General features: G+C 42.6%; 3 protein-coding genes and 1 pseudogene across 7 annotated transcripts in view; 2 read left to right on the top strand and 2 right to left on the bottom strand.

The window, feature by feature from the left end:
- The window catches only part of KLRG1 (killer cell lectin like receptor G1), a 17,684-nt gene extending 4,908 nt beyond the window's left edge, over window positions 1-12,776 (bottom strand). Inside the window, exons 1-3 of the mRNA XM_040235109.1 lie at window positions 12,456-12,776; window positions 9,441-9,545; window positions 7,286-7,455 (exon numbers count right to left, since the gene is read on the bottom strand). Coding sequence (XP_040091043.1) covers window positions 7,286-7,455; window positions 9,441-9,545; window positions 12,456-12,543 — 363 coding nt within the window. The 5' untranslated portion in view covers window positions 12,544-12,776. The remainder of the gene's footprint in view (window positions 1-7,285; window positions 7,456-9,440; window positions 9,546-12,455) is intronic.
- A 19,163-nt stretch (window positions 12,777-31,939) lies between these two features.
- Window positions 31,940-45,610, top strand: M6PR (mannose-6-phosphate receptor, cation dependent). Of its 2 annotated transcripts, none has more exons than XM_040235108.1 (7): window positions 31,940-32,032; window positions 39,317-39,493; window positions 40,527-40,693; window positions 41,692-41,801; window positions 42,223-42,353; window positions 43,608-43,734; window positions 44,162-45,610. In XM_040235108.1, the coding sequence occupies exons 2-7, from the start codon at window positions 39,318-39,320 to the stop codon at window positions 44,282-44,284; spliced, it is 834 nt and encodes a 277-aa protein (XP_040091042.1). In that variant the 5' UTR covers window positions 31,940-32,032; window position 39,317; the 3' UTR covers window positions 44,285-45,610. The 2 variants fall into 2 exon arrangements, with proteins under 2 accessions (XP_040091042.1, XP_040091041.1); XM_040235107.1 differs by having other exon boundaries at window positions 31,948-32,447.
- Window positions 33,699-35,923, top strand: LOC120858795 (annotated as a pseudogene).
- Window positions 45,611-45,777: 167 nt separating the features above from the next.
- PHC1 (polyhomeotic homolog 1) lies at window positions 45,778-65,272 on the bottom strand. Of its 4 annotated transcripts, none has more exons than XM_040235102.1 (15): window positions 63,923-64,597; window positions 62,225-62,382; window positions 60,970-61,080; window positions 59,808-59,888; window positions 59,080-59,229; window positions 58,027-58,182; window positions 53,651-54,146; window positions 51,150-51,931; window positions 50,456-50,603; window positions 49,993-50,204; window positions 49,136-49,250; window positions 48,379-48,487; window positions 48,026-48,176; window positions 47,354-47,585; window positions 45,778-46,754 (listed from the first exon to the last, which is right to left on the bottom strand). In XM_040235102.1, the coding sequence occupies exons 1-15, from the start codon at window positions 63,924-63,926 to the stop codon at window positions 46,600-46,602; spliced, it is 3,060 nt and encodes a 1,019-aa protein (XP_040091036.1). In that variant the 5' UTR covers window positions 63,927-64,597; the 3' UTR covers window positions 45,778-46,599. The 4 variants fall into 4 exon arrangements, with proteins under 4 accessions (XP_040091036.1, XP_040091038.1, XP_040091037.1 ...); XM_040235104.1 differs by lacking the exon at window positions 63,923-64,597 and adding an exon at window positions 65,197-65,272 and having other exon boundaries at window positions 45,788-46,754; XM_040235103.1 differs by having other exon boundaries at window positions 45,788-46,754; window positions 58,027-58,158; window positions 63,923-64,596.
- Between the last annotated feature and the right edge of the window lie 6,180 nt (window positions 65,273-71,452).

Here is a 71,452-nt window from a genome sequence, read left to right as displayed (position 1 = left end):
CAAGCAAGAACACTGGAGTGGGTTGCCATTTCCTTCTCCAATGGATGAAAGTGGAAAGTGAAAGTGAAGTCACTCAGTCGTGTCCAACTCTTAGGAACCCCATCGACTGCAGCCTACCAGGCTCCTCTGTCCATGGGATTTTCCAGGCAAGAGTGCTCGAGTAGGGTGCCATCGCCTTCTCCATTGACTACTAGCATATAAAAACATGCAGATACATCAAAAGATTTAAGGGAAACTTGACAGGGTACAAAATTACTAGAATTTAATATTGATAAGAATTTCCCCTATAATTTTGTGTATGTGCAAGTTAATAAGCCTTGCTCTGTAAACCGAGCACTCTCTTTAAAAGAGTGAAAGCTGGGGTCCCACCAACTAGGGTGGCAGGAGGACCCGCACTCCCGCTTCGCTAAGTCTCCAGGGTGCACCTGCCCGCAGGCACCGGGCACGTTCTTGCTCCCTGCAATGCCCAGGAGGGAAGTCGGCTCCACCCAGGGAGCAACAAAGGAGGAGCCCAAGAGATGAGGTTCTCAGCTAACCTGCTCCTGCAAAAAAGAGGAAATCAGAGTGGAAGCCAAAAAATGGCGGCAGGAAAGGATAAAATTTCAAAAAAAAAAAAAAATCCCACAAACAAAAGGGGAAAAAGGAGAACGAGGTAAACAGGCTAACCAAGAGACAAGATTTAACTGCAGAAAACAGAAACGAAGAGCGAGGAGAATCCAGCCTCCGATGAAGCAGGAGACAAAAGAAGCCAAATCTGATTCAGATCACCACCCGGCCTTAGTGGTCCCTGTCTCCCTTCTTGTACAATACAGAGCAATATGTTTATCAACTATTTTGTAAATGCAAAATTGTGAGTAGCTCTGGAAAGGAGGTTTTTTTTTTTTTTTTGGAAAGGAGGTTTTTAAGAAGGAGGATATTCAACCTTATTCGATTTTTTAAGTGCTAACTGCTTTTCTTTAAGAGGTGAAATCGTTTACTGGTTTGTTTGTTTGTTTGGTACAACCAGAAAATAGTGGGATATTCAATACAGAGGCTTTGATTGTCTTGGGTGTTACCTTAACATTGCATAGAGGGGGGTAGATTTTACATCCTCCAACACAAAGCACACTAAATGGCAATTTGGAGTCAGTTGTGTGTTTAACATGTCTTGGACACTTTGAATTACTTTTATTCCCATGTTGGTTTTGGTGAAACTGTTTCTTAAAGAAAAACTACACCTTGATCTCTGCTCTCCCTGCCAGAATTTTGTGTACTCTGTAACATCTTTGTTCAGGTAGTCCCATTTTCCCAGTAACTTTCTTCATCTGCTGTGAAAGATTAATGTCATATACACTACTAATGAATTTTCAAATTGTGAATCTGTGGGACATATGATATAACAGTGTATGAACACTTGAAGGCATTCACACTTAACATACTGTTAAGACAAGTTTGCCTTCACATTTTAAACTGGAGAGTAACTTGGATAATTGTTCAGAAAAGAATCACAATTACATGGGGGTGTTTTAGATTTTTGGTACAAATGTTAAGAATTATACACAAATTTAAACTTCTGTATACCGGTAAATCCTAAAGGAAATCAACCCTGAATATTCATTAGAAGGACTGGTGCTGAAGCTGAAGCTCCAATACTTTGGCCACCTGATGCAAAGAGCTGACTCACTGGAAAAGACCCTAATGCTGGGAAAGACTGAAGGCAAGAGAAGGGGATGACAGAGGATGAGATGGTTGGATGGCATCAGTGACTCAATGGACATAAGTTTGAGCAAGCTCTGGGAGATAGTAAAGGACAGGGAAGGTTGGCAGGCTACAGTCCATGGGTTCACAAAGAGTCAGACACGACTTATCGACTGAACAACACAAAATACTGATCCTCAAAACCATCAGTACAGTTTCAATTACGAAAGAAAAAAAAAATAGTAAAACACTGTCCATCAACAGGTGAATGGATAAACAAAATGTGGTCCTATCCATATAACAGAATATTATTCAGCCTTTAAAAGGAATGAAATTCTGATACCTGCTACAGCACATATGTACCTTGGAAACATGCCAAACAAAAGAAGCCAATGAAATGAAATAAGCCAGATACAAAAGGACATAAGAGGAAAATTCAGAGAGATAAAGATTAGACTAGTAGTCACCAGGGTCTGGGTGGTGGGGTTATGGGGAGTTACTGTTTAATGGGTGTGGAGTTTCTGTTTGGGGTGATATAAAAGGTTCTGGAAATGAACAGTGGTCACAGTTGTAAAATGATGTGAATATACTTAATTCCACTTAATTATAAACTTGAAAATTGTCAAAATAGTAAGTTGTATGTTATTGATGCTTTACCACACTTTTTAAGTTAAAAAAAAAAAGGAGAAGTATCCTAACCTACCTACCAAAGGTATGCTTTGGGGTGAAGTTCATAATGGTTGCTTTATCTGGTTATGAAGAAAGGGTGACAAACACACACATTACCAGACTACAAAGACCTCAAGTAAAACAATTCTCCTATCATCTACCATATGCTTCCAGCCATTTAGTTCTATCTTCTAACACATCATTTCAGATTTCCTCAAAAGGGAAAAACTCGATTCAACAAATCATAATTTCACACTCTTGGAGAAAGAAAAGAAAAACAAAAGTTATTTCAAATCTGGGCTTTATTTCAAGTGTCAAGGAGAATTAAAGTGGAAAGAAGGAAAACTAAAATGAAGTGATTCCTCCTATGTTAAAAAAAAAATTTTCACATAGATTTTTCTCACTTAATACTTGTAACAATTCTGGGGAAAAAAATTTCTCCACTTGGTACATGAGGAAATTGAGAGTAAAAGAGGTTAAGAAACTTGCTGAAGCTCACATAGCTAGTAAGCAATTTAGTAAAAACAAACTCATGTCTGTCCGAAAGAAATGAATCTCTTTTCATTACCTGAATCTACTTTACATTATGGGGAAAAGTGACCATGTTATCATAGTGTTTGTAGTCACAGAAGGGAAACTTCGATATAATTAGATGGCTTCCCTGGTGGCTAAGAGGGTACAGAGTCTGCCTGCAATGTGGGAGACCTGGGTTCAATCCCTGGGTCAATACCCCCTGGAGAAGGAAATGGCAACCCACTCTGGTACGCTTGCCTGGAAAATCCCATGGACGGAGAAGCCTGGTAGGCTACAGTCCATGGGGTCGCAAAGAGTCAGACACGACTGAGCGACTTCACTTTCACTTTCAAACCCTAAATACAAGAAAAGCCAATACTGAAACTTCAGGGAGAAGATAGGGACAATCCCAAAGTCATAAACTCTAACAGGGATGATGGTTCAAGTTGAACGAGAGATTGTTAAAGCAATAAAGTCTGAAGATATAATCTCAAATTATGATAATGAGGAAGAAAGATGTTATGCAGCGAGGAGCATCAGGATAGGTGTAAAGAAACCAAAGTATTTCCACAGGGAAAACTCTTTAGTCAATATATTTTTTAAAATAACACACCAACAACTATAAGAAACAAAAGTTAACAATCAAAATAAACTTATCTATATGGAGGAAAAACAACAACAAAAATCAAGAATTTGAACATATCTAAAGACAAATTCTGCAGATGATGATTGCAGCCATGAAATTAAAAGACGCTTGCTCCTTGGAAGAAAAGTTATGACCAACCTAGATAGCATACTGAAAAGCAGAGACATTACTTTGCCAACAAAGGTCCGTCTAGTCAAGGCTATGGTTTTTCCTGTGGTCATGTATGGATGTGAGAGTTGGACTGTGAAGAAAGCTGAGCGCCAAAGAATTGATGCTTTTGAACTGTGGTGCTGGATAAGACTCTTGAGAGTCCCTTGGACTGCAAGGAGATCCAACCAGTCCATTCTAAAGGAGATCAGCCCTGGGATTTCTTTGGAGGGAATGATGCTAAAGCTGAAACTCCAGTACTTTGGCCACCTCATGCGAAGAGTTGACTCACTGGAAAAGACTCTGATGCTGGGAGGGACTGGGGGCAGGAGGAGAAGGGGACGACAGAGGATGAGATGGCTGGATGGCATCACTGACTCGATCGATGTGAGTCTGAGTGAACTCGGGAGTTGGTGATGGACAGGGAGGCCTGGCGTGCTGTGATTCATGGGGTCACAAAGAGTCGGACTGAACAACTGAACTGACTGAACTGAAAGATAAATTCAAAGAACAGGAAGAGCAAAAAAGAGTAGTTGCCATAAGATAAACAGAACACTGAGGAAATAATAGAACAATTCTACTTCAATTTTTTTTTATTTTCTCAAAAATAAAATAAATCTTGAAGTCCAAGACACAAAAAAGAGATAATAAGTGAACACATCCGCATATAATTTTCATATAAATAAATTTTTAAGGATAGTAAAAAAAAATAAGTGAACACCACACTATTTAAAAATATTTAAATCCCAAGGGCCATAAAATATACATCCTACATTCAAATTCAAATAATATTCTAAACATGTACAGCAAAGAAAAGGAACCAGAAGACAAATAACTGGAAAAGTGATTTCATTTTTCAGCATGCACAAGATGGATTCTGAAAGCTGTCAAACACAATATTTCTGTAAGACTTTAAAAGGTGGGTTGGTATGGAGTTTAAAATCTGGCTCTGTAAAGAAAGTTTAGCTCTGTCAGATTTGTAGCCTTGGACTTGCTCACTAACTCTTCTGAATTTTATTCACTCAATGAAATAGAGTGGTTGAATTCTACTTCGTAGAATATGCTGTGAAGATTAAGAATAATAAAATAGAAGTGAATTCCTATCACATAGCAGGTGCTCAACACACAGTAGTTTCTATTTTTATTATTTTCATTATAAGCTTGGCTATCTATAACTGATCTAATAGGGGGACTCTAGTTATATATCTTACTGAAAGATAACTATTTAACAGTGTAAGAGGGACACTTCTGATGGCCTTGGAGCCTCTAACATAGAGCAAACTAATTCCCTAGCAGTATTCTCCACCACTGGAATGTGAGAAAACTTTGGTTTTCATAGATTTTTATGCTGTTTTGGTAGCTGTTTAGACCTAAATAGTGCTAGCGGTAAAGAATCTGCCTGCCAATCCAAGAGACCCAAGAGATGCAGGTTCAATCCCTGGGTTGGGAAGATCCCTTGGAGGAGGGCCATGGCAACCCACTGCAGTATTCTTGCCCAAAGAATTCCATGGGTAATGGAGCCTGGCGAGCTACAGTCCCTAGGGTCACAAAGAGTAGGACACAACTGAAGCAACTTGTCATGTGCGATACTAGGAAAAGCAAGCATTTACCTTAAAATAGTATATAAATATTGCCATGAGAATAAAAGAATAACAACACTGGTACAACAACGTCAACAGACTAGATATAAATCAAGTTGGTTTTACAGGATCTTACAAAAGCTGAGGGCAAAAAAAAAAAAGAATCAGGCCAGAGAACTAAGCAAAATTCCACAGGAAGATCAGATATAAGACTTATCTGTAGTTGCTATGCAATCTGTCAGGGATATTCTACTGAGAGCATAGAATATCCTTTCCAGGACTGATTTGAATCAAGGGTCCTTAAAAGGAAATAAACCAGTTTTGGAAATGCAGCCAGTCTAACTCTGTTCAGCTTACTTAGCGGTAGATCAGAATTTACAGTAAGTAGAGAAAGAATGGAAAGATGAAATCCTTGAACACTCATCTATTCTTCCAGGGGACCTCAGAGAAACAGAACCACCCCCACCTCCCAGCTATCCTGGGCTGAAGCTGTCATTATCACACTGCAATTATGGTAGCTGCCTCTCTGCAATTCTCCGAGGCACTGTCTTGTATTATGATTCACTACTCTGTTTATCAGTGTTTGCTCAACAGTATTTCAAGCTGTCTGCTCACTTCTGCTATTGATTTCACCCAGCCTAAGAACTCAGACGCAGTTGTATCAGAATGAGAATAGGAGTTGCTGCAAAAAGGTCCAGAAAGCAAGGTTATTATTACTAGGTGCCATAAAACCACGATTCAGTAGCTTTAAAGAATACACCCCAGTGCATTCTGTCACCTAGTTTATGGAAGGATAAAGGAAAAGTAAATCACAGAAGTGGACTGATTTGAAGTTAGAGTGTATGCAGAATTTCAAAGGAATGAGTGTTCTTTTGACAAACAACAGGAATCCAGATGCTTTAGTCTTCTCTTAAAATAGAAAGTTACAGACTTTATAGACCGTATATTCTCTCCAACTGCTTCAGAGCAATTCATTGCCTGTCAGAATTTCCCCCAAGGGATGTTTAATATTGTTGAATTCTTAATAAACTCTTCTCTGTGAATCTACCCCAAAAAGAAGATGTAAAACAATATCAAAACACAAAACTTAGCATGAAATTAGCACAAAAACCTAAGGAGGATTCCTTATTTTCTTTGCATATGTTATTTAAGTTGACAAGTTAGAATTTAATTGATTTTTGTACCAGGTAACCTCAGGATGTCAACTCCTTGTGTTACTTTGAGATGCTCCAGGACTCATAAAGAACTCGCTTCCTGACAGTTAGGTGGACAGGAAGGATCTGAGAGGCCAGTAGGAAGTGGAGCCCAGCAGTTCAACTCTGCTAGGAGTGTAAAGTCACACACACACACTTTCCTTCCTTCTTTCTCAAGTTTCTGAAACTGCTTCTTCCTCATGCCCTCAGCACAACCCCAACTGATTCCTAGTCTAGACCTTACTGAATTCAAATGAATGAAGGCAAAATATTATGAAGAAGGCATTAAGTCCCCAAGCTACCTCTCTTTCCCTCCATCCCAAGTTCCACCAGCTCTTACTGGTGAGAGAGAGCTGGTGAAACTTGTAAAGTGCCTCTTTACTGTTAGACTCATATGTGTCTGGATCTAATGATTCCTTTTATGAGATTTGTGAAAGTGAAGTGAAAGTGAAAGTTGCTCAGTCGTGTCTGACTCTTTGAGACTCCATGGACTATACAGTCCTTGGAATTCTCCATGCTAGAATATTGGATGGGTAGCCTTTCCCTTATCCAGGGGATCTTCCCAATCCAGGGATCAAACCCAGCATTGCAGGTGGACTCTTTGCCAGCTGAGCCACAACAGAAGCCCTGTATTTATGGTCTAATTCTTCCCCGTAATACTCACCATCCTGCCACCTCCAACACACAAACACACACACACATGCATACATACCAATTGGAGCATCTAGGTATATAAATGAGGGTTGTTGGGGAAGGAAAAGGAAAGAACGTTCCTTTTGCTCCTCAAAAGAGGATACATGATACATTTGAACAGCATTCTCCAACAAAACTGCCTACATTTACCAAATGTTTGCACTTACCATTTCCTTGCTGTCTTTAAACATAAGGAGATGCGCATTTTCAGTTAAGCAGAATTCCAGGCTAGAATTCCAGCTCTTTTTTTCCACTGAAAAGTAATAACAGTGGTCACCAAACCCCATCCAGAGGTCTGGGCAGTGAGGACAGCCGGCACAAGTGGGCAACTTGGAGCCTGGAAAAGAAGAGGTTTGGGTCACATCTTTATGGATCACTTGGTCTTGGCAATGAAATTGGAGATAAACTGTCTTTCCTGCCCTCTACCTTTCAGATTAAGGTTTAGAGAAATGTACAACAATGCACAGTCTCAAATATCTGAAAATGTCCAACTCTATTACTACTACTGAACATTCTGTTAAGCAAGGATGTGAAGAGGCAGGGAAGGAAATGGATACAAGCTGGCTGAGGACTGGGAAGAGAGTCCCTTGCTTCTGCTAGACATCAGTATGCACGTGTGACATATACACAACAGGTAATATAACAGTGTATCTGCATGAATGTATCTCTGTACTATTTATATAGGCTCAGAGCATACACTGTGTAACTGCATAAAGCACATTGCTTAACTCAGGTAGAATCTTTCAGAATATGCAACCTCAGTCTGACATTCCATAATAGTGCAAAAGAAAAGGACAGAAACTAGAAAGAACAAACTTATCTAGAATGAAAGGCTGTTTGGGGTTTTTTTTTTAATCACAAATGCATTAAAAATTCACTGGAAATTGGATAAAAGACATACTTCATCAAAAAGAATTCATTCTAGATATTTTTAAAAAAAAAGATTTTCTGACAGAGAAGGATATCAGCTGCTAAAGCGAAAAGTCATGCCATTCTCCTCACTGAGCTCTTTTATATACAGACACTCTCATTCCTTTAAAATGGTTGTGCTATAGATCTGTGAAAATGAAAGGGAACTGAATACGCTTTCGAGGTAATTTCAATGAAAATTCCAAAATTCTATTGATTTTCTATTCCACAAGACATATTTGTATGTCTCCATAAACACAATCTCACAATAGGCATGTGTGAACCATTATATCGAGTGAGCATACAAGTGGATACATAATTGCAGAGTAGACTATATATCTATTCCAGATTTGAAGTTAAAAAGTGGAGAAGTAGTCAACCTTTAGACAACCTTTCTGTAGGAAGGCTGGCATGGGAATAGCATAGGGTTCTGGAGATCAAGCTATGAAATCGGCACCTTATAATCTGTGCTTTTTCCATACAACTGTGATGGTATCCAGCCTGAAGGAAAAATTCCTGACTTGCCTAGGAGTCTCCTTCTGTCAAAAGTTGAACTTGTATGTGACGTAGAGGTCCTAAGACTGAACCCTTAGTACCCCAATTAATAAAGTCTGTCTAACCTGTCACTTGGGGCTTCCCTAGTGACTCAGTAAAGAATCTACCTGAAATGCAGGAGACCTGGGTTCAATCCCTGGATTTGGAAGATCCTCTGCAAAAGGGAATGGTTATCCACTCTAGTATTCTTGCCTGGGAAATCCCATGGACAGAGGAACCTGGCAGGCTACAGCCCACATGGTCTCAAAAAGAGTTAGACACAACTTGGCAACAAAACAACAACAGCAATAGCCTGTCACTAATAATCATGCTCAAATAACAAAAACCTAAGTTAGAACTCTGGATTGTGAAACAGAAACCGAAGGCTCTCTGGATCATCATATATAAGGACCTAGAACTAAATCTACCAAAGTTCATTTTAGAAAATGGGAACATTCACTAAATGGGAAAAATTAGAATACGCTTAATTAAATTACAGTATATCTCATATGAAGAGTTAAATGCAATATTAAAATTATAATTTGATTTTCATGCTAAATATGGTAGTAGGTAGGAAAATGTTTATGACACAATACCAAACCAAAAAGCAATATGCAAAATTATAAGCATATTGTGAGCAGAACTATATCCAGCCTTATTGAAAAAAAAAAAGTAAGGCAAGGGGGATTTTAGAGGACTTAACTGAAATCCTGTTAAAAGAATAAATACTTAACACAAATGCATGTACTCAAAAACTAGAAGACTATGCCTGAGAGATACTCTTGTATATGTTGGTTTATTTTGCTGGGACTATTTTTCAAGTTTTCTGTGATGTTATATTGCTTTCATACACAAATTTTGGATTAAGTTAGCACTCACCCCAGTACAGAATCCACTGCAATAGCAGCATACTCGCTAGAATGGTGGACAGAAGCCCCAAAGCTATCGCCACATGGTAAGAGCGAGGAGATCTCGAGGAAGAAGCTGCAAGAATAGAATCCAAAAAAATATCCTGAGTCAGAATAAAAGTCTAAAGAGAAAAGGTCAGGGAAGAATAGCTGGGATCTGGAAGCAATTTGGCCTGGTTGGAAAGCAATCCAGGCCTTAAAGTTTCCTTTCCTAGATCTGTCAGGGTCCATGCTCTGAAGTTGAAGGTGGCCACTGTCAACTTTATCAAGGAACATATTTTACTTATCCAGTGATACTTTTTGTTTTGAAATTGTGGCTTGCACAGTCTCATGCTTTAGTGGTGAGAATATAAATTGGAACAACTTCTTCGGATAGCAGTTTGGCTGTGTCCCCAAATCACAAAGGCATTAATTTTCCTTTTGACTCAGCAATTTCTCTTCAAGAAATTTTTCCTGCAGACATTCACACATATATAAAATGTCATATTTTTCAGGCCACTCATAGCAACAATATTTGTAGGAGAAAAAGACTAAATTCAACCTAACTGTCTATCAATAAAAGATAACTCAAATACATTCTGACGTAGACATAAAGTCAATATGCAATTTCTAACAAAAAAACAAAGACAAGCTTTTTTTATAGATATGGAGTGATTTTTCAAGGAATATAAAGGGAAACAATAAAACAGTCATCGTGAAACAGTGTATGCTAATAGGCATTTCTGAATATAGACACATGCATCTGATAAGGTTGCTTGCCTTGGGGAGGGGAAACAGGTCAATGGGGACAGAGATGGGAGAAAGACTTTTTCTTTTCTTCTGTACTTTTTAATTTTGAACCATATGATGTATTATTTATTCAAAATTGAGATAAATAAAACTTAAATGAAAGTAAAATGACACCTCACAAGTGCTTTGGAACCTGTCATAACTGGAAGAGTGGTCAGTTTAGGTTGATAATTTGTTTAAGGATGGGACATTACTTCATATTAACTACGTTGTATACAATGTATACCTAAGAATGGCATTTTTTTCATTTGGAAAATAACAGATTTTTCACACCAATTTTTTATTTTAAAATGGTAGTGATCCCATAGTCTGATAGTGTAGGACTGATAGTGTGAAAGGCAAAAATTTATAATAAGGCATTTAAGTTCTAGTTTTGACTCCTTTATTTGATAACTTTTAATTTGTAAATGGATAAAATAATTCTGCTTATTTGGGCCTCACTTTCAAATTTAAATTTTAGGTAAATAATACTGTAGATGTAAGTATCTATGATGTATTTTGAACTTCTTAAAGAAATTCATAGTGAAGATAGCTTAAAATGAGAGTTCTGTATTTTAATTATTTGGACTGATAAATCCAAAAGCATTTGACTTTTTAGTGACACAAAAAATACATTTGCACTATAAAAGAATATTTAATGAAATAAATGTTGATTTTAGATATTACACTAAGTGTAAAAAAAGTATCAAAACATAATTGCATAAATTGTATATGTGCAACCACAATTCAGTTTAAAAACAATTAACTGAAATTTAATATTTTAATGTACTTTATATTAAAAGACTCTTAGTAAAGTACTTGTAGTAAAATCAGTATAAAAAAGCAAAAATATGTCAAAATAGTGATGATCACCATGTTGTAAAATTATTAGTGATTTTATTATATCTGCTCTCATAGTTTCTCTAATTCCTATAATGAGCATGTAATGCTTTTTTTAATTTCTCCTGGAGAAGGAAATGGCAACCCACTCCAGTATTCTTGCCTGGAGAATCCTATGGACAGAGGAGCCTGGCAGGCTATAATCTGTGGGGTCGCAAGACTCAGACACGACTTAGCAACTAAACCACCACCAATACTTTTCTAAAGAGATTTTTAATATTGTTTTAATGCTCTTAACCTATTTTCCCATTCCCAAGCAGAAAACCCCAGAAAGTTGGTGTAGGAATAAACATACTGGCAATAAATATGAATGTGCAGTGTCCACTGGATACAAATAAAAAACCACTTGCCTGGAAATTAAAATTATAGTCTAGTTTCAACTTATCATGAATTGTGTGATCATATACATAAACTTTAAAAGGCACATTCTTTTTAACATTTCTATTCCTTAGAAATTAGCACAGATATAATCCCAAAGGAAAAATAAGTACAAATAAAATATTAAATGCTCTATAATTTACAGTAATAGAAATAAATCAAATGTCTAAGTATAGTGGAATGATTTAGCAAATTATAGCAGTGATTTACTTGTAATAATAAGACTATGAGGCAAAAAAGAAAGCTTGTGGAGCTACAAAAGAACGCACCTCATGGAAGTTTGCTCCTCAAGATATAAAATCAAATATTAATTTTCGCACTTACACAGTTATCTGCCATCTCAGAAAGTGTTTTCTCAGGGTTCTATGTAAGAATGGTTTGTTTCATCTTCAAATTCCCAGAGTCACAGGGTCTAGTATCTGTAATGCTCTTAATACCTTCTTCCTACACTTGTCACCATTCTGGTGCAAGGGTGTGGGGAGGACCTAGTTATATGAATTAACTTCTTTTCTGACAAAATCTTAATACTACACTGTGGCAAAATTATTGGTGTCCTTCTCTTCATTTCGTAGCCAGAAAAACAGAGATGCCTAGAATTTGCACACCTGGTCCACAGTTGCCCCAAACATTCACAAAGAGATAAAGTTCTCCCAACAAAATTCTTGCTTTAGTTCAGAAGCAATAAAGGCAAACAAAATTGCCCCAGCTTGTGTTTCATAGATAAGATGATAGAAGTGAAGGGTAAGAAAACAATTTACCTGAAACCTAAGATCAGATCCTCAGCCACATACAAAATTTTCATATTCCAACTCTGGACTTCAAAATGAACCAAAAGCGTTTCTCCAAATGACCCTCTACTCCAAATGTATTCTCCATCTCATTCATTCACCTAGCCTATGGTGACTATGGATAGTTTTCCACACTTGATTGGTTAACTCACGTTTTTGCTGCCGTCGGTCGTCCTTCAGAGCTTGGGGTGCAGCAGGAGACTTTATTATGGAATAAGTAACATTGTCAGTCATCTTCATCTAATATCTTTCACATTCAGTTGAGAGAATAAAATTATACAAGTGTGAGGAGACAGGTGTAAGTGAGGAAACAGCCCAATCTCTAAACTGCTAGCAGGAAACTTGAAGGTTTTATAAAAAAAAAAAAAATGGGCCAGTATGACAAAAGCAGAAGTAATTTTTCAGGAAATGGTTCAAACTCTGGGGCTGCCTATAGAAATTAATATTCTAAACTCTGAGTTTTTGATGTTTTATTTATTTAACCTCACCATACTCTCTAGATGCTCATTAAGTACAAATTAAATTGACTCCCCATCTCACCTTTCTATTGACCAAGGAAATGTTGCCCTTAAATTCAGTAATTCAATTATGGAAACTGGAATAAAAATATGAGAGTGGTTCCTAGCTATGAATTTATCTCACATTTTATATTTGCTTGTTCCCTTTTAAGAAAACAGATGAAAAAATAAATAAATAAAAGGAAAACAGATGCATGCCAAATGGGACTGATCTCATTGTTCCTTGGAGCTCTGGGTAGTGGTATATGATAGAGAAATAGGAGGTTGGTTTGCATGTGGCTGAAATCATGGGAGAAATGAGCTCTTGCCCAGATATATGTTCTGTGAGTGTGTTATACCTGTGTTCCCCAAAACATTCTCTCAATTACGATTTAATCTTTACCCTTCACAGGCAAGAAATTTCATTTAATTTTCTCTTCTTGTTCTCTTATTTTTATATGCAGAGACAACCACAAAGAGGAAAAAATTAAGTAAATACATAGTAAGGTGTCAGTTGCTATTGTTCAGTCGCTCAGTCGGGTTCAACTCTGCGACCCCATGGACTGCAGCATGCCAGCCTTCCCTGTCCTTCACTAACTCACAGAGTTTGCTTAAACTCATGTCCACTGAGTCAATGATGCCATTCAACAATCTCATCTCTGTTACCCTCTTTTCCTCCTGCCTTCAATCTTTCCCCAAATCAGGGTCTTTTCCAAAGAATCGTCTCTTTGCATCAGGTGGCCAAAGTATTGGAGCTTCAGCTTCAGCATCCGTCCTTCAATGAATATTCAGTGTTGATTTCCTTTAGGATTGACTGGTGTCAGTAATTTATTTCAAATAGGTAAAATCGAAATAAAAAGTTAAAGAAAATAAAAGGGAATTGAAATTCCAGGAATAGATAAGATCACCAAGTCAGAATGTATAAAGACAGAAGAGAGGAAAGAGAAACAGGGAGAGCATAGTAATTAAAAACTAATAAAATTCTATTTCCAGCCGTGACAGAGTGATACTTGACTTGGCCTTCAGCCAAAACACCCAAATGACAAAATACATGAGGCAGCTGTTTTCAGGGACGGATCAGGCAGCACTGTGACCCTTGAGAGAACACAACGCACAAATGGTCGCTGGTATTCTGCCTAGGACTACTTTCCGGCCCAAAACAGGAAAATGAATCCTAAAATAGAGCAGGAGTCTCATGAAGCTGAGGAAGCAGAGATCCAAGTTTTGAGCTGCTTGTTTTGGTTCAGTCACTCAGTCGTGTCTGATTCTTTGCGACCCCATGGACTGCAGCACACCAGGCTTCCCGGTCCTTCACCATCTTCTAGAGTTTGCTCAAACTCAATGTCCATTGAGTCGGTGATGCCATCCCACCATCTCATCCTCTGTCGTCCCCTTCTCCTCCTGCCTTCAGTCTTTCACATACCTGGAATTTGCAGATCAGGGTGACTGACATGAGAGAGTGGCACAGAGAAAGGTGTCCAAAAGCCATCATGTGAGTTCACCCTCTAAGTCCCTGGCCGAGAGCCAGCTGCACAGATAGGACTCTGTGGTCCCTGCTGAGATGAACTGCTGTGGTCGCGCACCAGTGGTGGTGCAGTGCTGACCAGTGCAAACAAAGAAACAAAGCACAACCTGACAAAAAGATCCACCAATACTTGAGCTGCCTTTGAGAATGAATGTTGATGCCCTTAAAAGGAAGACAACATAAACAAAATGTGGTCTATATATATGTTGCGGAGGAGGAAATCCCCCACACATACCCTTCTAGAGTACTTGTGGCTGGACTAATAATAAAATTGACATAAGACAGATTAACAGGAGAAAGAGAAACACATTTTAATTCATGAACATGGAGGACTCATAGAAATGGGACCTAAGAGGTGACTAAAGCAGGTAGCTTTTATACTTTGCAGACAAAGAAACAATAAATTTGTGAGGAGCTGACAAGGCAAAGAAACTTGGGTTTTGAGTGACCAATAAGTGAAGAATATAGACAGAGTTGGGCACTGGGGTAGTAAATAAAAAAAGTAACAAGGTTTGTTTATACGAGCTTCTTGGCCCCAAATTCTGTCTTTGGTGATAAAGGTGGACTTCTATTAATACCTCCAGAGGTGCGAAGCACTTCTTTCACAGAAGAGGCTTACTTCCTGCTTTCAGGGAGACAGAGAGGAAAGCCACAGAGTCACTCTTGAATAGGCCATTTCTTAAGTAACTTTAATTGAGAATAATCAATGTGCCACTGAGGCACATTTGGGGGTAGTCTACCCTGGGCCCCAACAAACACATACAGTGAAGTAATATTCAGTCTTTAAAATGAAGAAAATCCTGTCACATCCCATGACATGGATAAACCTTGAAGGCCTTAGTTTAGTTTCTGCTTCACTCTTGTCCAACTCTTTGCGACCTCAGGGACTATAGCCTGCCAGGCTCCTCTGTCCATGGAATTTTCCAGGCAAGAAAAGTGGGTTGCCATTTCCTCCTCAGGGGGATCTTCCTGACCCAGAGATCGAACCCACATCTCCTGCCTCTCCTGCACTGCAGGCGGAAAAGAAATACACTGATTGCAAAAAGGCAAACACTTTGTGATTCTTTCCACTTGTATAAAGTATCTCAAACATTCAAATTCATACAAACAGAAAGTAGATTGGTGATGGCCAGGAACTGGGGAGGGGGAGAAATGGGGTGTTGTTTAATGGCTAAAGAGTTTCAGTTTTGCAACATGAAAAACTTCTGGAGATTGGCTACATAACAATGTGAATATACTTGTATTAGTCTGCCTAGGCTGTCATGGCAAAATGCCATAAACAATCAAAATTTATTTTCTCACTGTTACAGACACTGGAAATCCACAATTAACAGGCTTGAAGAATTGGGGTCTGGTGAGACCATACACCTTGGGTTGCAGCAGCTACCTTCTCACTATGGTCTCACACGGCCTTTGCTCTGTGCAGGTATGCAAAAGAGAGAGAGCTAGGGAGCTCTGTATTGTCTCTTCTGACAAGGACACTAAGCTGCTCAGATTAGGACCCCACCGTTATGAAGTCATTAACCTTAATTATTACTTCCTCACAGGCTCTTATCCAATAGAGCCACACTGGAGGTTAAGCCTTCAGCATATGAACTTGGGGGTGGGAGGCGACACAAATATTCAGTCCATATCAATACTTAACACTACTGAACCAACAAACTTTAAAATGGTTAAGATGTTTTTTAAAAAAAGGAAGAAGGAAAAAAGGAAGGCAACATAGGAACCAGGGCTCCTTGAGGAAAGACTAATTCTAGGGCCAGGATGGAAAATACACAAGATGAGCCTGGAGCATCTTTTAGTCTTTTAGTGCTGGAAAAGCTCCTGAAATCCAAAATAAAACAATTAAGAGCAACAAAATTAATTGGATTATATTGTAAGTATTGGATGTATTGGATTATAACCCAGGAATTAAAAAAAAAAAGAATTTATGAATCCACAGCAACTTATTTTTATTTATTCTCAACAAATAAAGATTGTATACATTTAAGATATATAATGTGAAAGTTTTGATATCAGTATTCATTGTGAAGTAATTACCACAATAAAAATATCCATCACCTCCCATAGTTACTATCTGTGTGTGTGTGTGTGTGTTATATGTAGTGGTGGTAACACTTGAAATCTGCTCTTAGAAAATTTCAAGTAAATGGTCATCACTATGATATACATTAGGCCTCAAGAACTTATTCATCTTATAACTGAAAGTTTATACCCTTGATCAATATTTCCCATTTTCCTCCACCCACCAATCCCTGGTAGCCTTTCTACCCTGTGTTACTATGAGTTCAACCTTTTTTGTTGTTTCAAATAGTGAGATCACATGAGAGTGGTCTTTCTGCAGACAGTTTCACTTAGATAATATCCTCTGGGTTTATCTATGTTGTGGCAGAATGGCAGAATTCCCTTCTTTCTAAAAGTTGAATAATTTTGCTTTTTATATATACATCTCACATTTTCTTTATTCATTCATCTGTCACCAGACACAAAGGCTGTTTCCATATCATAGTCATTTTGAGTAATGCTGCAAAGAACATAATAGTGCAGGTATCTCTTTGAAATAGTGACTTTTTCTTGGATACATACCCAGAAGTGGAATTGCTGCATCAGATGGTGGCTCTATTTTTCATTTTTTGAGGGGCCTCAATGTTCTTTTTCATAGTGATTATACAAATTTACACTTCCATTCATTTTGGTTTTTCCTTTGCTCTGCAGAAACAGTTTCATTTGCTGTGTGTGTGTGTGTTAGTTGCTTAGTCATGTCCGACTCTGCAACCCCATAGACCACAGCCCCATCAGGCCCCTCTGTCCATGGGATTCTCCAGGCAAGAACACTGGAGTGGGTTACCATTTCCTTCTCCAAAAGGAACTATAGAAAGAAATAAAGTGAAGTCACTCAGTCGTGTCCAACTCTTTGCAACTCCATGGACTGTAGCCTCCCAGGCTCACCCATCCATGGAATTTTCCAGGCAAGAGTACTGGAGTGGGTTGCCATTTCCTTCTCCACGTAGATTTGCTGTAGTCCTGCATATTTATTTTGGCTTAGTTGCCTTTGCTTTTGGTGTATATTCCAAAAAACTCATTGCGAAGACCAAGGTCAAGGAGGTTTCCCCTATGTTTTCTACTAGGAGTTTCATGGTTTCAGATCTTACTTTTAATTTTTTAATCCATTTTGAGTTGTTTTTGTGCATGGTGTAATAAAAGGTGGGGGGGGGGGCAATTTCATTCTTTTGAATGTGGAAATCCCATGGACAGAGAAGCCTGGTAGGTTATAGTCCATGGGGTTGTAAAGAGTCAGACATGACTTAGCAGCTAACAACAAAAACAATCCAGTTTTCCCAATATCATTTATTTAAGAGACTATACTTTATCCATTGTACAGACTTGATTTCTTTGTCAGAAATTAGTTGATTAATAAACATGAAGTTGACTTTCTTCATATACATGAAGAAGGAATGATGCAGGCAAAATGAAACTGTTCTTCCTACCATTTTTTTTTTTTTCGTGGTTATTCTCAAGTTTTTGGCTCTATTGTGTTGCTAATGCTTCTTAAATGAACTCCTGAGGTCTCCCAGAGCAATTTTTGTTAGTAGATACCTGTCTAATTGTTATTCTTTGTGGAAGGGACAGAGGTTGGACTCTCCTACTCTGCCATCATGCTGATGTTACTCCTCTAAATCTGTACGGATTTAAATAAATGACTGAATAAATACATAAATGGCGGGGGGGGGGGAGAAGTTAAAATTTTCCTTACAGAGATTCCAAACAATATATGGAGATATTCCTGCCTCATGATGTAAAATTTATTCCTTCTCCCCTTGAGTATTGGCAAGACTTAGCAACTCACTTCTGAACAATAAGGTATGAATGTGAAATACAGTAATTTTATGTCAGAGAAACCTGGCAAATACAACTGAAACCCATGAACAGGGTTAAAAGTGTGAACCACTAGTGATGTCTTGATATCATGCACCTGAACAAGATGCAATGAGAAAGACACCTAATCACTAAAGTATATTTCACCAAAACCCTTAACATCAGACAAACGTGAAAAATAATCAAATAACTCCAGTCTGAGAAGTATTCTCAGTTCAGTTCAGTTCAGTCGCTCAGTCGTCCATCTGTTTGCAACCCCATGAATCGCAGTACACCTGGCTTCCCTGTCCATCACCAACTCCTAGAGTTTACTCAAACTCATGTCCATCAAGTCGGTGATGCCATCCAGCCATCTCATCCTCTGTCATCCCCTTCTCTTCCTGCCCCCAATCCCTCCCAGCATCAGAGTCTTTTCCAATGAGTCAACTCTTTGCATGAGGTGGCCAAAGTATTGGAGTTTCAGCTTTAGCATCAGTCCTTCCAATGAACACCCAGGACTGATCTCCTTTAGGATGGACTGGTTGGATCCCCTTGTAGTCCAAGGGACTCTCAAAAGTCTTCTCCAACACCACAGTTCAAAAGCATCAATTCTTCAGTGCTCAGCTTTCTTCACAGTCCAACTTTCACATCCATACATGACCAATGGAAAAACCATAGTCTTGACTAGACAGACCTGTGTTGGCAAAGTAATGTCTCTGCTTTTTAATATGCTCCACTGTTTCCCCATCTATTTCCCAGGAAGAGAAGTATTCTGAATATCTAATACTACTCTTCAAATTCATCAAGGTCATAACACATAAAACACCAGAGAAAACTACAAAATAAGGAAAACTAAATGCAAATGTAAAAAACTAAATGTAAATGGGTTACATCCTAGAACAGAAAAAAATAATAATAATGGAAAACTGGTGAGATTCAAAGACAACCTGGAGTTAGTTAATAATAATGTAGCAATGTTTATTTCTTGGCTTTGACAAATGTACCATGATTATTTAAGATGTTGACATTGGGGGAGTGGGGTGAAGGGTATAAAGGAATGCTTTCTACTATCTTTGAAACTTTGAAGAATTTCAGCAGAGAAGTAGAAACTATAAAATAGAACCAAGTGAATATTCTAAAACAGAAAAAAAAAATCCATAAATTTTTACTTTAACTTTTTTTTTAATGAGATTAACAGCAAATTCGAGAGAACAAAATAAAAAGTCAGTGAATGTGAAGATCTATTGCTAGGAATTATCTAATATGAAGAAAAGAGGAAGAAATGAACTTCTCTTGAGTTCACAGAGTTTTAGTGACCTGTAGGATAATGTCAAGTAGTGTAACATAAGTGCTATATGAATGAGGTTCTAGAAATACAGGAGAAATATAATAGAGGAGCACAAGAATTTGAAGAATTAATGGTCAAATAATCACCAAATATAGTGCAAAACTTAACATCTATGAGAAAATGAATCCCAATGAGGATAAAAGGAATATCACACATAAAGAATAATGTGATAAAACTGCTGAAAACCAAGGAGAAAGAGAAAAGTTTGCAAGCAGTCAGACAAAAATAACACATTAACAAAGGAGAACAATATCATGAATGGTAGCTGAATTTTCATCAGAAACCAAAAAGGAGAAAGACAATAGAATGACATTTTTAGAAAGGTAACAGAATAGCAGTATTGGTTCAGCCACTGCGAAAAACAGTATGGAGGTTCCTAAAAAATTAAACATAAAACTACCATATGATCCAGAAATTCCATTTCTGGGGACATATCCAAAGGAAATAAAGTCACATTCTCAAAGAGATACTGTGCCTCCATGTTCACTGCAGCATTATTTTTAATAGTTAGGACATAGCAATAACATGTGTCCATCAATTAATGAATGGTTAAAGAAAATATAAGACATATATATCTGTCTTACATTCATATATACATATATGTAATTATGCATGTATGTTCAGTTCAGTTCAGTTTAGTCCCTCAGTCCTGTCTGACTCTTTGTGACCCCACAAACCGCAGCACGCCAGGCCTCCCTGTCCATCACCAACTCCCGGAGTTTACCCAAACTCATGTCCATTGTGTCGGTGATGCCATCCAACCATCTCATCCTCTGTTGTCCCCTTCTCCTCGTGCCTTCAATCTTGCCAAGCACCAGGGTCTTTTCAACTGAGTCAGCTCTTCGCATCAGGTGGCCAAAGTATTGGAGTTTCAGCTTCAACATCAGTCCTTCCAATGAACACCCAGGACTCATCTCCTTTAGGATGGACTGGTTGGATCTCCTTGCAGTCCAACAGACTCTCAAGTCTTCTCCAACACCACAGTTCAAAAGCATCAATTCTTTGGCACTCAGCTTTCTTTACAGTCCAACTCTCACATTCATACATGACTACTGGAAAAACCATAGCCTTGACTAGACGGATCTCTGTCGGCAAAGTAATGTCCCTGTTTTTTAATATGCTGTCTAGGTTGGTCATAATTTTCCTTCCAAGGAGTAAGTGTCTTCTAATTTCATGGCTGCAATAACCAACTGCAGTGATTTTGGAGCCTAGAAAAATAAAGTCAGCCACTGTTTCCACTGCTTCCCCATCTATTTGCCATGAAGTGATGGGACTCAATGCCATGATCTTAGTTTTCTGAATGCTGAGCTTTAAGACAACTTTTTCACTCTCTTCTTTCACTTTCATCAAGAGGCTCTTGAATTCTTCTTCCCTTTCTGTCATAAGGGTGGTGTCATCTGCATGTCTGAGGTTATTGATATTTCTCCCGGCAATCTTGATTCCAGCTTGTGCTTCTTCCAGCCCAGCGTTTCTCATGTACTCTGCATATAAGTTAAATAAACAGGGTGACAATATACAGCCTTGACATACTCCTTTTCCTATTTGGAACCAGTCTGTTCTAACTGTTCTAACTGGTGCTTCCTGACCTGCACACAGGTTTATCAAGAGGCAGGACAGGTGGTCTGGTATTCCCATTTCTTTCAGAATTTTCCACAGTTTATCATGATCCACACAGTCAAAGGCTTTGGCATAGTCAATAAAGCAGAAATAGATGTTTTTCTGGAACTCTCTTGCTTTCTCGATGATCCAGTGGATGATGGCAATTTGATCTCTGTTTCCTCTGCCTTTTCTAAAACCAGCTTGAACATCTGGAAGTTCACAGTTCATGTATTGCTGAAGCCTGGCTTGGAGAATTTTGAGCATTACTTTGCTAGCGTGTGAGATGAGTGCAATTGTGCAGTAGTTTGAGCATTCTTTGGCATTGCCTTTCTTTGGGATTGGAATGAAAACTGACCTTTTCCAGTCCTGTGGTCACTGCTGAGTTTTCCAAATTTGCTGGCATGTTGAGTGCAACACTTTCACAGCTAAAACAGAGGCTTAGAGCGAATTCTAAAGCTGTAAGTGAATATAGAAGCAGAAAGATTTTAAATAAATAATCAAGTATAAGAAAATAGAAAAAGAAGGGTAAATTAAAACCAAAGTAAGCAGAATAAAGGTCAGAATTTTAAAATCTGAAATCAAGCAGGATTTGAAATAGCTCAACTGGAATTCCATCACCTCCACTAGCTTTGTTCATAGTGATGCTTCCTAAGGCCCACTTGACTTCACATTCCAGGATGTCTGGCTCTAGGTGAGTGATCACACCATCATGGTTATCTGGGTCATGAAGATCTTTATATAATTAAGCCATAAAACAGAAGAGAAGGAAATTCTGCTACTTGTGACAACATGGATAGACCCCAAACTCATAGAAAGAGAAAGTAGAACAGCGGCTGTCAGGGGCCAGGGAAGGAGAAATGGAGAGATGTTGGTCAAAAGGTACAAGCTTCCAGTTACAAGATGAATAAATTCTAGAGATTTAAAGTACAACATAGTGGCTATACCTAACAATACTGTATTGTATACTTCAAATTTGCTGAGAGTAAATCTTAAATATTATTCCTATCAAAAAAATAAAAGAAGGTAATTTTGTGAGCTGACTGATTTAGAAATTAACTTTACTGTGGTAATCATTTTACAACATATATATGTATCAAATCATCAGGTTGCACACCTTAAATTTACACAATGATATATGCCAATCATGGGCTTCCTGGATAGCTCAGCTGGTAAAAAATCCGCCTGTAATGCAAAAGATCCCAGTTCAATTCCTGGGTCAGGAAGGTCCCCTGGAGAAGGAATAGGCACTCCAGTATTCTTGGGCTTCCCTAGTGGCTCAGATGGCAAAGGATCTGCCTGCAATGTGGGAGACCTGAGTTCAGTCCCTGGGTTGCAAAGATCCCCTGGAGAAGGGAATGGCTGTCCACTCCAGTATTCTTACCTGGAAAATCCCCATGGACAGAGGGCTACAGTCCATGGGGTCGAAAAGAGCCAGACACAAGTATGCACAGCACAGAGTAATTAAGGTGACTTTTTGTACATCTAAAAAACATGCACACATTTCTAAATAATACATGGGTCAAATTTTGAAAATATTAATTATTATAAAAACACAATAGGAAAATTTGTAGAACACAGCTAAAACAGAAGCTTAGAGGGAATTCTAAAGCTATAAGTGAATACAGAAGCAGAAAGATTTTAAATAAGTAATCAAGTATAAGAAAACAGAAAAAGAAGGGCAAATTAAAACCAAAGTAAGCAGAAGAAAGGTCAAAATTTTAAAATCTGAAATCAAGCAGCAATAGAAACCAAGCAACAGAAATTTTAAAAACCAATCAATAGAAATACTAACAAAACCAAAATTTGGTTCTTTGATAAGATTATTGACTGATAAACTTTTTTTCCTTAATATATATATTTTATTGAAGTATAGTTGACTTATAAGGCTTCAGGTGCACAGCAAGGTGATTCAATTAAACACATACACATATATTATTTTTAAGATCACTTTCCACTACAGGTTATTACAAGAGATTGACTATAGTTCCCTGTACTATACAGTAAACCTTTGTTGCTTCTTGCATATATTTTTTAATTAGAAATCTAGCATTCTATTCATACTAAGTCAAATAAGTGGAATCAAAATATCATAAATTTTTTAGTTAGGCAAAAATTCATAAGTTTTCTAAAATATATCTTATACATACTATTTATATATATGTATACAAAAGCTTTTCTACTATGCTTCATAAAGTCTTGAGAAAGAACATCAAAACAAAAAAAAATAGATGGAGAAACTGGAAAACATAAACAAAAGTGGGATTACTGAATATGAAATAAAAAAGGGAAACAAGCTAGATAAAAATAAAGATCATCATATAGTCCTATTTTTTTAAACATGGCTGCTCATTAGAAACATATCTGGAGTTTTGGAGGAAAAAAGCTGTAATATCTGGGCATTTGTATTTTTCAAAAAAATTCCAACATAATTCTGATATACATCTGGATTTTAAAAAGTGATTACAGATTTTTCTATTAAATGGTAGTTTGGTGATATAGAATTCTATTATATTTCTATATCTTGAAATAAAAGGAAGATTTACACTAACTTACTTCGTCTTATAAAACTAGAAGAATCAAGACAGTGTATTGTTGGCATAATAATAAACAAGGAGATCAATGGAACAAAATTAAGTACAGCAATAGAAACACATTTACATAGTGAACTGATTTTCAACAAAGTTCCAAAGCAACTTAAGGACAAAGAAAAGTGAACAAATGTTACTGGAAGACCTATATATCAACATGGGGAAAAAAAACTAACCTTGACTCAACTATACAAAAAAAAAATTAATTTAAAATGGCTTAAATTGAAGAAAGTAGGGAAAACCACTAGACCATTCAGGTATAACCTAAATCAAATCTCTTATGATTATACAGTGGAAGGGACAGATTCAAAGGATGAGATCTGATAGACACGGAGGTTCGTGACATTGTACAGGAGGCAGTGATCAAGATCATCCCCAAGAAAAAGAAATGCAAAAAGGCAAAGTGGTTTTCTGACAAGGCCTTACAAATAGCTGAGAAAAGAAGAGAAGCTAAAGCCAAAGGAGAAAAGGAAAGATACACCCATTTGAATGCAGAGTTCCAAAGAATAGCAAAGAGAGATAAGAAAGCCTCCCTCAGCAATCAATGCAAAGAAATAGAGGAAAACAATAGAATGGGAAAGACCAGAGATCTCTTCAAGAAAATTAGAGATACAAAGGGAACATTTCATGCAAAGATGGGCTCGATAAAGGACAGAAATAGTAGGGACCTAACAGAAGCAGAAGATATTAAGAAAAGGTGGCAAGAATACACAGAACTGTACAAAAAAGATCTTCATGACCCAGATAACCATGATGGTGTGATCACTCACCTAGAGCCAGAATCCTGGAATGTGAAGTCAAGTGGGCCTTAGAAAGCATCACTACGAACAAAGCTAGTGGAGGTGATGGCATTCCAATTGAGCTATTTCAAATCCTGAAAGATGATGCTGTGAAAGTGCTGCACTCAACATGCCAGCAAGTTTGGAAAACTCAGCAGTGGCCACAGGACTGGAAAAGGTCAGTTTTCATTCCAATCCCAAAGAAAGGTAATGCCAAAGAATGCTCAAACTACCGCACAATTGCACTCATCTCACATGCTAGTAAAGTAATGTTCAAAATTCTCCAAGCCAGGCTTCAGCAATATGTGAACCGTAAACTTCCAGATGTTCAAGCTGGTTTTAGAAAAGGCAGTGGAACCAGAGATCAAATTGCCAATATCTGCTGGATCATTGAGAAAGCAAGAGAGTTCCAGAAAAACATCTATTTCTGCTTTATTGACTATGCCAAAGCCTTTGATTGTGTGGATCACAATAAACTGGAAAATTCTGAAAGAAATGGGAATACCAGACCACCTGTCCTGCCTCTTGAGAAACCTGTATGCAGGTCAGGAAGCAACAGTTAGAACTGGACATGGAACAACTGGTTCCAAATAGGAAAAGGAGTATGTCAAGGCTGTATATTGTCACCCTGCTTATTTAACTTCTATGCAGAGTACATCATGAAAAACGCTGGACTGGAAGAAGCACAAGCTGGAATCAAGATTGCCGGGAGAAATATCAATAACCTCAGATATGCAGATGATACCACCCTTATGGCAGAAAGTGAGGAATAACTAAAAAGGCTCTTTATGAAAGTGAAAGAGGAGAGTGAAAAAGTTGTCTTAAAGCTCAACATTCAGAAAACTAAGATCATGGCATCTGGTCCCATCATTTCATGGGAAATAGATGGGGACACAGTGGAAACAGTGTCAGACTTTATTTTGGGGGTCTCCAAAATCACTACAGATGGTGATTGCAGCCATGAAATTAAAAGATGGTTACTGCTTGGAAGGAAAGTTATGACCAACCTAGATATCATATTAAAAAGCAGAGATATTACTTTGCGAACATAGGTCTGTCTAGTCAAGGCTATGGTTTTTCCAGTGGTCATGTATGGATGTGAGAGTTGGACTGTGAAGAAAGCTTAGCACCGAAGAATTGGTGCTTTTCAACTGTGGTGCTGAAGAAGACTCTTGCAAGTCCGTTGGACCTCAAGGATATTGGAAATATCAATATCCAGCCAGTCCATCCTAAAAGAGACCAGTCCTGGGTGTTCATTGGAAGGACTGATGCTGAGGCTAAAACTCCAATACTTTGGCCACCTCATGCAAAGAGCTGACTCATTGGAAAAGACCCTGATGCTGGGAGGGATTGGGGGCAGGAGGAGAAGGGGATGACAGAGGATGAGATGGCTGGATGGCATCACCGAATCGGTGCACATGAGTTTGAGTGAACTCAGGGAGTTGGTGATGGACACAGAGGCCTGGCATGCTGCGATTCATGGAGTCACAGAGTTGGACATGACTGAGAGACTAAACTGAACTGAACTGAACTGAAGTGCTACTAGAGCCATCTTACAGAAAAAAAACAGATGAACCTTTTGGCCAACCCAGTATATATTTCAATTTCATATGAAATTCTGGAATAGACAAACTTAATCTATGGTAAAAAGTTCAGAGCCTCTAGCGCTAGGAGAAATGACTGGAAAGGGGCATGAAGAAATTATCTTGAGTGATGAAATTTTGCTAAATCTTGATTAGAGGGTGTTATAGTTTTTCCAGTAGTCATGTATGGATGTGAGAGTTGGACTGTGAAGAAAGCTGAGCACTGAAGAATTGATGCTTTTGAAATATGGTGTTGGAGAAGATTCTTGAGAGTCCCTTGGACGGCAAGAAAATCCAACCAGCCCATCCTAAAGGAGATCAGTCTTGGGTGTTCTTTGGAAGGACTGATGCTAAAGCTGAAACTCCAGTACTTTGGCCACATCATGAGAAGAGTTGACTCATTGGAAAAGACCCTGATGCTGGGAGGGATTGGGGGCAGGAAGAGAAGGGGACAAGAGAGGATGAGATGGTTGGATGGCATCACTGACTCTGAGTGAACTCCAGGAGTAGGTGATGGACAGGGAGGCCTGGCGTGCTGTGATTCATGGGGTTGCAAAGAGTCGGACACAACTGACCGACTGAACTGAACCGATAGTTATGATGCACTTATCAAGATTCACTGAATTATATACTTAACAGTTGTGAATTTCATGATTTATACATTTTACTGCAACAACAAAAAATAAAACTTTAAACAAATATTGAACTCTAATTAGCAGGCTTTCTTTACCAGCTATAAAACTACTTCCTGTATTTTTCTCATGTATGAACAAACATATAAATATACTGAATATAATTGGGGATGATTTCTCACCTTTGGCAAAATATATAGATTTCCTGTCTGCTGAGAAAGGCAAAACCAATGATCACAAGTAACAATACACATACAGTGTAATCAGCTCTCAGTTTCTCAATACCCTTCTCCACTACAAGGAACCAGGCCCCCTTTGAGGTATGACTGATACTAGGGTAAGAAAAGTTCAAGATCCACATGGAACATCTATGTACCCAAAAGTAAAAAAAACTGCTCAAAAAATTACAGGGACCAGTCAAAAGGACAAAGAAGCCATCATAAAGAGGCTCCCACTGACAGTTCACCTAGTGACCCAAGCCCTCTGGCAATTTTTCTGTCATATCATCAGTCACCTGCAAGTTCCTGCGGCAGGAACCACACTCTTTCTTCAAAGGTCTGAATCTCTCCCATGTGGTTGGCAAGGTAGCACTTACTTTAGGTTTCTAAGTCGCCTTCTTGTTAACTCAATTTCAGCCCTCAAGGCTGTAGCTATATTTTGTAGTTCCGACTTCTGCACAACTTATTAGAGTCCTCTCTTACCCCTTTTAGTAATTATTTTTTTACTAAGAAACAATTCTTTACACTAAATTCTTCCTTAAAAATCCCTTATGTGGAGCTTCCCTGGTAGCTCAGATAGTAAAGCATCTGCCTACAATGTGGGAGACCTGGGTTCGATCCCTGGGTTTGGAAGATCCCTGGAGAAGGAAATGGCAACCCACTCCAGTACTCTTGCCTGGAAAATCCCATGGACCGAGGAGCCTGGTAGGCTACGGTCCATGGGGTCGCAAAGAGTCGGACATGACTGAGCAACTTAAAGAAAAAAAGAAAGATGTTAAAAATCCCTTATGTGGTATCTGTCTTCTGATTGGATCCTGAGTGGGACACAACATTTCTCTCTTAGTCCTATCAAGCAATGCATACCTAAATCATGAGGCAATATCAGACCAAACGAAAATGAGAAACATTCTACAAAATAAGTGACCTGTACTTTTCAAAATGTCAAGGTCAAATACAATAAAGAAAAATGACAACTAATTGCAATGTGTGACTCTGACTTGGTTTCCATAGTTGGGAAAGGGAAAAAAGTGCTATAGATCCTAATTTTGATAATTATACTGTAGTAATATAAGAATGTCTTTATTCTTAGGAAATACACACTGATGTACTTAGCAGTAATACTTAGTGGTAATGGGGAACTTACCCTCATATTGTTCAAAATAAACGTGTATGCCTGTGTGTGAGGGAGGATGGAAGAGCACGAGAGAGACTAACAAAGCAAATGGGGCAACATGTAAACACTTGGTGAATCTGGTAGTCTATGCAAGAGTTCTTTGTACTATTTTTGCATCTTTTCTAAAAGTTTTAAGTTATATTAAAGTTGAAAATTACCAAAGACAAAAATATATTTAGTTCTTGAAATATGCTAAATATGATCATTTTTAAAAGGATAGCATCAATAAAAGTTCAAGATTGAAATCTGGTTCAAGATGGCAAATTAAATACATGATGTATAATGGGACTGAGAAACTACCAAACAAATTTTGAAAGATTGCTGAGCAGATCAGAAAATATAACAGAGTATATCTGACAGTGAAACCACAGCAAAATCCATTACACAGAATTCATACAGAACAAAGCTGTTGAGAGCTTAAAAAAAGGCATTTCCAATGAAGCTCCCATCTCAATTTACTTTGTTTAGAAAGCAGTTCTATTGACATATACACACGACCTCAAAGCAATGAATTGAAGGAAGGATTCAGAATACCTAGCTCTTTCAAGCATCCTTCCCTTTTCTGCATATAGGAAAGAAGAGGCATCCTTAGCATTTGATTTTAAGAATCTACTGGAATCATTTTCTTAATATTTTTTACCAGAGTATTGTTGATTTACAATGTTGTGTTAGTTTCTGCTATATAGCAAAGTGTCAGTTATACATGCACATATATCCACTTTTTTTAGATTCTTTTCCCATATAGGTCATTCAGTTCAGTTCACTTCAGTTCAGTCACTCAGTCATGTCCGACTCTTTCAGCCCCACGAACCGCAGCATGCCAGGCCTCCCTGTCCATCACCAACTCCCGGAGTTTACCCAAACTCATGTCCATTGAGTCGGTGATGCCATCCAACCATCTCATCCTCTGTTGTCCCCTTCTCCTCCTGCCCTCAATCTTTCCCAGCATCAGAGTCTTTTCAAATGAGTCAGCTCTTCGCATCAGGTGGCCAAAGTATTGGAGTTTCAGCTTCAACATCAGTCCTTCCAATGAACACCCAGGACTCATCTCCTTTAGGATGGACTGGTTGGATCTCCTTGCAGTCCAACAGACTCTCAAGTCTTCTCCAACACCACAGTTCAAAAGCATCAATTCTTTGGCACTCAGCTTTATAGTCCAACTCTCACATTCATACATGACTACTGGAAAAACCATAGCCTTGACTAGACAGACCTTTGTTGGCAAAGTAATGTCTCTGCTTTTTCATATGCTGTCTAGGTTGGTCATAACTTTCCTTCCAAGGAACAAGTGTCTTTTAATTTCATGGCTGCAATCACCACCTGCATTGATTTTGGAGCCCAAAAAATAAAGTCAGCCACTGTTTCCACATCTATTTGCCATGAAGTGATGGGACTCGATGCCATGATCTTAGTTTTCTGAATTTTGAGCTTTAAGACTACTTTTTCACTCTCTTCTTTCAACTTTCATCAAGAGGCTCTTTAGTTCTTCTTCCCTTTCTGCCATAAGGGTGTTGTCATCTGCATATATAGGTAATTACAGAGTGCTGAGTAGAGCTTCCTGTGCTATTCAGTAGGTTATTATTAGTAATCTATTCTTTATATAGTCATGTGTTCATGTGAATAAAACCACTTTCTAAACAAAGTAAACTAGTTTACTATTATCAGTAAACTAGTAATAGTTTACTGGTTTAGACCCCATTATTAGACCCCATTACTTTGCATGTGGGAGGAGGGGATGGATGGTGCAGTGTGGGGAGCATCCTTGCTAATGAAGAGGCTAGAGGCCCAGAACAAGAAGGCAAAAAATAACCTCTAACTTCAACTTTTACCTCTGACAAGAACCTTGAGATCAGTTCTGACAGATGGCTCCCAGAAAGGGCCCTGAGCCTGAGATGCAGGGAGTGACCCAGGTCATTTGCAACTAGATGGGAAAGGAAGTTCTCCCTTGCCCCGACTCCTGAAGAAGAAATTATTCCACTTTTGTTGTTGTTTAGTTCCTAAGTTCTGTCCAGCTCTTTTGCAATCCCATAGACTGTAGTCTGCCAGGCTCCTCTGTCCATGGGATTTTCCAGGCAAGAATATGAGTGGGTTGCCATTTCCTTCTCAGGGGATCTTGCCGACCAGGGATTGAACCCATGTCCTCTGCATTGGCAGGCGGATTCTTTACTCTCCTGGGAAGCCCTACTCAATTGCATTTCAGTACCTTTCTCCACCTCCCACATGTACACTTCTCTCCCTCCAGCCCAACACTACTCTGGGAAATGACCAAGAGGAAGACTTCTGAAATGACCAACAAATGAACATCAATTTTAGAATGAAAGTTCATTGTAAAAGGGATTTTTGCCTTTTCTTCCCTGCCGTATCCCCCAAACTTGTAACAGTATCATTGCTCAATAAATATCTTGTTGAATAAATTGATACGGTCAAATCAATAGAAATGACTTAAATGACTGGCAATCCATGCAGCTAATTATACAACCATTTTTAAATGTATTTGTAAATTTCATGATATGGAGAAATAGTTGACTTAAGGGTTTGTGTTTTTTTTTAAGAGGAAAGGAATAACCCTCATGAAAGAAATACACAACCTTATGGTAACTTTATGGATTTTTTATTAATAGTTCTGTGTTTTCTGATTACAAGTCACTGTTAATGGCCGAAAGTAACTCATCTTTCAATTGTTTTTTTTTAAAGACACATCCAAACCCAACCCAATTATGCCACCTAGCCTGAACTGAATGCCCAGTTAATTTAAAAACAAACAAACAAAAACAAAAAACTCAGGATGGATTCTACACACCTATACAACTAATTAACCCCTAAACGATGAAAAGTGAATGCTAACTCCACAAGTTAAGAGGAGCTGGGGAGCCCAGGGTAAGTCAGTTAACCTCCATCGCCTTTAATTTACTCATCTGTAAGCTTGGGATAAGGTACTTCCTCATTAAGGTGAGCTTGGAGGTGAGTTCAGTCTCGTCTAAAGCACTTCCAACAGTGCCAGGCACCGCGGGGTTACGCAAGTGTTGGCTTCTTTTATTTAATTCAAAATGCTGTTCAAGCTCCGGTGAGTATAACAACTCAAAATCTAGTCCCCATCCGCCAAGACGGAGGGAGGCAAATGCAACGGAGGAATCCGAGCAGAAGGAAGCAGCCTGAAGCTGATCGGAGCAACCAGCGGGCACTCGAAAGTGAAGTCGCTCAGTCGTGTCCGACTCTTTGCGATCCCATGGACTGTAGTCTACTAGGCTTCTCTGTCCATGGGATTTTCCAGGCAAGAGTACTGGAGTGGGTTACCATTTCCTTCTCCAGGGGATCTTCCTGACCCAGGGACGACGGGATTCCTTCTCAAAAAGGTGAGTCCCAGAGTCACTGGGGATCCGAACCGAGTTCTCACAACGGGTAGGACTTCAACACGCGGCTAAGACGTCAGACGTGAGGGACACCGCAAAGGCTCTCGGCCAAGGCGCAAAAACCGAAACGGAATTGCTCGGGTCAGAACTGGTTACAGTGTTCATCACACAAAATGCCACAGGGGTGACAAGGTTAAGTCGAATAATAACAACCGTCACACTTCAGGGTACTAAACCGTAGACAGGACGTAAAGTGACGTTAAGAAAGTCAGGATGACGACCCAGTCATTGCTCTCCACTATCGTCTAGGTGCCGACGTGGGACACCAAGCGACTAGCGGCTGGCACACGGCGAACCAGCGTCCCCTTCAGGCGGCAGACGTTCTGAGCCAGCACCAGAGAGAAGCGGTCGCGCGCGAAAACTACAGCTCCCGCCGCGGCCTGGGGGGCAGGCCCCGCCCCGCACTTCCGCTTCCGCCACCGCCCTCTAGTGCCGCCACCGCTCTCACGTGCCCCCTCCGTCCAACCTACCAGGGAGCGTGACCCCGCGTGACTGGGGGCTCGAGCCGAAGAGGCCTAGAGGTGGGACTCTGGGACCCCTGTTAGTAGAAAGGCAACCCGAAAAGGTGGAACTAAACTTGCAACTCTCGATAGGGATTGGAGTTGGTACGGGGGAGGGGGAGCCTAACGCCCACGACCCTGGCCAATCAGCGTCCGGGATGATCTGCAAGGCCGGAAAGGGGAAAGGGGCCAAATGGTTCTGCGGTCACATGCCGCGGGGTCTAGTGGGAGGAGCAGTTTGCCCAGCGGCCGCTCAGAGCTTCCTGTTTCCGGTTCCCAGAGTGGCGATCAGCTAGTCGCTAGGAGGGACGCTGGCTCCGCCACGAGCTCTGGGACCGGGGTCTGTGGCCGGCCCCTCGCTGGCCCTGTCTCCCAGCGACGGGCAGCTACTGGGCCGGGGATTCTGAGCTTTGCCTGCCCTCTTTGCACGTGACATGTGAGTATGAGGGGCGTGGAGGAGGAGGGGCTGGAGAGTGCGCACCCCTCGTGGCTATGACGGGGTCCGGAATCTCTTAAGTCTCGCTTGACCGGGTTTTAGCCCAAAACTCCATATAAGGAGCCCGAGGGCAGAAAAACGGACCCGTGAGGTTGGGGAGTCACAGAGTGCCCAAGGGTGTGAGGGAGAAAGGATCTCCAAGACTGGTGAGGGGATTTAAGTGTTTGGAAGGCAGAGAAAGGAAGATCGCTGGAGTCTGGAGTCGGCTCTAGGTGTTACCGCATACCCGTAGACTCGGTTTTGGCCCGCATCGTGGAGGGAGGTCAAGGGGCATCATTTGTAAAGGGTATGGCCCTCAGCAGTTGGAAAGTCGGGAGACTAGACGCAACGCGATTGTCTGGAGCCCTCGAAGAAGTCTGAGGGAGATAAATTGTGTTCCTCTTTGTAGGGAGCTTCCGCCCTTGGTCCGTAAAGCTGATTTCCTAAGGCTTTTCAACGTTCAGCGGTTCAGCTAGTTAGGGCTACTCTTCCAGAAGTGTGAGCTGCTAGAGACTGGAGATAAGGCCGCCGTATCAAAAATGAACCAAAGAGAAGAAAGTAGAAACTCCATTTACAAACGGAAAATGTTCATGGCTAGTCTTAAGGACTGGGGAAAGTGAGTGGTACAGGGGCCCAGCGATGTAAAGTTCTTTCCAGTTCCTGGCTCCATCATTGGTCATCCCATTGAAGAAGAATTTTTTAGCATTAACCCAAATGAATCTATAGAACAAGAAAATTGAAAGGGATGCTTCAAAATCTTTAAGCCTTGCTGCTTAAACTTGCACCTTGAGAATCTTAATTGTAGCACATTAAAAAGAGACTCAGAGAAAGCGATAGCACCCCACTCCAGTACTCTTGCCTGGAAAATCCCATGGACGGAGGAGCCTGGTAGGCTGCAGTCCATGGGGTCCCTAAGAGTTGGACACGACTGAGCGACTTCACTTTCACTTTTCACTTTCATGCATTGGAGAAGGAAATGGCAACCCACTCCAGTGTTCTTGCCTGGAGAATCCCAGGGGCGGGGGAGCCTGGTGAGCTGCCATCTCTGGGGTCGCACAGAGTCGGACACGACTGAAGCGACTTAGCAGCAGCAGCAAAAAGAGACTACCCATCCCTTGGATTTCATTTCCTTGTGTGTGCTTGCTTAAATGCTCAGTCGTGTCCAACCCTTTGGGCTGTAGCCTGCCAGGCTCCTCTGACCATGGGGTTTTCCTTCTCTAATTTATCCCCTTACTGATACATTGTTGCACTCCTTTTTTTATCAGGAAGTTTTCAGAAAATATCTTTATGCCATGATTCATTCCAGTTGCCTTACTAATAACTTTACACACCTTTTAATACTTGTATAACCTAAAGCAAGTAACTTCAGCTCTATAAGAATCAGTTTCCTCATCTGTAAAGTGGGGGAAATTATACCTGATTTTCTGAGTTGTGAAGATTAATAAACATAATCTAGATAAAGCTCTTAGTGCATACACCACGGAACCAAAGAGAAGCAGCTCAAATGTAGCCAAACCTTAAGCAAGAAAGAGAAGACTATAAGTTTATTCTTATCCTATCTTTTTGAACCAATGAGCAAATAAAAGATAGCTCAACTCAACTAATGCTGACTGCAGGGTGTTTAGCTGTTCATCTTTTCCTAGTTGTGTGAGAGTCTTTGTTCTAATTCGGGAAAAGAAATCCTCAACTGTTAACATATAAGGAACTAACTTTGAAGCCAAAGAACACAGCCTTCTGTGTGAGCATCCCTCCAGAAAACTGGTCCTGGAAAAAAAGAATATCAATCTAATAAAAGGAGCCTCATTTCATTTTAGTCAGTTGGTCACGTTGTGTGTTGAGCAGTGAGTTAATTTAGGGAAGATAGGAATTGGAGGTCTGGGTTCTTCATTCTGCCTTCTATTCTGTGAACTGTGAGAGGTCACTTCCCCTTCTTGCTTTGTCAAAAAGAAAGCAAGACTTTGGCTGCCTGCTCTGATCATCCCAAAAAATTAATGTGAAAGAAGATGTACATATAGTGGTTAAGTGTAGACAGTGAGCTCAGAGCCTGACTACCTGGTGCTCGCTTACTATGTCTAGTTTTCTCATCTGAAAAATAAGAATAATTGTATTTGCTGCATAGGGTTTTGGTAAGGCTTAACTGGTTAATGTATGTTAAATTCCTAGCAAAAAGCAAGCACTCTGTTAAGTATTTTCTACTGATGCTTTACATGTGTTTATGAGAGAGAGTCTCAAATTTGAGGGGCTTCTCAGGTGGTACTAGTGGTAGAGAACCTGCCTGCCAATGCAGGAGACTTAATAAGAGACTTGGGTTCGATTGCTGGGTTGAGAAGATCCCCTGGAGAATGACATGGCAACGACTACAGTACTCTTGCCCAGAGACTTCCATGGACAGAGGAGCCTGGCGGGCCACCATCCATAGGGTCACAGAGTTGGACAAGACTGAAGCGACTTAGGACACATGCATGCTCAGACTTTGGGGTTAGCTATACTTACTCTCTGCAGACACTTTAATATTACTACAATGAATCGATCTTTGGATAACACCAAGTCAGGGAGATGACTTCCCAAGTATTGGTTGCCCTAGTGAATGTGAGAAACAGAATACCAAGTGTAATTTTGTTTAACTCTTTCTTGTGGCGCCTTGGAGGTATGGTGAACCACTTCAGGATGAAGCTGAACATCTCTTTCCCAGCCACTGGTTGTCAGAAACTCATTGAAATGGACAATGAACAAAAACTTCGTATCTTTTCTGAGAAGCGTATGGACACAGAAGTTGCTACTGATGCTCTGGGTGACAACTGGAAGAGTTGTGTGGTCCAAATCAGCGGTGGGACCAGCAAACAAGGTTTCCCCATGAAGGAGATGTCTGGACCCATGGCAGAGCCTGCACCTGCTACTGAGTAAGGGGCATTTCTGTTACAGACCAAGGAGGACTGGAGAAAGTACAAATCTATACATGGATGCCAGTCTGAGTGTTCTCAATTTGGTCATCATAAAAGAGAGAGAAAAGGATATGCCTGGCCTCACTGATACAACTGTGGCTCATCACTTGGGGTTAGCAGAAGAGCTAGCAGAATCCACTGTGGTCTCTCTGTGTGGCTGCCAGTATGCTATGAGATAGCCCCTAAACAAAGAAGGTGAGAAACCTAGGACCAAAGCTCCCAAGATTCAGCATCTTGTTATTCCAGTATTGTGCAACACAAATGTCAATGTATTGTCAGAAGGAACAGCATACTAAGAAAAATGGAGAACAGACTCCAGAAGATGCTCAACTTTTGGCCAAGAGAATGAAGTGGGCCAAAGAAAGACTCCAGGAACAGATTGCTAAGAGACAAAAGCTGTCCTCTCTCAGAGCTTCTACCTCTGAGTCTTGAGTCCAGTCAAAAATCAGATGTTCTTTTAATTAAAAAAAAAAAAAAAATGAAGTGGTCTCAGAGTAACAAGTAAGATCAGACATCAAAAAGAAAAGTATGTTTAGGATAGTGGAGAAAATTTATTCAGGTACATATTAGTACCTATTAAATTCTGCTTATTTTAAGTTTTAAATAGAATCAATGGAATCAGTGGACCAGCATGAAGAATTAGAGGACTTGCCAAAGAATTGATGCTTTTGAACTGTGGTATTGGAGAAGACTCTTGAGAGTCCCTTGGACTGCAAGCAGATCCAACCAGTCCATTCTAAAGGAGATCAGTCCTGGGTGTTCTTTGGAAGGAATGATGCTAAAGCTGAAACTCCAATACTTTGGCCACCTCATGCGAAGAGTTAACTCATTGGAAAAGACTCTGATGCTGGGAGGGATTGGAGGCAGGAGAAGAAGGGGATGACAGAGGATGAGATGGCTGGATGGCATCACCGACTCGATGGACATGAGTTTGAGTGAACACCGGGAGTTGGTGATGGACAGGGAGGCCTGGTGTGCTGCAGTTCATTGAGTCGCAAAGAGTCAGACATGACTGAGCAACTAAACTGAAAGAGTATTTAAGCCAAAGTCTAGACTTGTAGTATGAAAATATTTTATGGTAAGCGAGAAAAAGTTGGAAGAATTGAATCTTTGTATCAGGAAAATTGTTGATACTTTATAAAATTAACACGTAGCAATGGCCTGAGGGATGATTAATGAATACCAAAGTGAATTCTTACCAAAGTAAATCAGTGTATCTTAGGTGTATAAAGGGGCTTCCCAGGTGGCGCTTGTGGTAAAGAGCCTGCCTGCTTGTGCAGGAGACATAAGAGACATGGGTTCGATCCCTGGGTCGGGAAGATTCCCCAAGAGGAGGTCGTGGCAACCCATTCTGGTATTCTTGGTTGGAGAATCCTGTGGACAGAGTATCCTGATGGGCTTCCCTGGTAGCTCAGCTGGTAAAGAATCCACCTGCAATGAAGGAGACCCCCGTTTAATTCCTGGGTTGAGAATATCCCCTGGAGAAAGGAAAGACTACCCACTCCAGTATTCTGGCCTGGAGAATTCCATAGAAAGAGGAGTCTGGTAGGCTACAGTCAGTGGGGTCGCAAAGAGTCGGATATGACTGAGTGACTTTCACTTTCACTAAGTCCATGCATAGGTGTACAAATGAGATTAAAGAAAAGAAAATGAGTTTGGAAAACAGAGCCACATGTTTCCATGCCTAAAACAGTTCAAGCATCATATGAATTGGGTGCGTTAATTGTAAAGTGACTTGGTGATTCTCAAGAGTTATCAGCAACTGGAATGTAGGAAGACAGTTATACTTATTAGAAATCAAGAAACTCTTGAATCTCATGGCTTGAAGTGGGTTTTAGAATACTCACTCAGACCACTGATCTGGACCTCATGAAGTTTGTTCATCCTATCATTTAAATGGTTAAATGACTTTTTCAGAGATGAGACAGAACAGATAGATGTCAAATCTTAGGTGCTGTGGTTATGTTAATCTCTGTTCATCATTTTTGTGGTAAGTATGAACAAAGACTGTTAGATGCTTCTGAATATTAAAACAAGGACGTAGGGCCCAAAGTATTCAGGTCTCTTTCTCTGTTTTACATCTTTCTTAATAACTTTCAACTAGAAGCGACTGACTCCAATGCAGGAGACCCGGGTTCGATCCCTGGGTCGGGAAGATCCCCTGGAGAAGGAAATGGCAACCCACTCCAGTATTCTTGCATGGAGAATCTCATGGACAGAGGAGCCTGGTAGGGTACAGTCCATGGGGTCGCAAAGAGTCGGACACGACTGAGCGACTTCACTTTCACTTTCAGCCCTTATCAAGTGTTCATTGTAATTCAGGTATTATCTTAGGGGGAGGATTTAAGTAGTATTAATGAACTAGTATTAAACTTTAAATAAAGAGACATCTCAACCTAACTTCTAACTAAATGGTGGAGGCAAGGATATCTCCATCAGGCTGTCTTTTATGTTCTCTGCTTTCCCTTTTCTCAGCCCTATAGTTACGTTCTGAAGGACTTACCTATGAATTAGACTGAAAGTGATTGATTTATATAGTTTCTTGACACAGGTGATAGATAACTATTAGTATATGTGTGTGTGTATATATACAGATGTAGGGGTTTTCTGATACAGATATTAATATGTGTGTGTGTGTTTATGTATAGATGTATGGGTTTCCTGACACAGGTGATAGGTAGATAATAGTATCTGTGTGAGTGTGAGTGTGTGTGTGTGTGTGTGTGTGTGTAGTTGTATGGGTTTCCTGACACAAGTGATAGGTGGATATTAGTGTGTGTGTGTTTTGGGGTTTCCTGATACAAGTAATAGATATTAATAATAATATGTGTATATGTATGTATGTATGAGTGTGGGTATATATATGTATAGATGTATGGGTTTCGTGACACAGGTGATAGGTAATTATTATATATGTTATATGTATGTGTTTGTATATGTATAGATGTATGGGTTTCCTGACACGGGTGCTTTGGCACAGAGATACTGAAAGGTACTATTTGTTGTAGGTGCCAAAGAATCTTACTGTTCAGCAAGATCAAAATGTTCTTCATTGGTGACACTTAAGTATTTTCTAAGCCATTGATTGATTCTTCTGACAATTTCTAGGACCAAAAATATATTCTTGTTTTATGCACACATTGCAGAAATCCTAACAACTGCCTGTATACACCAACTCTGCCCCACTAACTCTGCTGTTCACTTGGTTGATTGCACAGGAAAGGACACAGTAAGGACAGGAAATGAGAGTGGTGTCAGGTGAGGGAGTTGCATAGGAAGAGTCTTTTAAAATATGTTCTAAGGTTTCCCTGGTTGCTCACTGATAAAGCATCCACTTGCCAACGCAGGAGACACAGGTTCTATTTGTGGTCCAGGAAGATTCTCCCATGCCCTGGAGCAACTGATCCCATGTGCCATGACTGCTGAGCCTGTGCTCTAGAGGCCAGGAGGCGCACCTACTGAAGCCCACAAGCCCTAGAATATGTGCTCCACAACAAGAGAAGCCTACGCACCACAACTAGAGAGTAACCCCCGCTTGCTGCAACTAGAGAGAAGTCCATGCAGCAATGAAAACCCAGCACAGCCAAAAATAAATAAATGAAATTCTTTTTAAAAGATAAAAGTTTTGAAAAGAAAAAGAAACCTGGAGACTTAAACATCCAATTCTGTATATTAGATAATGGGGAAAAAAGATCTTGAAACAGAGACAAGAAAATAAAGCCCAGCATCATCATAATGAAGAAAACTGGCCAGTGTAAAGTAATAGGTGGTAGGTGGAAGACTAACATGTTAAAAAAAAAATGCTATTCATTTATTACACATTGATGTGCTCTATTTCTTTCCCTGATCCTCTCCCTCTTCCCCGAAACACACTCCCTGTCCCAAAAGGATGTCCCCCCTCCACAGCTGGAGGACTGGCCTGCTCCTGTTGCTGCTCTTCTCCGTGGCAGTCAGAGAATCTTGGCAGACTGAAGAGAAAACATGCGACCTGGTGGGAGAAAAGGGTAAAGAATCAGAGAAAGAGTTGGCTCTCCTGAAGAGGCTGACACCGTTATTTAACAAAAGGTAAATGAGAAGAACCTTAAAGGCCTTGAGAAAACAACTTTATTAAAGAATCTCCTCTTGCTAACTGTATTAATTTTTTTATATATTACTACTGAATATAGAGGGGATACATGTATCATAACCTCCTCTGAGAGATGGTTCTAATCTGTACTTTAACAGTATTGGCCTTATTTGGCCATGCTGTCTCTCTTTCCTCTATGATGGGAGAGCACGTGCTTAGCCCAGTGTTCAGCACTGATGTGCAGGTACTTTATGCAGAAGAGTAGCTGTTTGTAAGATTGGACCCAAAAGACCAGCTTTATATTCAGAAGTATCAGATGAACATATTTAGGCCTACTACTACATCATCATAAGGGCTTCCCAAGATGGTTCAGTGGTAAAGAATCTGCCTGCCAAGCAGAAGATGCGGGTTCAGCCCCTGGGTTGGAAAGAACCCCTGGAGAAGGAAATGGCAACCTACTCCAGTATTCTTGCCTGGAGAATCTCAGGACAGAGGAGCCTGAAGAATACAGTCCATGGGGTCACAAAGAGTTGGACACTGGAAATGAAAGTGAAGGGGGCTTTCCTGGTGGCTCAGATGGTCAAGAATCTGCCTGCAATGCAGAAAACCTGAGTTTGATCCCTCGGTTAAACATGACTAAACGACAACAATAATATGTCATCATAAGTGTCAAGAATCTTCAGATATATAAATCTGAAGATAATCTTTAAGGAACTAGGATATATATCATGAACGTACACCCTTATTCACAGGAAGGTACTAGCTAATACTTTAGCGTAGTCTAGAACAATTATTCTAGAAATAGTTAGAATACTATCTGTCTTGGAGGCTGTATTTTCATCAGTCATCATCAATAGTTAGTCTGTCTGGGTCATAGTTAACCTCATGATGCAAAAGATATTATTCACTAGGACATTTAGCTATGATGTTTGATAAATAAGTTGAACACACCGTTGTTTGAACAGAGGCTGCTCTTTCTAAGGCTGACCGCTCTAACTGTCCTTTTCCTCCTCTCTGCATTTCTGCTTTCAGCTTTGAGAGCACCGTGGGCCAGAGCCCAGATATGTACAGCTATGTGTTCCGGGTGTGCCGAGAAGCTGGCAACCACTCCTCTGGGGCAGGCCTGGTGCAGATCAACAAAAGTAACGGGAAGGAGACAGTAGTTGGGAGATTTAACGAGACTCAGATCTTCAATGGAAGTAAGAGTCTCCCTGTTGATCAGCTCACTGAATCCCTCTGATAACCCTGTATGTCTCAGCCCTAACCAGGCTGTGTCATGTGGGGGTGTGTGGTTCAGCTCATCTGAGATACCTGCAAGCCACAGAACACCCAGCTCCACCACTCCTCCACAACCAGGGCGCAGGACATTTATATGTTTGTGTTAAAGTGAGATTAAGCTTTCTTGAAAGCCAATCAGTCTGCGATCCCCACCAACTTGAGTTATGTTGATAATATTTCTCAAAAATCAAAATCATTGCTGGAAAGGACTGTGTGAGCAACTGTGGTTTATTTTATGCCCTTAAGCAGATAAATAAGTGCAGATCATTGTTCCTGTAAATAACATAATAAAAAACAATGTCAAGAGTTTGGGGCTGGGGTCAGAAGACGAGATTTTTGATCCAGCTCATATTTACTTATCCTGTGACTTCGAACAATCATTTGACTTTTTGTTTTCTCATACACAAAATTGGAAGCATAATCCTTACCTTGGTCACCTCACATGATTATTAATCAAATGATATTTTGCAAAAAAATTTGAACAAGTAAATACTGAAGAAGGAAGTGTCCCCAGTCTTCAGAGTCATCCACTTTGAATTTATCTGTGGTTAATTTAAGATCTTTGGCTTTCCCTTGCCACCCAGTATTTGAATGGAGCCTCTTCATATTAGGTGTTCAGAGAACATGAGTCATGACTAAGTATGGATCATAATTGTATTTGCACTATCGGTTGCCTACCTTTAGTGTGGGAAATCAAGATTATTCTTGTATGCATATCTGGTTCTTAGTTGTCTTAACACGAGAACACAAGCTGTTGTAAAGGGGCGGGTTTTAGTTGGTATTTCTGGTACACCAGAGCTCATCCTGAGGGGTTAACTAAAACCAACTTCATTGAACTTGGTTCCATACTTCCACAGTGCCCAGGTCTGTCTCTGCTTTTCCCCCACCCCAAAGCTCCTTTTTCCTTGTCCGTCCTCAGGTAATTGGATCATGCTGATCTATAAAGGGGGTGATGAATATGACAACCACTGTGGCAAGGAGCAGCGGCGGGCAGTGGTGATGATCTCCTGCAATCGACACACTCTAGCGGTGAGGCACCCCGGGGCCTGGGAGCTTAGAGAGGAGATGAAAGGACTGGCCTGAGGTGGGACAGGATGTCCAGAGGGAACATTGGGGTGGATGAGAGAAAACTAGACATTCAGGGACTTCCCTGGCAGTCCGGTGGTTAAGACTCCCCACTTCCAGTGCAGGGGACGTGAGTTCGACCCTTGGTTGGGGAACTAAGATCCCACCTGCCATTTGGTAGCAGCCAAAAAATTTAAAAAACCAGAAGTTCAGTTTTTTCCTGAGTCATAGGCGTCCATCTTCCATCATACGTGGAAAATAAGTTCTTAAACCAGGAGGAAGCAAATGTTTAGGGGGGGTTTTGTGGGTTTGTGCCTCTTTTCAGACGGGCGTCAGAAGCAAACACCTTACCACATAAATGTTGTGTCTGTCCTCTTGCCGTCAGGACAATTTTAACCCTGTGTCTGAGGAGCGAGGCAAAGTCCAAGACTGTTTCTACCTCTTTGAGATGGACAGCAGCCTGGCGTGTTCCCCAGAGATCTCCCATCTTAGCGTGGGTTCTATCTTACTTGTCACGTGAGTCCTTCTTCCTTTATCAGTCCAAACTTTTTTTTTTTTCCCCCAAACTTTTTTTTAACTCAGCAATCAGTTGGAAGTATATGGGTCCAAATAGTCTGTGCGCATTTGTATGCTATATTATAATTGGAGGGGAAAGAAGTCTGTGAATATCCTCTTTAAACTCTGCAAGTTTAGAAAATGAGACTTATGTTATATCCCCAATAAATATATGCATTTGGAGATGGGGTTTTTTCCCTACTGGAGTACTAGACAGTTTTTATTCAGTTCAGTTCATTTCAGTCACTCAGTTGTGTCCAACTCTTTGCAACCCCATGAATCGCAGCACGCCAGGCCTCCCTGTCCATCACCAACTCCTGGAGTTCACTCAGACTCATGTCGATCGAGTCAGTGATGCCATCCATCCATCTCACCCTCTGTCATCCCCTTTTCCTCCTGCCCCCAATCCCTCCCAGCATCAAAGTCTTTTCCAATGAGTCAACTCTTCACATGAGGTGGCCAAAGTACTAGAGTTTCAGCTGTAGCATCATTCCTTCCAAAGAAATCCCAGGGCTGATCTCCTTCAGAATGGACTGGTTGGATCTCCTTGCAGTCCAAGGGACTCTCAAGATCTTCTCCAAAACCACAGTTCAAAAGCATCAATTCTTTGGCGCTCAGCTTTCTTCACAGTCCAACTCTCACATCCATACATGACCACAAGAAAAACCATAGCCTTGACTAGACGGACCTTAGTCGGCAAAGTAATGTCTCTGCTTTTGAATATACTGTCTAGGTTGGTCATAACTTTTCTCCCAAGGAGTAAGCGTATTTTAATTTCATGGCTGCAGTCACCATCTGCAGTGATTTTGGAGCCCAAAAAATAAAGTCTGACACTGTTTGCACTGTTTCCCCATCTATTTCCCATGAAGTGATGGGACCAGATGCCATGATCTTCATTTTCTCAATGTTGAGCTTTAAGCCAACTTACTCTCCCATTATTAGAACTTTTGAAGAAATTGGACTGTTTATCTAATGGTGACTGTTCTCAATCCTAAATGAGTCACACACTGTCTTACTTTTTTCTGATCCAAAGGTTTTCTCAGGCAGACAGCACTCTTAATTGGTTTTCTCAGGCTCTACCAGCCCCTTTTTTTTCAACTGACTACCCCTTTTTTGTTTTTCCATTTTTATGGAACAGAGCTTAGGAAACAGGCAACAATGAATGAGCTTTACTGATTCTCAGTTTTTGAATATGGATGTCTTTCTCCCTCACAGGTTTGCATCACTGGTCGCAGTCTATATCATCGGGGGGTTCCTGTACCAGCGACTGGTGGTCGGAGCCAAAGGAATGGAGCAGTTTCCTCACTTGGCCTTCTGGCAGGATCTTGGAAACCTGGTAGCAGTAAGTAACAGGGCAGCTGGGAGACAAAACAGAGGACCGACCATCTGTCCTGGTTTGCCCAGACTTGAGGGTTTCCTGAGATAAAGGACTTTTGGGTGCTAAAACCACCCCAAGTTCCAGCAAACCAAGACAATTGGTTGCCCTAATACAGGCTGATAAGCAACATAGCACCTTAATGTCTGACCTTCCAGACTGACTGGAAGAACCGTACTGTTGCTTAGATTTATGAATCTGATCTAGCTACTTGGGGGCCTACATGAGGAGAGGGTGTTTCCCCAAATTCAGTTTAGGCCAATCACTGGAGCTTTGGGGTTTTCTCTTCATTATCCCTGGAGAAAGTTCTTGCCACCTTCTTAGACCATAAACATACTGTGCCCACCTGAAAGTTGCTGATTTCACATGATCACTTTTGCTCTTCCCTCTATAGGATGGCTGTGACTTTGTATGCCGCTCTAAACCCCGAAATGTGCCTGCCGCCTATCGTGGTGTGGGGGATGATCAGCTGGGGGAGGAGTCAGAAGAAAGGGATGATCATTTGTTACCAATGTGATTGCACTTTAGATGTCCAGCTTCTTCAGCCCCCAAACCAAAGCATCCTCTGGCAGATTTCTGAAGCAGTCTCTCATCTCACCCTCAATCTCACTCTTGCTTTCTGGTTTGCTTTTGGTTTGCATCCACCTGTCAGTAGAAGAAATGCCTTTCTCTTTGTTCCCTTTTTGGTTTTCCCTCCTGAGAGGTACAGCTGCAGGACAGAGATAATATAATAGGGCCAATCACAGCAGAGGCTGTTGCACTGTGTCTTCATACCAGAAAGTACAAGTAGAGGAGTTACTGTGAGCAAAAGGGTGCGGCAGGCTCCCTGACTTTTTTAAACACGTTTTCTTAAGTTTTTGAGACACTGGATTTCTTTAATTAAAAAAAAAAACATTATTTATAGGTTTGATTGCTTTCATGCTATTACTTTGCCCTACAGTAGTCTCCATGAGAGTCTGGATGTAACTTGCTGGGAACTATTTTGCAGTGATTACTTGGTCACAATCCAAGGACTGCCATTTGGTCTGAGCCTGGAGAGGTTGTAGACTTACTTCTCCCACCTCGGGTCATGATGGAAACTGAAATTTCCCAGCATTACAAGGTACCAAACATCATTGGCTGGCCCTGGAGTGACCTTACAGCTGGAACTGGGCCCTGGGTCGTCATCTTGGGTTACTGGTCCATCTGCAGCTAAAATACCTAATCCAGAAGTGCGGTCCATTGGAAGAGACACTGAAATGGACCTCCTGTGCCACCAGGGTTGCAGAAGCGGGAAGTCTTGTTTACCTTATAGTGGGATATCCTTGACGGCTTGCTTCTGCTTGCAGTCAAAGCTGACAGCTTTTCTAACTCCTAAAATGTTCCCTCTACCAGTATTTCTAAACATGTTGAACTTTCTTTCACAGGCGTGTGTGTGTGTGCGTGTGCGTGCCCTCCTATCTCCTGGAAAGGGAACGGAAGCAGAAGTGGGACACGCAGGGCTCTGCCATCTTCGGCCCTGGGTGCAGGCTCCTGCCACACCTGTCCTTCTGGCTCAGGGATGTGTCTTCTTGCCCAGCCTGTCTCCATGGGGAGAGGGCCTTAAACCTCTGATGCTTCTGCCCTTCCTTTTAGGCCAGGTGCCCAGAAAACTGGCCTGGTTTGAGTGACAGGGAGCCTGGGGCACTGAGGAAGAATGTGGCTCCCCTGGCTATATGAGGACAGAATCAATAAGCAGGAGGCTTTTTTAGCCTTTAGGCGAGAAAATGAAATTATTTCATCTTTGGACTTTTAGATACTATTGGAATGGTATTTTTTCTTTTCTAAGCAGGGAAAATGATGTTATAAAAGCATTTTTCTGTTACTTGTTTGCATCCCTCCCCCATACTCTGGTGTTTTAAAAATGCAAAAAATATATATACATTTTTTTGTACAAAAACTTAAAAAAGATTTTTTCAAAAATGGCGTAGTTATTTGTGTGGAAGAAGCCTGTAACATACACTGGAATGATGGATTAAGAGACAACTGAGACCAGTTTTCATCCATTTACTGAGGAGGAAAAAAAAATATTTAATATTTTTGTTGTATAAGGAATAGCGCCCAAGGCAGGTCCTTCTACTCCTGACCTCAGCCCCACACGCTCCTGCTTTATAAAGCTATAGGACAGAGCAGAGTTGGAATGGAAAAAAAAAGAGCAGAAGACAAATTGGAAGGGAGCAGGGGGTGCAGAAAGAATGACGACAGCCACAGGTGTACCCAATACTTTCAGTTCCTGCAGCAAATCAGAATGATGGCAACCCAGTCCCTACACTGGCCAGTGAGGATGCAGGAGAAAATGTTCAACACTAAAGGAGTGACAACAGAAGTCTGGGCCACAGCTACAGTTCGGGGGAGCCAGAGGGAAGAGGGAGGACCAGGTTTTGCTTCTTGTGTCACACAAGCTGGAAAATTCCCCCGCCACCGCTGCCGAGGCACACCTACAGTCCACCCATTTTCTTGTCTCACCACACTGTACATTCCTCCTCCTCCTGGAGAATTCAGACCCTGGCTAGACACTCCACTCCGGGATAAGGCCGAGCAGTCCTAGTTCTCTAGACTGCCTCTTTTCACAAAGATTGGATTAGGGTAGGTGAGAATTGTGAAGATTTAAAAAATAAAACCCAGAGAAACGTCAAAGCTGCCACCATGTAGCACCAGCGACCAGTTCTTGCACAGTTCTTCCCTGTCTCGGTGATCCCCTCCTGCAGAAGACAGCACAGCTCTGTCTTCCTTGTGGAGTCTCTGCTGGCACCAGGTTATAACCTGGACAGTGGGGAGTGTCTGCCTTAGGCTAGTTTGTGCAAGAGGGCCACCTTAGGTCTCCTTGAGGACATTTATCTTAGCACAGATCTTGAGGGCAGGACCCAGCTTGATGTTCATGGCACTCATGAGATGTTCCTCTTTAAGTAATAAGAGGGCCTGTCCATCAATCTCCTGGGAACGAAACTCCTCTGCAATCTCTTGGCAACCTAGGAGGAAACGGTGGGGTATGTATGAGAAGCTACATGGTAGCACCAAAAGTACTTGTCCTAAATCCAGTGATACAGTGGCCCAAGATGGCAAGACATGGAAGCAAAATGCAACCAGAGCAACTAGCTATTTTTTTTTAAAAAAAGCCAAGATAAAAGAACTAAGGTGTTCCACCAACTAAGCCGTTCAATTCAGATAACTTGAGGAAGAGAAGAGAGCAAGCAAAATATAGTGTTTTCTTTGACACTGGCAAGAAAATCAGCATTCATGCCATCTTTAAGGGCCCAAAATTCAGACAAAATAGCAAGGGTAGGATGGTTTTCCTTTCTAGAGAAAACTACCCCTTGTCAAGTGCGTGCGTATATATATGCTCAGTCCCATCTGTCCCCATGGACCATAGCCCACCAGGGTCCTCTGTCCATGGGATTCTCTAGGCAAGAATAGTGGAGTGCGTTGCCATTTCCTTCTCTGGGGGACCTTCATCATACCATACTTAAGCCTCTACATTTCCATTTACAAAGCCCTGTGGGATGGCCTCAAAAAAACTGTAGGAAAGCAATACAGATGACCCAGGTTCTGGTGGACAGGCCCTTGATACCTTGTAGAGAAGCAATGAACTCATAGACCTCCTCTACGCTCCAGCGGCTAGGATTACTGGATAGGAACACAGGGTTGATGCCATGTAATTCTGGGGTGGGTGGAGCTGTGTTGGGATTCCCCAGGTCACGTTCTCCATGCCCTGCTCTCACGGATAAAGGCCCGGGAGATGTTGGAGAGAGTGCTTCATCGTAACTGGAATTATCTGAACCCCGGCTAGAGTCCTCTTGACCCTACAGGAAAAACAGTGAGGTCATAAGTAAGCGTCATGAGGTCTCCCTCTCTCCCCCGACCCTGAGTTTGAGGCACAGAGGAAAAACTAATCCCAGCACAAGTAAAGTACTCTGTACTTAATGTGCAAATGCCCGAAGTCACGAGTCTGCTCTCAAGTGCCTTTCAAGTGTGAACTGTGTCCCTCTCTTGGTTCCCCTCTTCTGCCAACAACTCCCCTAGATTTTTCCTCCTCTAACAAGGCGTAAGGATTAACAGAAACAACAGGTAAATCAGATGAGAAGAGACAAAAAGATCAGAATTTCGGAATCTGGAGTGATGTGATCCACGTGAAACCAGAGTTCTGGTCTCACACTTTTTTCCCAGGGGAAAGGAGCTGCCCTGCGGGGGAACAGAGGGAAATGCCCGGTTTGCAGCATCACGCCCCACACTGGTGGCTCACTCGGTGGCGCTTGCCCTGGATCTTGGCACGGGCGATGTCCGAGGAGCCACGGCGGGGTCCGCGCCGGCGAACGCGGGCGTAGTTGGCTTCCTGAAATTCTTTCATTTTTTTCCTTTTCAGCCGGAATTGGTGGCTACAGCTCACATTATACCTGTGGGTCAGGGAACATACAGGAGGTCAGGGGTTCTGCCATGCAAAATCGCCTTGCTCCCCTGCTCTACATGTGAACTAGGATTTTAGGGGCCAATTTGGGGAAGAGAATGAAGGCGAAGGAGACGTTAGCTCTGAGTCTCGAGCGAATCCTGGGGAAGGGGTGTCCGAGGGAGGAGGGCGAGACGGGGGGCCTACTGTACCTCTTAGCGCAAGTCATGGAGCAGAATCTCTTGGAGCCGCGGAACTGCTCGGCAGGGGCGTACTTCCCACAGTACTCGCACTTCAGGAGGTTCGCCTTCTTATCTAGCTCTGAAAACAAGGCAGGGCTGCTTGGGTTCCTGCTGCCGCTCAGGCCACCCTCAGGCCCAGCGCTGGACTCTAATTACTCTCAGCGTTACCCCCAAAGACCTACTCAGCTTGAGAATCCCAAAAACAAAGTTCAAAATCCAAAACCATAAAGACCTGTCCCTCGAGACGTCACAAGTCTTCCTAACCTTAAGCCAGATGATCTCCACTTTAAGTGACTAATTTCTTCATAATTCATAGTCTCAGATTTGACTGCACTTTTCCACAGGAGAGAGGAACTAATTACTAATGCCTGGAAAGATATGAGATTTCTCCCTCCCCCACCCCCCCCCACACACAGACACAGCAAATGTAAACAAGACTCCTTAACATATATTACAGAATCTAAAATAAGGAAAACTAGAAATTAAGAAACAGCCTATTTCAGATTATCCTTTGAAAAATATATCCTTATAGTAAATAATCCAACAGATCAGCTTGATAAAATTCCCCTTAACCCTATGGAACAACTTCAGTGTGATTCTACGTATTCTGATGTCGATGGACTTCACATAATTCCCACTTGAAAGAGCTAATTCCTATTTTATGCTAAGTCCTCAAACACATCTCCAGCAGCCTCGTCCCTAGATGGGTCTCTAAATGAATACTCACCGGCAGATGGGCTGTCCCCACCCAAGGGACCACCTGACTGATTCTCATTCAGTCCTGTGGTGAGGCCAGTCTGCAGGGGCTTCTCAGACTCTTTCAATAACTGAGAACAACCCACCTGTTCCAGAAAAAGGTGAATTACATTAGCCTCACTCCTTTCTACAGCTTCCCCCACCACTTCTCTCCACCACGTCTTTGCCTGGATCTCAGAGTTAACGGCCAAGTCCGACGCAGACAGAACCATTTTCAATATGGCAATCTAGAGTCCCTTAACTGGCTCTTTTCAGATTAGCCGCTGGAGAAGGGGTTCCTACCCCAGCTCCCTATTTTGTCCCTTTCCTTCCTAAACTGCAGGGAACACACTTGGAAGCAAGAGACCTGTGTTCTAAGTCCTGGCTCTGCAACTCATGGTATCCAGAAAATTCTCTCAACTTCTCCACCACAATTTTCTTCACTATGAAACAACCTAATTAGAGACTTCCCTGGTGGTCTAGTGGTTGAGACTCCAAGCTCCCAATGCAGGGGGCCCAGGTTTAGTCCCTGGTCAAGGAAGTAGGATCCCAAGTGCTGTACAATGCCCGAATGCTGTACAAAGGGGCCCGAAAACAAACAAAAACCCACCATGACAGCCTTAAAGGTCACTTTTTTCCTTTGCTTCTCCTCTCCCCACTATTTTCAGTTCCTGGTCTACATAGTCTTTCTTCTTCTTTTCCCTTCCTTCTTCATAGCTAATCCTACAAACAACAGAACTGAACCGTTCTCTAAATAGTTCTGAGCCTTCTGAGTCTCTAGAGTTTGAAAAGACAGCCCACCAGACCAAGTCCCCACATGAAAACCCCACCTTCTGGCCCTGCCCTCACCGGGAAAGGCTCTGCTCCTTCCTGGATAACGAAGCCTTCGATGATGTGGGTGAGGATCTGGGGCTTCACAATGGCCTGGGGGGGCTTGGAGTCACCCATCTGTCTGGACACCATGGCCAGTGAAGGAGGGGGCGCTGATGGGGCGGGAGCCAAAGCTACAATGTCACTGCTCAGGGTGTTAGCATTCGTGCTGGTCACTGGCTCAGCTTTCTCTAGAAAATAAACACGAGATTAAGGAATGGGGAGAGGATGACCTAAGAGATCCAACGATGAGCCAAGCCAGCCTGATCCTCCCCAGTAACACGTGTTCCTCTCTGATCAGTATACTGGCTTCCCTGTGTCCAGCTCTCCTCCACCAAGTTCAGGCCCACATTCTAATGAATCAAGACTAAACTCTTAGCTCACTCAGAGCTTTCATCTCATTTCTGTGCACTCAGCAGTCCTGCAGAAGTCCATTCCTCACCTCCAAGACCGCCCTTCTCCTCCATGGCCTTCGGGCTCTCTACCACTGGAGATGTCTTCGCGGGAATCATTGAACTCAGTGTGGAGACATCATCTCGCTCCTCCTCAGACTCAGCCTTGCGCTTTACAGCCAGTGTCTGGGGTTTGCCCTATAAAGTGAAGAACAGGAAGGAAAACAAGATTTATGAGCAAAGGATAATGACGAAACACAATTACTCCCACACTGTCCAAGAAAATTTTCTTAGTTCTAGATTCCCCAGTTGTGTCTATGTCCCATGGTACAGTAAAATTTCTGGTTATTACCAACAAGTGTACTTTCTACATCAAGACAAAAGAACATACAACATTATTTAGTCCTGACCTAGACCTGGAGACCCGGGTTCATCACAGCCCAACCGAGAATTTTTTTTTTAAAGATTGATTTTGGTGGTTAAAGCTGTATCTTAATATAACTTAGTATAGATCCAAAAATACAGAATTTCATGTAGGAGTACGAGATTCACGTATTATATACATTGATGTCTCTCTCTTATGAAAGATTGAATGAATACATGCCAGGATCTTAACCTTCCATTAAACTCTCTCTTACAGAATAAGCACTAATATCCTAACCTTCTCAACCCTTTATTCCCTTCCGAAATTAAGCTCAGGTCCTCGAGGATGATGTGTGCTCACAATCACGGGGCAATACTCACCGGCAGGTGCACAGACTGCATGTAGAAGGCAGCAGGGACCTGCGCGACCACCGGTGAGGAGGTGGTCGCCCCTCCCTTCACCACATGCGCCGTCCCCTGCACGGGGGCCAGGGTCATCCCTGATGCCAACGTGGGCGGGCACTCCTGCAGCGCACCCGGGGCCTGGGATGAAGGCGGCGAGGAGGCCAAGTGGGCCTGGCCTGGCGGCACTGTGCCTGGCATCCCCCGGGAAGTGGGGACAGCAGCTGCCAGCTGGGCCAGCCCCAAAGCCTGGGCCTGGGCTGTACCCGGCTGCCGGGTGCCCACCACCTGCACAGGGATGTGGGGTGGGGGCTGCTGGGCAGCAGACATCTTGGCAGCCCCTAGCTGAGGGGGCTTGAGAGGGGCTGCAGGCGGTTTGGACTGGATGGGGATGGGGGGCTTGGGGGCGGGGTCCGGCGGCAGGGACAGGGGTGAAGACTGCAGCATGGGCTGGACAACCAGGGTCTGAGCTGGCTGCTGGGACGGGGACGGCGGGACCGGCTGGGTCGGGGGACCCGGCGGAGGCTGCGGGGCAGTGAGGGTGGTGGCCTGCTGTTGCTGCTGCTGCTGCTGCTGCTGCTGCTGCTGCTGCTGGGCCAGCTGGAGGTGCGTGGCCGTGTGTAGAAGCTGGGACTGGCGGTGCGGGAACTGCTGCTGGTGGTGGATGGCGATCTGCTGCTGGATCACCACCTGCTTCTGCTGGAGGTGGATCTGCTGCTGCTGCTGAATCAGGGAGTGGGGCTGGATCTGCGTGTAGGTGGCTGCAGGAACGAGCCCCCAGAGGCACCGAGGGAGGGAGAGCAGGCATGAGCAACACCACCAAAGGCGCCAGGCAAAGCAGCCTTCCATGCTGTACCTAGCTGTAGACTCAAACTACGAATGGAAAGCGAGCTGGAGGGGCCTGACAGGCCGCCTGGTTTACACTCTTCCCTCTTTCCTGAGTCGGATGTTAACAACCATCTCAAGCCTTAAAGATGTCAGGGAAAGACCACCTTTGCTCAAGCATGTAACAGTCCTCAGTAATTTCTTGCATTTATCTAACTCTTTTTTTTTTCTTTACTTAAATCCTGTTACTTGGCACTCAGCAAGGACAACGGCAGGCCCAATCTAATCTTCATGATTAGATTCGGCTCCTCAAGCGCAAAGTCCACATTTCATTCGTTTTTACATCCCTAGAACCCAGCCCAGGGCCTGATACACGAGAAACACTTAACATGTTGTCACTGAAAGACTAAATATCCACAGAGGTAAAGATAGCAACATCTTCCCATGATTGCCTCGGGTCTCCATGATTCATCAGTTTAGGTCACCACCCATGAGAAATTTTAAGAGTCAGCCACTGTGGGCTCAGACACGACCCAGTTCCCTCCACTGTAAACTGGAGATGTGATCTCCCCTGCTTCACACCCTACCAGAGTGCCCAGAGACTATTATGTAACATGAAAGTACTTTGGTATTACAAGTGCCATAGTTTGTAAGGTGCCATACTAGGTGTTAGTGAAACAACTGATAGTAGTGAAGTCGCTCAGTCGTGTCCGACTCTTTGCGACCCCATGGACTGTAGCCTACCAGGCTCCTCTGTCCATGGGATTTTCCAGGCAACAGTACTGGAGTGGATTGCCATTTCCTTCTCCAGGGGATCTTCCCAACCCAGGGACTGAACCCTCATCTCCCGCATTGTAGACAGAGGCTTTACCATCTGAGCCACCAGGGAAGTTCCTTACCATCATAAAGATGATCACAAGTTGGACTATATTAAAGCAGGGCTCTATCTGCTCACCCTAAGCACTCGAAGGCACACAGTCTTTGCTCTACACTGCCAACCGACCAACAGTAAATGTGTGAGGAGAGAAGTCATCCCTTATGATAAACTGCAAGCTCCATAAGCAGAAGAGTCTGTTTTTCAATGATATATTCCAGTACCATCCCTAGAACACAACAAGCTATTGAAAAAGAACTGAGTGGGAACTTCCCCGGTGGTCTAGTAGTTAAGATTCCACCTTCCAATGCAGGGGACAGGGGTCTGATCCCTGATCAGGGAACTAATATCCCACATGCCTGGGACAATTAAGACTGCACCACAACTAGAGAAGCCTGTGCACAGCAGTGAAGAACCAAATGCTACAACGAAGACTGCAGCATTTAGTTGTGTGCTACAACTAAGACGCAGAACAATCAAATTTTAAAAAAAGAAAGAAAAGACCCTAGTGAATGAAAGGGTAGAGGGAGTAAATTGAAGAAGTCAGGACCTAAGAAGGAGAGGACAAGGCAACTTGTAAACTGACTGCTGCCTGGCAGAAACAGACAAGATCCCTCTCTGCTACCTGTCATCCTGTCTCCTGGATTAATACGAACAAGGTTTATGTGATTCTTTCCTTCCACTATTTCAGGACCAAAACGAGCAAGAAGGACAAAGACACGTACCCTGAAGACTTCAAGCTAGCCCTAAGGGAATAAGAACATTATGGGAGACAGAGTACCTGAGCTAATGAGGGTCTGGCTGGGAGCAGGAGTGGCGGTCCGGGTGAGGTTCATGCCCACGTTCTGCTGACCAGTTCCATCTGCTTCTGCTTTCTTGGCTGCTGCGCTTTCTGCTTCTGTCTGGCTGCCCTGACTCACAGTCACTGCCTGGGCTGCAGGCAAGGGCTGCACCACTCCGGTGCCCTTCCTGGGGCAGCTCCCACCACCACCCATTCCTGAGGAAGGCAACTGCCCCAAGCCCCCAGGAGCCTGGCCACCTCCTCCAGGACCCATGGACCCTGGGATGCTAGTCCCACTGCCTCCACCAGCTTGACTGAGGTTGAGGGACTGGCCTGAGGCCCCAGAGGAAGCCTGAGCCACCGCAAGGGCCTGGCTAGAGGCCTGGGAGAGGCTGGAGACAGAGGAGGCCCCAGGAGGGATGGCCTTCTGAGCAGAGCCTTGCATTTGGGGTCCTTGGGCGGAGGACTGCTGGTTCCTGACGGCCAAGTTCTGCACCTGAAAAATACGAAGCAAAAGGCAGATTGAGAAACTGGGGGAGCAAGGGCCACTAAAGTGAAAGACTACTGAGTCAGAAGCAGTGACGACAGCTACAGATACTCCATGGCCCTCCTCAGCTGCACCCTCACCTGTACAAACACAGAGAAGGCCTTCCCAGAGAGGAGCTCTCAAGTCATATCTGATTCTCGGTCTCCTTCATTCTGTATAAAATCTGTCATCAAGTTTGGTAATTTTATTCCTTCCAAATGTCTCAGACTTTCCCTTTCTTCCCCATTGATTCATTCAACATCTACCAACTACCAACTATGCTGCAGGTACTGCACTGGATACTGGGAATGCAGAGATGAAAGATACAAGCCCCTGCTTTTAATGAGTACTTTCTACTCAAGAAGACAAGAAAACCAAGTTACACCATGCACAGATATGCACCCAGTGCTAGGAGAGTGCAGAGGAAGAAGAGTAGTAACTCACACAAAGCACAGGAGGGAAGACATTCTAACATAGGCGATGTCTGAGCTGAGAACCACCAGGGTGTGAGGACACAGGTAACAACAGTGCAAGACCACCGAGCCAAGAAAGAGCACCGTGTTTCTGGAAATGACAAATATTTCATTATGCTTGGGGCAGGCTGGAGGGAGTGGCAAGAAATGAAGCTGGGCAGGTAGGCGGAGGCTAGAAAGAGGCCAGATCTTGAAGGGCTTGGAATGTTAAAATGAGAAATTCCCAGCACCGAGCAGTGCCTGACAGACCACAAGTGGTCCAGTGTATCAATGGAGAGAAGGGATGACAAGCTCTTAATAAATCACAGGAAGCCACTGAAGAATATTCATCAGAAAGACCACGATCAACTCTATCGTCGAAACCATTCTTTGAGCGCAGCCACTCTGGAAAATAGTTTGGCATTTTGTCCTAAAGTTGAAATATTCACACATGCTCTAACCCAGGAGCCCCACAAGAGAAGCGCATGTGTAAGAACGGTCACAGCAGCACTAGTCATCCTAACAAAAGCCTAAAAACCAACCAAACGGCCACCGTCAGAAGAGAGAATGAATGAACTGTAGTATATTCACACAGTGGAATATTACATGGAAATCAAAACAAAGTACAATGACACAAGCAACAATACAGATGGATTCTGACAATAAGTCATTTAATGACGGCATTCCCCAAAGGATTAGATACAACATAAGTACCTTACAGATTTAAATACAAACTTATATTTGTTATATATATATATCCACATGGTATCTGGAACTTGCTTCTAAATAATCCACAGAGGAAGGGAAAGGGCCTGGAGAAATTGACCACATGTCAATAAATGCTAAAGTTAGACGGTTAAGCACTTACAGATTCTTATTTCTGTTTATGTTTGAAATGTTCCATATTAAAAAGAACATTTTAGAAATATAGTAAAGGCAGTAAAGCTATACAAAAAGGGTTACAGGGAAGGATGAATCAGAATGAACGTCACCATGGATGAGTAGGGGCAGGCAGTGGAGCTCCATCTGGAGCTGGGGGTGGCTTATTACATGATTAAAACTTACAGAGTAAACGTTTTAAAAAATGGACCATGAATGAACCATTGATGAGAGGATGCCATGAGTCAAGGATTATTATGATTCATCAAATTCTGTAGGCCAGAGGTATAATTAAAAATGTTAGGGAAGTTTGTGAGAGAATGAATGTATGTGAATGCCTGAGTCCCTCTGCTGCTCACCTGGAATTATCACAACAAATGTTAATAGGCTGTACTCCGATACAAAATATAAAGGTTTTTTTTAAAGTAACAATGTATATCTTCTTATTAAAAAAACTTATCCTGATAGTAATATGGGAGAGGATTAGAGGCAGAAGCAAATAAGGCTGAAATTAAGAGGCCAGTTAGGAAACTAGTAGAGTAATTCAGGTGAAAAATAAAAAGAACCCGAATTCAGACAATAGTAATAAAGTAGAGAAATAATAGCTTTTGGGAGAGATTTACAAAAATCATCAGGACTGGGTACTGGGCCACTTACATATTACCTGGCAATCATGAAGATTCTTCTCAACAGCTTCCTTCCCGTTATAGCTATTTAAAACTTTCCTCCTCTCCCTGTACCTCTGAACCACTTCCTCTTTCCCCTCTCACTGTTCACTCCCAGAGATGATACCACCACCTCTGGTCCCACCGCAAACCCGGCCCTATACCTCCGTCAGCCCCCATCGTTCTCCCCTCACCCCGGCCGCCTTCTCTCCTTCCTCCTATCAAAGGCTCACTAGGCTCAGGATCTCATTCCCTCCTCCTCAATTCTTTTCTGTCCCTTCATTCACCTCTCGTCTGCTGGCTCCCTCCCACTGCCAAGCCTGAACCCCCTCCCCAGGCCCAGCTTCACCCTCCTCTCCTGTTCCTACATTCAAGGTTGAGGAATGTCGCCTGTCTGATCACAAAGAGAGCCAAACTCCAACACTCACTGTGTCCAAGCACTGTTCAAACACTTACACACATCAACTCACTGAGCCCTCACAACATACCCTGGGACAAGTATTTTATAACGGCTATTTAATAGACAAAGAAATTGTGGCAAGAAGATGTTGGGCCATTTGCAGAGGTCACAGTAGTTGGAATTGACCCTAACAAAGATTCACACTTTCAACCACTACTCCGTCCGTCCACAGACCAACACACAAACATCTGATGAATAGATGTATAAGTGAAAGAACTGCTATGGAAGCAGGTTCTGCCTCACCCTGACCCCACCACTACTACTGTAGTCTAAACCAAAGGCTGTATCTGTAACTGACTGCAACAATTTCTCAGCAGGTTCCCTCATTTCTCTTCCTTCTCCAGGCACAGGCCCCGAAATCAGTCTTTCTCAAGTAGTTTCCTGACCCTCTTAATCTGCTGTTCAAGTCAGTAGTGCCGCTGCTACCTACGAAGTCACGTGGCTTTCAGATTTGTCCTTAACAATGCCCTTTCCTGCCACAGGCTTGTTGTCTCCACTTTATTCACTCATCTCCAACTCAGTCACGTATCTGAGTAGTCAGGTTTTGACACATGCTATTCTCTCTCTCTAGTATTCATGCTACTCCAAATCAAATGCCACCCATCCTTTCAGAATCTGCTCAAGTTCACTGAAATGCAGAGCTCAATGTTTACTTGCTGACTGATAAAAACTAGAAGAATGAAAGAAGTATCATGAGACTCCAGTTTGTATGCCATGCAAAAGAAGCTAAAACATTGCTCTCTATATATATTTTTTTGTTTGAGAGAAGGCACAGAAAACACACTGGTGAGGAAAATTATACTGGGAACACCTTTGAGCGAAACAGGCTGCTGAAGGTTGAAAGTTATAGTAACTCATAGAGAAGAAATCAAGTGTTCTGCCAGCAACTCAGCTTGATGTCTATCTAACCAGAATTCCCTCCACCATCCCTTATCTTCCAGAGAGTATTTCAAGGACAGGGAACTAGGACTTCCTGAATAAAACTGAGCTACGGAGGGCAGCAACACCAGTCCTGTATTAAGAATAAGGATTCCCTGGATAAGGGGAGTTTGGAGGGTAAATGGATACACATATATGTATGGCTGAGTCCCTCTGCTGTCCACCTGAAATTACCACACCATTATCAGCTATACTCCAATATAAAAGAAAAAGTTTTTTTTTAAAAAAAAGGAGGTGGCTTTCCATATCCCCAGGGCTGTTTTCAGTTAAGTCTACTTCCCTTCCTAATTCAAATAGCTAAAAAGGTGTAAGGGATTCAAGTTCTACAGAAATTGAGGGGGGCGGGGGTAAGGATTCTGAAAAGTGGTAATGGGGTGGAAGGGTGATCCCTGGTCCAAGGCCACTCCATTCGCCCTCCCCAGGGCCCATCCGCAGGTCAAGTGGTGACCACTGACCTGATCGGCATCTGTGTGGACTCCAGGAGACTGAGCAGATGGCGCCTCCTGCTGGACTGCAGCCACTGCCCCGTTAGGCATCAGGATGAGTTGGGAGGCTAGAGGCACATTCCGGCCCAGGGTCCGGTTTACCTGCAATAGGTTTCCCAGCTGTGGCTGGCAAGGAGAGGAGGAAGAGCAGAGGAAACAGAACAAGAGAAAGGGGAGAGAGACAGAAGAAACGGAAGGAAAGGACCACAAGACAAAATAAACAGAAGATACGAAACCACTAGGCCCTGCCCCTTTCCACACCAACCCAGGAGACCCTCATCCTCCACGTGTGATGAATCATCTGAAGAAAACCTGGAACGTGTATAAACTATACGCTGACAACAAAGAGTCAAACATCAATGAGGCGGAGACAATGAGTTGGGAACAAGGGTTTATATATACTAAGCAGACAGGCCAAGAGGTAACACTGAGGATTTGTGCACGTGAGCCATGGCTTTAAAGATTAGACTATATCTGGTGCAAATTTCTTTAAAACTGAGGTGAAATCTTCTAACTTAGGATCTCAATTGTTTGTAAGCTACCTGTGAACACTGAGCGTCACATCTAGAGGTAAGTCAGGCATAGGAAGCAGATCAGCTTGTCCTAAAACATCTGGGTAACCATGATGACACAGGCTTCCCTTGTGGCTCAGCTGGTAAAGAATCCGCCTGCAGTGCGGGAGACGTGGGTTTGATCCCTGGGCTGGGGAGATGCCCTGGAGAAGGGAAGGGCTACCCACTCCAGTATTCTGGCCTGGAGAATTCCATGGACTGTATAGCCCATGGGATCACAAAGAGTCGGACACAACTGAGCAACTTTCACTTTCAACCACGATGACATAAAACAGCTTTCACTCTGGGAAATTCCCTGGTGGTCCAGTGGTTAAGACTTGAGCCTGGGTTCAATCCCTAGTTGGGGAACTAACATCCCAAAAGGTGCACGGTGCAGCCAGGAAAAAAAAGGCTTTCACTCAACAAGTCAGAGAACAATTATGTCCCTGGGATAATGGTGGCTGTGGCTTACCCGTAGATACATCTGGGCCTGGGACTGGTTGAGGGGTGGGGAGGTGGTGTTCCCCAGTAGCACAGACTGGGTCAAAGTGGTAGCACTGGGAGAGCTCACACTCTGGGACCGGCTGATGAGCTGGGCGGCCGATGTGGTGGCCAGATTGATCTGTGTGGTACAGAAGGGAACCAGGACTAAGGATGGGGGAAGAGACACAAGGAAATACACATGACTGACAAACTCAGAGTGACACCAGCAAAAGCAGAGTATCTCACTTTCACAGAGTCAGGAGGAAATGAACACCTTACCATCCACACCTGTCATCCTGGCCTCTGAAGGCTATCAGCAAAGTACAGAAACCAGGCCCTAATCACCAGTGTAAGAGCTGAGGAGCAAAGGACGAAATGGAATAGATTCTACTTCTCAGTCAAGGATCCAGCGATTAGCCCTTGGGACCCTTTGATTCCTCCTGCCCAGGATTTTCTTTCTCCTTAAGACACCTCTACAGATCCACACTGGTTATTCTCCCTTCTACTGATATTCTCTACACACAATCAGTAAATATCATCAATGGTGAAATAAACACTCTCAGATCAATGGCACAAAGTATTGGGTTGGCCAAAAAGTACACTCAGGTTTCCTGAAATATCTTACAGAAAAATCTAAATGTTGGCAAACCCAAGAATTTAACTGAAAGACAGAGACCCAGGGAGGAAAGCCCCTCAGTGGGGACAGGCAGTACTCACAGAGGCCTGGGTGGTGGTGGTCTGCTGCTGTGCAGTGCTGGTGTTTGGGGAGCTGGCCTGCCGACTGGCAGCAATTGTGGCCTGTTAGGGGGCAAAGAAGACAAGGGAGAGCAGAGACAACGAAGGCAAAGGCTCTGAATCTTCCAGGGACAAATCACAGGCACAAAATATAACTGAGATTTCAGTGAGCAGTGAGCCTCTACTATGGAGCAAGGACAAGTGTGTTCACCATGTCAATCACCCTCATATTGCTACATATGCTAACCCCACGACTCCCACATAACCCGCCCAGGGCAGTTGGCAGCCCGTGCTCCTTCTCCCGCTTTCTTTTAGCTGCAAGAACCTTTGGTCAGGTCACATCAGAAGTCACTACTAAGTCCAGCCCAGAGCTGCCCTATCGATACAAATGTAAGGTGAGCCACCTATATCATTTTCTAATATGAACATTTTTCAAAGAGTAAAAAGAAACAGGAGAAGTAAACTTTAAAAATTTACTTTATTCAAGCTGATCTGTCTCATTTTAATACATACCAACATAAACGAACTACTGAGCTTTTTCAAAGTAAAAAGTCTCTGAAATCCAAAATCTTCTTCCATACCTTCATCTGGACTAGCTGCATTTGTTGTTGTTGTCTTTTTTTAAGGAGATGGATTTTCTAAAATATTTGGCTGGGTCCCGTCTTAGGTGCGGTACTCATAGTCCTCATTGTGTCACGTGGGATCTTTCATGGCAGCCCAGACTCTCTAGTGGTGCCATGTGGTATCAGTAAACTACAGCATGGGCTTAGCTGCAGCAAGTATGATATCTTACTTCCCCGACCAGGGACTGAATCCTCGTCTCTTGCACTACAAGGCAGATTCTCAACCACTAGACCACCAGGGAAGTCCTAGCTGTATTTTAAGTGCTCAACAGCTGCCTGTGGCTAACGGCTACTACACTGGACAGTGCAGGGCTAGCACACAGCCTTGCTACCTCTAAAAGACAGTTCTCCCACGGTTCTTACTGTGAGCCTACACGCCGAGGTCCACTCATCCTCCTGCAGGAGGACAGGAGGCATGGGACACTGTTCCCAGCGTGGCTCAGTGGAGGGTGTGGTGTGTCCCGACCCACCTGTACTGCCTGTCCCCTCCCTCCTGGGCCAGCTGGCTGCTGACCTCTCACCTGCTGGACGGCAGCCAGGCTATGCAGCTGGGCATTGCTGAGCTGCTGCTGGAGCATGAACTGGTGGAAATACTGAGCCGCGTTGGGCTGACGCTGCAGTGCCTGCAGAGCCTAGGGAGAAACAGAACGGAATCAATCCACTTGGGATGAACCACTCCTAACTCCTATGCTGTGGAAATCACTGGGATCCTGGGAAAGGGACACATGGGGAGGAGAGAAACAAAAGAAAAGATGGGTATCTGGTTAGCCTGTCGACATCTGATATGTCCATTTTTATATTAGGACCGGTGAGTTCATGTAGTCCTTAAAAAGTAGGGACAAAACTAATTGAAAAATACAGCAGTATAATCTCACATAAACTTGTATCTCCCAAAATGGAATCAGGAAATATCTGATATAATGAAGAATTAGGACTAAACTGGCTGAAAACAAATGGAATGTTGATTAATGTAAAGAGAAGAAAATAAAAGACCATATTCTAGGGACACAGTAAAGGTGATAGAGCCCTGTCTGTGTGCGTGCTCAGTCGTATCCAACTCTTTTCGACCCCATGGACTACAACCTGCCAGGCTCCCCTGTCCATGGCATTCTCCAGGCAAGAATACTGGAGTGGGCTGCTATTTCCTTCTCCAGGGGATCAACCCAGGGATCAAACCCGTGTCTCTTGCATCTCTTGCACTGGAAGGCTGATTCTTTATCACTGAGCCACCTAGGAAGCCCGACAGGGCCCTAAAGGGTTGAAAATAATGAAAAATAAAATAAACAGTGACTATGAAAGGCTGTATCAGGTAAAATTTTCAAGTAACTGGAATTTTTAAGCATCTACAGTATAATGCTAACAGGTGTTTATAAAGACAGTATCAGTAATTCAGTTTTGGCATTAACTTCAAAGCCAAAACTACATTTCTTTTTTTCTTTCCAGGAGCCGAAATAGTTGAGGTTCTTAACTTCCACTAGCCAGGGTGATTTTCAAGAAAGACCCAAAAATAAAAACCTGACAATCCTTGAAGAGAAATGGTTAGTGAGAATCTAGCAACATGAACTGAATGATATAAAAACCTTAAAGATTGATATCTTGTTCTGCCTGCTTGCTCAAACTGTTGTAAACTCAAAAGCTTCTCAGACCTGCAAGGGACCTTTGTCATCACCTGATCGTACTTGCCCAGTTTGCTGGGAAGAAACCAAGAGTGATTGTCTTCCTGCATCCTTGCCCATCCCAAGCCAATGCTCACAGCCCCTCAGTGCTGAGCCTCACCTGCACGGCCTGCCGTTCATACAGTGACATTTGAGCGATCTGGGGCCGAGAGCTGCCCCCAGAGCCAGAACTCCCATTGGTGGAGTTGGAGTTCTGTTCACTCTCAGTCTCCATGATAGAGGTCCAGGGTCCCCACAGCTGGCGCTCTGACTCCAGACCTAGATGGAAGTAGCAACGGGTTAAAATGTGCACCTGATCTCCAATGACTATATCATGTTACTATTTATTCAAGTTACCTAAGAACCTTCCTTTTCTTCCAAAAGCCATGATTGCTCTGTTCTAATAATTACCAAATCTTCAATACACTTATAACCATATCTTCCCCATGCCATCTTTTGAAACTAAGCGATGTCTCAAAAAAAAAACAACTTTTACATATTCCCTCCTAGCTGTCATTAAACAGAAAATGGCCTGACTGTAAGATGGTTCCTTATAAGAGTAAGGCTATTTTATATCCCCATCACACTTTTAAACAGTTTAAAATCATCCCATTTAAAACTTACTGTTTTCTCATTTTTATCTGCACATGCAACATCATTATCAGCCTCACTTTAACAATGGCCACCATGTACTGAGAAGTCACTAGGGGCCTCCTCTCACTGGGCTAGGCCCTTCACCTCCATTATTTATCAGTGATTTATGGTAAATATAATTATCTTCACTTTACAATTGTGGAAATAAGGTTTTCAGAGGTTAAGGAAGTAGTCCTAGTTAAGTATCAAATCTTTACACTAGGACACAGGTCTTCAAACCAAAAACAATCTGTGGTTAAGGCCACGTCACTCACTTTGAGTACCCATTGTCTTCATTCTATGAAGGAGGGGCTTATGTTACAGAAAGAACCAAAGCAATATACAAAGTCATAAAACTGGGAGGTAGAAGAACTAGCCTATAGCCCATCTCACCCAAAGAGCTGCCTGGCTGGAGCTGGGGCTACTAGTAACACCTTGGCCATGTTACTTTATTTTCTTATACCTCAGTTCCTCTGGATGCAGAGGATTCCCAAGTAAATGTTAACACATCATTGTAACAAATGACTTACAGGTATTAAACATAGATAAAGACAGCAATCAAAGCTTCAAGAAAGTAAGATTCAATGTTTTCACCCACTAGTAACCTGAATTTATCCTCTGGGGTCTACTCTAAAATTTGCAAAGAACACATGAAAACATTGCTAATAACACAGCAAAGAGACAGATGAAAAGTAAGAAACATGCCATCTAAGCAGCATTAAATGACAATAAGTTTCTTTGGTTCTTACTTTTTTTTTTGTCCCCTTCTTTTGCTATTTTTTCTCTACTTTTGAGGCATGGAGGAGCCATTGTAAATACCAGGTCAGCACAGCACAATTTGGTTTAGGAATGTACACATCAAATCAGAATATCTGCTAAGGTGTGTCAACAGTTTCACTCAGGTGAATCCATTTTAATGATACCATCCAAAACAAAGAAACTAAATAAAATCAAACTGCTTGGCCTTGGAAATTAGAGTTGGGGAGATTTCTTATGGGTCCATTCCCAGTTATAATCTGATTGCATCCTTATCCTCCAAGAATTCAGTTGTCCAGGAAGAGCAAATGCATTGCAAACATGGATACAACTCATGTAGTACACAGGAAAAATCACACTGGCTTCAAGTGTAGTCTATCTTCACCCCACATCTTTTGCCAAAATATCAAAGCACTAAACAGATACAGACCCATGAATCCTCATTATCAGCATGCGGAGGAAAAAAAGTGGGTAAGCATTAGAGGCAGCACGGCATAGTTGTATAGACAACCGGACCTAGTTCACTGGACTGAGAGAAAGGAGACCCTCCTTTACTAGCTAGAGGGGACATGAATTCCTTTCGTAGATGAAAAGGCTAATAAACTATATGATCCCCATCTCTCCCCAAAATGGAAGTCTTAATAATTTTTCAGGTTGTGAAATAGAAAAGAGGTGGAAAGAGACCAGTTTAAAGTCTTTAAACCAGGAGAAACTGTCATCAAAACCAGGATTCCTGGATCTCAAGCACATAAATCTATTCATTTGTGCTCAGTGTGGGGACTGTAAAATCAAATACAGAAAATGAAGACAACAGAAAGTCTGGGAGGCACAGTCAATTTAAATTTTCAGAATTTAACTGGAAGAGAAAGCATGAAAAGCTGAACCATCGAGGTCCCCTGAATCACGAAACTGGGGTCATCCTGAAAGATAGTATTTGGGGGTGTGTTGGCTGGGTTGGAGCAGATCTTTGGAGAGGAGCTAGAAGAAGAGAATGAAGTGGACCAGGTACCGGGCCTTCTGAACCAAGAGTTGGAGGAAATCAATTTCCCCAAGCATGAAACTCTTGCCTCCCAGGAAAGATGGGGCATAGATAGGAAGGGGGCAGGAGAAGGGGGGGGGTTCGGGGAGACTGTGCCACAGAAATCGAAGCCATCTGAAGAATAGGAGAGTAGACGCCCCCAGGGTTCCTTCTATCTAGAACCTTGATGAGAACGAGTTCCGAAAAAGAATCAACCCCACCGGGAGAAGGGGGGCTCACGGAGCGGTGGTGCCAGGAGTGAACTGACCCCAAGTGAGAAGAGAAGTGTGCTTATTGATAGCGGGGAGACAGGCAGGAGGGAGACAGAAATCGAGGAACTGGGAGGCTGAGGAACCCAGGGGACCAGAAAAAAGCAGGGAAAGAACTAGACGGCACGCTTGTATGGGAGAGTCAAAGTCAGAGGAGGGAAAATGAATGAGAGAAGGAGCGGTCAGGAGCAACTAGGGTGACGGACGGACAGCAGTGAGCACAGCGAAAATGAATAGAAGAGCGAGAGGCTCGGGCGGCGGAGCGAAGGACCGCAGGGCGAGCGCCAGAGGTAGGCAGGGAAAGACGCCGGGGGAGGTACCTGGGGCGTTCCACAGCCCGCGGCGGCTGCAGAAACATCCCCGCGCGGCCAAGCCCCCGGAGGTCCTGCCCCTGCCCCGCCGCGGCCGCCCGCTTACCTCCGCGCCTGGCTCCGCACCCGGGCGCTCCCGGGATAGGGGGTGGGGGGCGTCCACCTCACGTGCCGGGGTCCCCGGGCGCCGGGCCGGGTGGGGGGCGCGCTCGGCCTCCGCGGCGGGCTCCCCTCGCCTCCTCCCCTTCCTGGAGGGGCGGGGGCGCCGAGGGCGGGGTGGGAGGCGCCCGGCGCGGCCGCCGCTCCCCGCCCCTCCCGCCGCTCCGGGTGCGGGCCGGCCGCGGCTCCGCCAGGCCTCCGGGGCTCGCTCCGGGGCCTGTCACTTCCTGCCGGGCGGAGAGGGTGGGGGCGGCAGGCCGGGGGCTGCGGGCCCGGCTGGAGGAGGGGGCTGGCGGGGAGGTGCTTCCGGGGCAGCCGGACCCCTCCCCCGTCCCTCCCCCTCCCCTCCGTGGCCTCCCCCCTCCCTCCCGCGCGTCCCTCGTTTCCTGCCGGCGCCCGTTGCCATGACGACGCCGCTGCCGGGCCTCCGCGCTCTAGGCCTCGGGGTTTTTTTTTTCCCTCTCTCGCTCTTTCTCCTCTTTTTTTCCCTTCTTTCTCTCCTAGCGCTGCTCGTCGGTGGGAGGGAAGAAACCGAGAAAGTGGTGGCCTCTAGCGGGGAAAACTCACCTCTCTCAGAAAAGGAGAGGGAGATGGGAGAAGGGAGGGAAGTGACGTGAAGGGGGGAAAAGAAGGTATTTTCTGGAGCTTCTGGGAATAAGGGATAGAAAGAAAGGATCAAAGGGACCAACAGGCTGAGCGGGAGAAAGCCAAGCAAGGACCCTAGAGAAACGGTAGACGGGGGAAGGAAATAAAGCCGAGGAAAGGAGAGAAAAGGACAGGGAAAAAAATAAAACGATTGAGGCAAAGGAGAGAGAATGTTGATGGTTTAATTCCGCACCCCTCACTTCCACTCGGAGAAGGCGGGAAAAGCTGTACGGCAAACAGTGAACCCGTTAGGAGTTGACATTCCTTCAAAAGCTTCCGCCTAATATAACTTGCTTTGAATTACATGTTTAAGTCTGTTATTTCAGGGTTTGGTGTTCGTCTCTATTCTTAGATTTAAATGTATGTGTGAAAGAACGACAAAAACAAGGGAGAAGGCAAAGAGTATAAAGAGAGTAGAACAATGGGGCTGTGTTTGCGAAGGCTAAACATTTGATGAAGCTGTGGCTTTGTCACTTTTCTAAAAATCAGCTTTTAATTCTCTTAGCCTTTGAACATTCAACACATTTCTAGAGCACCTACTAAGTGCAGTCCGGTTTTGGAGGCTTAAATTAGATCAGAGCACAGAACAAAGATGACTCATTAACCTGTACGGATCGGGCCAAGGCTGCCCTGTGGATAAATAACGAAGTTGATGCTTTTTCTGATGTTATCATAGTTGAGTAGCTATTTTTTTTAACCTCCTATCTTTTCCTAATCACCGTTCTGTCAACTAGCTCTTCATTCTCTCCTTTAAAAGCCAAGACGTGATTTATTTTTGTAAAGAAAATAGAAGTGTTCTCTTTGTTTATAAATTAGATTTGCATTGAGAAGTGTGTTTGGGAGGGGGAGTTGCTTAATTTGTGGTAGCCAGACTTATGTCAGAGAAAAATCTCAGCCAAGCTTCTAGGAACCAGTCAGACAAGTATGTGAGGGAAGAAAAAGGAGGGCAGCCAAAGGACTGGAAAACCAAAGACATGAGGTGTGAGGAGGTGAAAGGCTATGTTGTCAGGATGGGTAGCAGCTTTGGCTGAGGATGAATCGAAAAGATTCTGGCAAAGAACTGGCGGTAGAAACTAGGTAAAGCGTTAGTCATTTAATTCAAACCTAGATTTTTGGCATGCCTAAGAAGTTTAAAGGTCTCTTGCGGAGGCTTAGAATGAATAGACTGAGCCTAAGCTGAATTTCCTGGCACCAATGAAAAAGTTCTATCTATAGACAGTTTTTAGATTCTAAGACATTCAGGTCAAGAAACGTTATTCATGTTTCCATGGCAGAATTATCACTGTGAAGTGTTTAAAGAAGGCCTGTAATATATCCCAAGGAGAGGAATGCAGATGCTAGAGGGCATGCACTCATTTTTCCAATAACCTGTGGGATTTCGTACTTAGAGGGTACCTGGCTATTCCAAAGCCATTAGATCCCCTGGAGGAGGGCATGGCAATCCACTCCAATATTCTTGCCAGGAAACTCCCATGGACAGGGGAGCCTGGCAGGCTACAGTCCGTGGGGTCGCACAGAGTTGGACATGACTGAATTGACTTAGCACACGCACACACAGAAGTAGAACAGAATCACTACCTTTGCATATAATTTTATTCCATCCCTAAAGATTTTTTTTCTTTTTCCTGGCTCATGGACCCCTCTATATCAGTTATACATTTAAAAGTTATATGTTTAGATAATGTTAGGGAATAAGGTAGTGATGTTATATAATTTTGTTGAATTTCTGGTATAAATCTAGGCTACAGATACTCATCACAGAGCATGCCATATTGATTATGGGCCTTTAGTTTAATTTTCATATGTTAAAAGCTTGTATCCTGCACGTCACAGTAATTATTTTCAAGTTCATTTCTCTCTCCAAGACAGACCAGACTTCCAGGGTCATAAGCCTAGCCAATTTTCCAAAGACAAATTCCGCTTAAAAGAAGAGATGTATTAACAGCAAAGTGAAGTATTAGAGAAACCTCCACCCATAAAATCCTCATCAAAGACTCAGTCAGTTTGGGAACTGCTACTGAAATGCTTACCTCAACCTCAACAGAGCAAAACACTCTGTGATCCCTAGAAAATCCTCAACTGACTCCTTTCTTTCCTTTTGTTTTTTTGAATTTGTGCTAAACTGTCTCATTTTCATTTAATGATTATGCTGGAATTAGCCTTTTCTTTTTCAAACCAAATAGTCTTCTGAATAGAGGCCAAATAATTTCTTTATTCTGCATAACACTGAAGGCCATTAACCTAAATAGGTGAAAAGGAAATGCATTCTACCTGGTGTGTAGAAATTGAAGCCCTCCCCCTGCAAAACTTGTCTGCATAAAGAAAGATCAGGATTTGAAGGAAATCAACCATTTGGCAGCAACTAAAACAAATAGAAAGGAATATGATTTTGCATAGCTACTGAATTCATCAGGCTTCTCTTCTAAACCCAGCAATGTGCAATAAATTGTGAAGCAAGAGAGATGTTAGTGTCAAGTATTTACAAATAACCAAGTAAGTAAGCTTGTGTGATCACATTTTTATGCAAATGTGGATGGGAGAGAAGTAGGGGGAAAAAACATAACCTTTACCTTTTTTTGAGTGTTTTGATTTATTTTAATATAAATTTATTTAATTGGAGGCTAATTACAGTATTGTAGTGATTTTGCCATACATTGACATGAATCCACCACAGGTGTACGTGTGTTCCCCATCCTGAACTCCCCTCCCACATCCCTCCCATAACCTTTACTTTAACCAATTTTATTCCACCATGATTCTATATGCCACTTCAAGGTCTGCTGCTGTTAAGTCGCTTCAGTCGTGTCTCACTCTGTGCGACCCCGTAGACGACAGCCCACCAGGCTTCCCCGTCCCTGGGATTCTCCTAGTTGGGACAAAATGAAGATTAAGAAGATTTATAGACTCCTATATTTGCTTAAAACTCAACATTCAAATAGCTAAAATAACATCTGGTCCCATCACTTCATGGCATATAGATGCGGGTAAAAGTGGAAGCAGTGACAGATTTAATTTCTTGGGCTCCAAAATCACTGCAGATGGTGACTGCAGCTATGAAATTAAAAGACACTTGCTCCTTAGAAGGAAAGCTATGACAAACCTAGACAGCATATTAAAAAGCAAGGACATCACTTTACTGAGAAAGTATAGTCAGAAGTATGTTTTTTCCAGTAGATGTGTATGGTTGTGAGGGTTAAACCGTAAGGAAGGCTGAGTGCCAAAGAATTGCTTCTTTCGAATTGTGGTGCTGGAGAAGACTCTTTAGAGCCCCTTGGATTGCAAGGAGATCAAACTGTTAGGGGAAGCATACTGACTGAAACCGCCCACCTGGCCAGGCTCTCTAGTAACCATTCGCATGAGTTGTTTTACAACAGGAGGTCCTGATAAGGAATACGGAACTAATAAACCACCACCAACCGGAAGAGTTTGGGAAAGGTCAAAAGGAGACCTTTTGATTCACTTCTGAGAATCCCTCTCGCTAGCATCCATCTTGGCTGAGCGATGCATGTGCCACCAGGAAGGACTCTGAGTCAGAATGATTGGCCAAAGACAACCCGGAAACTAATCCCATCACCATAAAACCCGAGACTTCGAGCCATGTGGTAGAGCAGTTCTCCTGGGTTCACTTAACCCTGCTGCTCTCCGCCCAGGAGCCTTCTTCCAATAAAGTCTCTTGCTTTGTCAGCACATGTCTCCTTGAACAATTCTTTTCCCAGTGTTAGACAAAAGCCTGCTCTTGGGGCCCAGGAGGGGGTAGCCCTTTTCCTACAACAAAACCAGTAAATCTTAAAGGAAATCAACCCTAAATATTCATTGGAAGGACTGATGCTGAAGCTGAAGCTCCAGTACTTTGGCCACCTGATGTGAAGAGGCGACTCATTGGAAAAGACCCTGATGCTGGGAAAGATTAAAGGCAAAAGGAGAAGAGGGCAGCAGAAAATGAGATGGTTGGATGGCATCACTGACTCAATGGATATGAATCTGAGCAAACTCTGGGAGAGAGTGAAGGACAGGGAAGCCTAGTGTGCTGCAGTCCATGGGTCACAAAGAGTCTGACACAACTTAGCAATTGAACAACAAAGTATTTCTAAAGCAAGTGTGCGCGCACACACACACACAGAGACTTACTCAAGCCCCTCGATTTTAAGTGGTAAATTGGGGGCATTCTCTAGTCGTGGTGCACAAGCCTTTCCTTGTGGTGGCTTCTCGTTGCAGAGCACAGGCTGGAGGTACACAGTCTCAGTAGTTGTGGCACACAGACTTAGTTGCCCCAGAGCAAATGGGATCATCCCAGGCCAGAGATTGAACCGGTGTCCCTTGCATTGCAAGGCGGATTCTTAACCACCAGACCACCAGGGAAGCCCCCAAATGAACTTTTATTTGTAGCCTCCTACATTATTTTATTGATTGACAGTGTCTAATCACCTGACCTTAACATAGGAAGATTATCCTACGTTATCTGGAAGAGCCCATTGTAATTATGAGTTCTTTAAAATGGTAAGTGGGAGACAGAAGAGACAGGTTGAGACATGTGATGGGAGAAAGATGCATCCTGCCATTGGTGGCTTTGAAGATGGAAGGGGACCATGTGCTGAGCAATACAGGAAGCCTCTAGAAGCTGAAAGAAAAACCCAAACAAACAAGAGGATGGGTTCTTCCCTAGAGCATCCTGAAAAGCCTCCTGATAACACCTTGGTTTTCACCTAGTGAGATGCATGCCCCACTTCTGATCTACAGAACTATAATATAAATTTGTGTTATTTGCATCCACTAAGTTTGTGACAAATTGTTGTTACAGCAGCAATGGAACGTGAACACATAAGCTAACTGTTATTTCAAAAAGCAGAAGCTAATCTTCTACCTTTCCTGCTGCCTAAAAGTCCAGCCAGTTGCCAACTTCTTTAGTCTTTGTTTGCTAACAACTGAAAATTTTATCGTATCACATGCTTGAGCTAATCAATGAGAAAGTGCTCAGGAATTATTTAGAGTGGCAGCTTTTCAGTTCTGTGAAAATGCCATTCAAGTATATTTTCAAAAAAGTAGAATCATAACTCTCATACAAAAATAAAATGAACATGTGTCAAAGATTGTATATAACTTGTTAATTAATGAAAGAATCCGTGAGATGCTAAAATCAGTTCAAAATACATTTGAGGGACTTCCCTGGCAGTCCATTGGTTAAGACTGCCTTCCAACACAGCAGATGTGGGTTCATTCCCTGGTCAGGGGGCTAAGATCCCACATGCCTCACAATCAAAAAAACAAAACATAAAACAGATGAAATATTGTAACAAATTCAATAAAGACTTTAAAAATGGTCCACATCAAAAAAATTTTTCTCTTGAAAAGTGAATTTGAGAAATTGGATGTTTAAAGATAATTTCATAAAGGAATGTTAGAGAAGATTGCTGAGTTGGATGCAAAATTGGCTAATGTTGTATCGGACCATAAACCATACCTTAAAGATTATCTTTTTCACTACTGGACAGGAACTATTTGAGGTTTGAGTTCATCTCTGCCTCTTCAGGGTTGTAGAGTAACTCAATCAACAGGAAATC

This window comes from Oryx dammah, unplaced genomic scaffold (genome assembly GCF_014754425.2).
Source record: "Oryx dammah isolate SB20612 unplaced genomic scaffold, SCBI_Odam_1.1 HiC_scaffold_29, whole genome shotgun sequence".
In the NCBI taxonomy this organism is placed as follows: Eukaryota; Metazoa; Chordata; class Mammalia; order Artiodactyla; family Bovidae; genus Oryx; species Oryx dammah.
The sequence above is the reverse complement of the archived record's forward strand: the minus strand, read 5'-3'. Positions and strand labels throughout refer to the sequence as shown.

Coding starts and splice junctions, on each gene's coding strand:
- M6PR (XM_040235107.1), top strand. Junction 39,494..40,526: donor ACACCGTTATTTAACAAAAG/GTAAATGAGAAG, acceptor TTCTGCTTTCAG/CTTTGAGAGCACCGTGGGCC. Junction 42,354..43,607: donor GGTTCTATCTTACTTGTCAC/GTGAGTCCTTCT, acceptor TCTCCCTCACAG/GTTTGCATCACTGGTCGCAG.
- PHC1 (XM_040235102.1), bottom strand. Junction 58,183..59,079: donor AGGCCCAGATGTATCTACGG/GTAAGCCACAGC, acceptor TCTCCTTGCCAG/CCACAGCTGGGAAACCTATT. Junction 54,147..58,026: donor TCCACACAGATGCCGATCAG/GTCAGTGGTCAC, acceptor CGTATTTTTCAG/GTGCAGAACTTGGCCGTCAG.